Consider the following 72089-nt stretch of genomic DNA (forward strand, 5'->3'; position numbering starts at 1 on the left):
ATGTTACTAGGAATGTCAATCATTTGGAAGAGTGAGAACTTGGTACATATTATAGAACATGAGGGTAGCTTATTTAGATCACATTAGTGGAATGGATTAAGCTACCTCCAAGTGTGAGACTGATTATCAACTAACAATTGGACATTTAATCAAATGTAAAATGCATGCTTACATACCTTTGAAGTTTTCCCATGGTCAAATTAATTATTTAAAAGCACATTTCTATGTATATCTCCTATATAAGTTGATCATACTAATGCAATATGGATCATTTTCATTAGATCTTTTGCCAACAAAACTTCACTCTTTCATTAATTCATTATAACTTATGTTTTTTTCATATACTAAGGCAATAAATGGGAAAAAATTATCAGATCGCCAACGTTTGTGTTTTCTGTTTTGGAATGGAAATGTAGCATTTCTGGAAGATTTGTTTTGAAAGGTAGATTACTAGGTACATTCTGAAACACCTTTTATGAAACTTCTGAGAACTATTATTTAAGTAACACTGACATTGACATATGACACCAATAAGGCACAACATGCACATTATTACCATGAAGGGATTCATCACATAGGTCATGTTCGGAAGGTTCAAAGCGTTGCCGAAGAGTTTGAGAAGTGTCTGATATTATGAATTTAAAATTTTTAATTATGACATGTTAAAGAAGTGTTGGACATGCATGCTTTTAGGAGTGTCTTCATAGTGTCATGTCTGCATGACACGCCTCCCCCATAGAAGTGTCCGTGTTTCTTAGGCTATTAGTGTTAAAAGCAACATAACATTAGTCTCTTTCAATCCCATAGCATAGAACCTTTCTTCTACCCTTGTAGACCCTATACGTAGAAGCTTTCCTCATCCCAAACCGACCATAAATACCAATTGTATGTTGTAGTATTCCAAGTTTTCTAAAGATGTACTATATCATGTTGCAAAGGTAATGCCCTCAAAATAATTACAATAATCTACCCACAATATCCAATATATGACAACAACAATAATAAGGTTAACTTCCATTAATTCAATATGATATGCAAAAGACAAACATATGCATCATACATTCATAAAGCCTAGGCCTGAATCTATAGCATATGCTGCCATTTTAAGGAGAGGAAGGAAGATAAACAGACAAAAATGCCCTGAGGGCTTACATATTTCCAAGATCGTGCTTGGTTACAACAAAATGAGTCATCAGCTCAATACAAGTAAAGCCATAAACTTGAAAAGAAAATAAATACAAAGTAAACAGAAATTTAGTCTTCAACTCCACAGTCCTCCCAAGCTAAGTCCTTGGCGGAAGCATATCACTAGTACCTGAAAATGGTTTTTTCCAAGTAGGGTGAGCCAAAGCCCAGTAGATTTAATCTAACATAATATATGAATCTTAACAAAGGTATGAGTATGAAATGCAATGCCTATGACAAAATCATTTGTGTAGTTACGAGATCATAATATGCTAAGTCTTATATCCCAAGCCATTTTAGTATTACTTTATTTCATGACAATTCATTTCATCTCAATCCATGAGTTAAATCCATTGTTACCCAGACAACCTAACTGAGGTTACAACCAAGTGGTTCTCTACCCAATTCAATCATCACATAAACACTTCAATTTGCCATTTTACGGAAATTTCATCCGCGGGAATCAGCAACCACGTATATACACGCGATTTTCGAGACTTTCACCTTGAACATATAGGCCAACTTAATTCAATGGAGTCCATCCTCTTTCTCCTCCCAAACATGGAGTACATCTCCTTTCTCCTTCCAAACATCATACATATACTATGTATTAAAACACCGTCATATTCAATGACAATCGATAAGAGATTAGTTTCAATTCACCTAATCCTCATATAATTTCTACAACAATCATAGCTATCCTCCACCGATAGCCCAAAAAAGATATTTCTAAATAGATGTACAATCTCCAAAATAGATAAACTATCCATATTTCCATAGTTGAGAGATGGAAATTATCCAACTCTACCATTTACATACATATCTATCCAATTTCATACTTCTCATACCAATTCCATTATTTATACAAAATAATCATTTGAAACGTTTTAGGGCAAAATCTCATTTTCTCCCAAATCCAACCCATGTGTCAAAATCAACAAGTTTAACACAACACAACCTCATATCTATATCCATAACCATTTTCGACACCTTCATTTGAAAACTCCTCTTTTGATTTTAAACCAAAACCCTAGGTTCATCTAAAATCTTTCAAATCCCAACATTTATTTACACAATCAACAACTAATTAAGTTAAGAATCATAGGAAGGTGTAGAAAGTCCCTACCTCAATCTCACAAGGTGGAAAGAAAGAACTTGGAGAATTTCCCACGTCAACGATATCGCAAGCTATTCGGATCAAAAGAAAGCTTTTGCCACGATCTACACTTTATTTCAAAGGATCAAGGTGAGAAGACACCTCTAGGTGAGTAAACCTAAGGATTTGAGTGAGAAAAAGTAAAAGTTGAGAGAAAGAAAGTTACGGGTGAAAGAGGGAAAAGAGAAAACAACTCATGAGAAAAAATGACTTTAGGTCTATTTATAGTGACTAAGGCCTTGCTTGAGAACAGGCTTTTTTAGTAACTTTTTTGGTTTTTTGACTACCATATGATGTAAAAAAAACTATAGTATGTTTGGGATAACTTTTTGGCTTTTTACGAAAAGATATGCAAAAAATAGAGAGAAAAGAAATCTTTGACTTTTTGGTATAAGTTGTTGGCTTTTTAATTTTTTTTAGTGACTTTTTGACTAAAAAATCACTTGCCAAACGAGGCCTAAGTGTTATGAGCATAGTAACTCCAAGGTTAAATGAAAGAAAAAAGTCAAAAATTCCCAAAAAAGTAGGGCCCAACTGAACAAAATCTAGAAAAAGAGTCATAGGGGTCGACCCCTGCAACAGTGGTGTCGATCCTTATGAAGAAAAGTTGAAACACTTATGTTTGACAGCATGCAAGGTGTCGACACATTCCAGCCTGGTGTCGATACTAAATTTCAATAAGCAAACTCAGATTCTGCTACATACAAGGGTCGACCCTTCCAAGACTGGTGTCGATCCTTTAGGCCAACAACAAAAGACAAGTGTCGACACCTCCAAGGCAGGTGTCGACACTAAATTTCAATACCCATTTCCAGAACCCAGCAGCATGATGGTGTCGACCCTTCCAACATTGGTGTCGACACCTGGAGTAGAAAAAGTGCAAGGAATAGAAGGTAGTGTCGACACCAATAAGGAGGGTGTCGACCCCTAAAGTCAAAACCAACCATGAAGAGGAAGGAAAGACCACCACCACTATGATTTCCCAGATTCAAAAGCAAAAAATGAATCGGGTCGAAGCCAGGATCGCTATAGCAACTAAGCATAAATGCGGTTTGATATTGACATGTTAAAATGTATAATAAGCATGTACTATATATTTTTTGCACATGCAATGTATTACATTTTTGGCAATTTTATGTTTACATATGATCATTAATCAAACATTGTGTGATCGTATATCAAGTGATCATACTTATTGAAAATAAGACAAAGAAAAAGGTGATTCTACCTGTGGCTTTCTTGCAAGTAGTTCAACTGTTGCCTTAAGCTTTCTGCCTCCCTTTGCCAAAGCTAGAAATTTTAAAATAAATAAATAAATAAATTGAAAAGCAATGTGATAGACTTGACTTGAGCAATCCGTCAAGAATACTTTTGAAGGGTTTGAACACCTTACCCCTACTTTTCTATTTGGGGTAGTGTGGATTTTGATAAGCTATGAAGCATAGACATGGACATGGGACATAGATACGACATCACATGGATACATTAACGGCGAATTCTACAAATGTAAGATAGGGACATAGTTCAGATAAATCATAAATAATTATATCTTGAAATTATATTATCTAGGAACATATTATATTATATTGTTTATATATGTTTATAATATATACAAAATTAAATAATTACTTTATACTAAGTAAATCTTGTATCTAATTCTCTTACATGAGTTTTTAGGCTATTAGATCATAATAGTTAAAAATTAAACAAACCAGAACAAATATATATAATTGCAACGTTTCCCATATCCTCCTAAGTGATATGCTAATACATTTACACGTATCTTTTTGATTTTTCATTCGATTTTACATGAAACTTCTCTTAATAATTATACATTTTTTTTAAGGGTATAAACTATTTATGCCAAATTCTCAAATTTTGAAAATCATTAATTAGAAAATTCAAAAGAAATGTTGATCTCATATATATTTTTAATTATGGACATTGAAAAAGAGTGTTGGACATGTGTTTCAGGAATGTCAGTGCCCATCACCTAATAAAGAAGTTAATTTATTTAATAATTTAAGCTCTTAAATGAAATGTTGGTTAGTAATTTACCATGCTATCAAAATATACAATGCTCTTAAATGTGTTCTCATTTATTTCTTAGGTTAATCTTTGTTTGATTTGCAGGTGACAATAAATGAACAAGAGTTGGTAATGATAAATAATAGGTTAATCGTTGCTTAATAGTGAATCTCACATATAATAGAATTTATATGATTATTTATTTCACAGGTTTCTCCTATTACTTAAAAATAAAAATAATATGTGCAGTCAGAACGTAATTAATTATTTGCCAATGAAAAAGACATTAGTCTGAATATTTCAGCAGTTGAAGGCATTAATTAGAAATGACACCTTTTGTAGTTTTGTTTGTGATGACTTTTCAATGAGCAACTGACCAAGAAATTTACCTAAAATTGAATTGTGTTAACAGATTTATTTAGAATAATACAGTTTACAATACACTAATTTTAATATCCTCTTTCATGTAATCTTTTACAAGTGGAAAATTAATAAATATAAAAAAACCACTTGTGTAATTTGTGTCCATTTTGATATAATATAAAAAAAAATTAAAGGTAAAATTAATTCAACTGGAATTACCAAAATCAAATTAATACAAAATCTAAATTATAAGAACCACTTGTGTAATTTGTATTAAAAAAAACTATAAATATTTCATAAAATTATACCAAATAGGACTTTAACGCTCTATTTTGTTCATTGGAACGTCATTGAATGAAACGGAATGATTCTTTTTAAGTTTTCTTATAGAATAACTATTCCTTTAGAATGACTATTCCTTTAAAATGCTGGAAGATTATTTCATTTGTAATATATTTAAGGAAGATTTATCAATAAATATTAATTGTTGAACTTATAATCCAATTAGTCCCAAATATTTTTTAATGTTCCGTTTGGTCCTATTCGTTGTGAAAGGACATTGTTGCCATTGATTTGTATGTGGGTGTAAGTGGGACAGTTGGTTTGGTGTGTTGCCTCATCGTAAATTAAGGCTGGTGTTTGGCAAGTAACACATTTGTGCGAGCCACACACTTTGAAAGGACTGTAAGGCATTTTATGATCTAGTGTTGGTTGTGATATACCTGCAACACAGAGGATGTGTAGACGTCTGAACTGCTACGTACGCAACACGAACAACCAACCGTTCCAACATAACACCTCGATGTCAAAACACAAAACCCTAACGAAAATGGGTGACTCGTCTGTGGAAGTAACATTCGACTTACCAAATATGATGTCCAACATAACCAAAAACAAAACGAAATTCCATGATTCACGTCCCACACAACAAAGTGAAGGGAAAAATAGTCCACGCAGCAACACCAGGCATGCAAAATAGGATGAAACAGAACAAATTTCTCCACCAATGGGACTTATCGGATCAACAGATTAAAATTGAGAATTGATTGGTATAACTGTCTGTGAGATGAGATTTATTGGTTAATAATCCTATATTTAACATTATTTTTTGAAAAATCCTATGGCGTGCACCACCTTACCAAAAAATGGTGTAACTTTATTACAAAATGGATAATTTCGCCACGTAACAAAATATCTAAAATTTTATAGTTGATGTTACAAAAATTTATAGTTTGATTTTTGATATGCCCATTTGTGACGATATTACACATTTTGTGATTAATTTTGCAAAATTTTATGATAAATTTACACATTTTTGTGGTAAGGTAGCATTTTCCTTATTTATTTTGTCTAACTAAACATGAAATTGAATATTTTAATAGAATAATCATTCAATTTCACCTCCTTCTAATAATACCTAAACGTGGCTCCGTTTGGAAAAATAGGTTGTGGGTTTTTTTGGCTATTTTAGTCATAAAAGATAAAATATGCTATTTTAGTCACAACAAACAAAACATCACATCCAACCCATAATCATACACTCTTCTCTCACATAAAAAGTCCAAAAAGCCAAAAAGCCCTTCTCAAACCAAGCTTTTAAGCCCAGGCTAAAATAACTAAAAAAATCAAAAAACCAAAAAGTCAATCCACTTCCCAAACCAACCCAAATGTGATTATTAAGTTCACTTTTTTGGATAAAATCCTAAAAATTTTCGAATAACTAGAATTATTGTACTATATATATAATCCATTCAATTCGCATCTCATCCAAGAGCTAGCCATATACAGAGAGTTGAAGTTTTTCTTCAAATCTTTACATTTCTTTCTCTGTGATTGCATTTCAGAGTTTCATCAAATATGAAACCACAACATAAACATCTTCTACTACTTACACTACTTTTCATTGTCTCTGTTTCTCTTTTCATGTCAAAACCTTCAAGAGCTCAAACACTAACAAAACAAACAGCTTTGAACCACTCAATCTCAGCTGTTTTCGTGTTCGGAGACTCGACGGTCGACCCTGGAAACAACAACTACATTGAGACGGTATTTAAGAGTAACTTTCCGCCTTACGGGAAGGACTTTCCCAACCACATTGCCACCGGAAGGTTTACCAATGGCCGCCTAGTGTCCGATTATATGGGTAAGCTTATTAGTTAGAAATGATTTAAATAAATTGCAAAATATATATATATATATATATATATATATATATAATTATATGAAAATTAAATGTGCTTTTAACTTTTACTTTTTATTATTAATTTTTAGCTTATAAAAAGTTGCACCAAACAATCTCTATATGAGCAACGTATAGCGTTTTTTTTATTTTGAGAGTTTATATCGTATTGTTTTTTGAAATTTATTAGACAAAAATATAACTTAAATAAAAGTAAATAAGTTGATTATTTAAAAATTGAGAAACAAATGATTTTAATTTCTCTCTTTTTCTGATTTACTGATTTTAATTTATAATGAACAGCAACATATATACTCAATGAAAATGGGATCCATACAATTAGATAGGGTTCCGTTTTCATTTGAAATATATGGTGAAAATTTATTTATGTGTAGAGTAATGCTAAAAATCTAAGATTTGAATTTTTAAATTTATTTGTAATGATATGATAAGAATGTTATGTTCTATATAATTGAGTATATGACAAATTAAAAATTAATATATATGCTGTTATATATACCATCTACCATCGTAGATTAAATTGTGAGGAGTTAATTGTGGATCTTAACCATTTTTCTTATATGTATTCTTATTGAAGTGAATTGAGGTAGTAGTTTGAGAGAAAATGTGTGGGTAATTGAGGCAATGTATTTTGAAATATGTGTTGCGAGCTATGAAGCACGGGTATTCTAAAAATAGTGCCGTATGAGTGTCGGGTACTTACCGGATGCGGGTACGCGTACCGGTACGGCGGTACGCGTATCGGGTACAGCAAAAGAGGGTCCGGTACGTTTGGTTCATTCGGGTACGGCGTGGGTACGCCACGGGTACGCCATGGGTACGGCGTGGGTACGCCAGGGCCAATTTTTTTTTTTTTTTCTGCCCTTGCAGATTAGAATTATTATTATTATTTTTTATGTTTTTTTGGTGCCCTTGCAGATCAGTAATTTTGATGTTTCTCTATTGTCCTGTCTGTCTGTATAAATTGTATAAGCATATCAGCAAATGATTTTGATGTTTTTAAAAAGCAATTTGAACCCAAAAAAATAAGGCCTATAAAAGGTAGTTCTGTGTATGACTATGCATTATGTTTTTGCTTCTGATCCTCTTAAAAAATCTTTATATAATCTTTAATCATAACAAACTTTTAAAGTTGATGCACAAAACATTAAAAATTAATACTGTATTAATTGATTAGGTGCCGTTTGGTAACACTTACGTTTTCAGTTTTCTGTTTATATTTACAAAAATTTAAAAAACTCAAATAAAAACTTGTTTGGTAAAATTTTTGATTTATAAATCAGTGGTCTCAGTTTATAAATTTGGCCAAAAAATGAAAACACAAAAAATGTGTTTCCATTTTGAGTTTTCAGTTTTTTTTTTTTACCACCCAACACTAGCCACCACCCGCCACCATTTTCCATCACCATTTTCCGCCACCACCACCCACCACTCACCTGCCATCCACCCGCCCCCACCCACCACTCGCCACTACCATCCACCGCCCGCCACCACCACCTACTTGCCACTACCACTCACCACCCACTTGCCACCACCACCATCCACCACCTGCCACCACCAACCACCCACCACCACCACCAGCCACCTGCCACTCACCCGCCACCACCACCGACCAGCACCACCACCATCACCCACTACCTACCCGCCACCCACCTGCCACCACCACCCGCCACCACCCACTCGTTACCACCTACCACCTGCCACCGTCACCCACCCACCCATCAAACCCACCCACCACCACCACCATCCGCCACCTACCCGCCACCATCCACCACCACCTGCCATCCGCCACCCACCTGCCACCACCCACCACCCGCCACCACCACCCGCCACCGTCACCTACCCACCCACCCACCATCACCACCCGTCATCTGCCACCGACCACCCACCACCGTCACCCATCCACTCACTACCACCACCCACCTACCACCACCACTCGCCACCACCACCACCACCCACTCGCTACCACTCGCTACTATCACCCACCCACCCACCACCACCGCCACCAGCTACCCACCACCCACACCGTCACCACTTTCCACCACCGTCTTTCGTCGCTACTTGCCACCACTCGCCATTTCTCACTCTTTTTTATATTTTAATTTTTTTTTAAACATTTTGTCGATTACCAAACGCGTTTGTAGTTTATGTTTTTGTAAAAATAAACAAAAAATAAACAAAAACCAGTTTATAAAATTTTTGTAAATATAAACTGAAAACGTAAACGTTACCAAACACACCCTTAGTAGTGGTTGGGAATGATGCAATTTTATGTATTATGCAAATTGCAATTGACAACCTGCCCAATTGAGAATTTTTTTTCCTTTACTATTGGCAATTAACTTTAAATATTTCTTTGGTCTCCTGCTATTTTGGTCTCACCCTATAAAAATAGCAAATTGATGAGCAAAAAGAAAGATTTTAAAAATAAATTATGATCACAAATTCACAGTGCATAACATGTCAAAGTGAGAGATTTCACAAATATTATTTTTAACACAAATTATAGGAAAATGAGTAGTTCTTTTTTTAGTTTTGACATTTAATTTTAAGTTATAGGTTGGATCCTTTAATCATAATTATATTTTAAAAAAAATAAAAAAATATCGGCGTACCGTAGCCGTACCCGTATTGTACTTTTTTTGAGTTTTGCCGAATCGACGTACCCGCACTCGTACCCGTACCGTCCTCATACCCGCACCCGTGCTTCCTTGGTTGCGAGTCATTTTTCAGTTTTTAATCTATTTCCTCTTTTATAAAAAATTAAAAATATTAAAATTTAACTTTTAAACATTTTTTCAAAATATTCTGAAAGTGAAAAAAGTAATGTGGTTTTTGTGGGTATGTATTTGTGTTTGGAACAGCTTCGTATGTGGGAATAAAAGCGAATGTGCCTCCATATTTGGATTCAACGCTTAGCATGGAAGAGCTAATGACTGGTGTCAGTTTTGCCTCTGCTGCCTCTGGATTTGATCCCCTTACCCCTCAAATAAGCGTCTCTCTCTCTCTCTCTCTCTCTCTCTCTCTCTCTCTCAAGCTTAATTCATAACACACAAAAATAGAAAAATTGAAGCGTACAAAATCTAAGAGAAATATTCAAAGTGTTTAGTTTGAGTTTTTTAGATTAAATTTTTTTAAAATTAAATTTTTTAGTTTTTGTGTTTTTTTGTTTTTAGTGAATATTTTTAAAATTTTAAATATTTTTTTATTATTTTTTTAGATGCACCTTACTTAGATTTATCTAAAAAATAAAAAATTAGTGAAAAAATATTTTAAAAAATTAATAAATGCATAAAAATACAAAAAACATACTGAATTCTTGTAAATTTTTTTATATTTTTGGTATTTAGTGAATTTTTAAAAGATTTTTTTTACAAATTTTTTACTTTTTAGGTATATTTATGTTAGGTGTGTCTAAAAAGTAAACAAATTTCTTAAAATATTAAAAAAATTCAGTAAAAACAAAAAAACATGAAAAATAAAAAAGTAGAATTTTCAAAAAAATATTTTTTGAAAAATGAAAACAATATTTTATCCCTTAAATTTTCACTTATTTTTTAATTTGATCTTTAAATTTTGATTAATATTAATTTTATATTCAAAATTTTAAAATTTTGATCAATTTTGTGTATACCATCACTTTCCGTCTATAAATGGACAGAATATGCTAATGCAGCACCAAAATTCATTTGAAATTTCATCTTACACCCCAAATTATATCTTAAAAATTAATTTTCCCCCCAAATAAAATAAAAAAAATTAAATTTAAATATTTAATAAATAATTTTTTATCTCAATAATGAAAAAAGTTAAATTTGAAATAATATATACTTTGCAAAAAAATAATAAAAAATATAAAAATCCTCATTTAGAATAATCTTGAAAGTATGAAATATGGATAATTCAACAAATATGTCATATCTGTATCGGGTACATATCGACATATGATATTTCTGCATATGTATCGGGTGCACAAAATACGTACTCAAATTTTTTTCTTCTTAATTTTTAGCGTACCCAAACATATCTAATATATACCCAAGTCGTGTCATACCTCAGTCAAAACAATATTTTCTTCTACTACAAAGATAAAATTCCTTTTACTAGACTTCTTTTTCATTTTTAGTTTTGTGCTTAGCATGATTTTAAAATTAAATTATAATTTGTAAGTTATTTAATATAATAATATTTAGGGGTTGTTTAGAATGAACTATATAAGTGCACTTTCTGATTAAAAAAGTAGAGAAAAAAGATGTATATTTGAAATAAATTTTTGACTTTTTACGAAAAAATATGTATTAAAATATTGTATCAACTAACAAAATTACCTTTATACCCTTCTGAGTACTGACATGCTTTCTGTGCATGTCAGTGAAAGTTTCATGCAGTGCACTGTGTTGCATTGTTTCTTCTTCTTTTTTTATACCAAAAAGTGCACTATTGAAAGGGGACAAAATTAAGGACATTTTTGTCTTTTTACCCTCTATCTATTAAGCCTTTTTTTTTTGGCCTAAATATGTGAATAATGTTAACTTTTTTATTTTTTTAATTACTTTTTGACTTTTTATCTTTTTTTTAAGGGAATGCCAAACATTTACTTTATTTTAGTTTATCATATACATGTACTTTTAGTATTAAATATCAATTGTATATTGGATTTAACAAATTAAACCATTTAATTAATTTTTATATTATTTTAAATTAAAAATAATTATTTTTTTAAAAACGTATTAAGCCATATCTATTTTTTCAAAATAAACATTTTCCTTTTAATATTACTGTTTTTTCACATTTGCCCTTGCTGCCCTATGGGAACCCTTCTTTGTAGGTGCAATAGTGAAATGTCAGTGTTTGATGTGTCAACATCATAATGGAGGTTCGAAGATGTGAATAGTCGCTTTATTGAAAGCTGTGAATAGTCGCTTTATTGAAACTTCATTTTTTTATACGCGTTGATTTAGACTACTTAAAACACCTACTCAACAACCTTCTCAAACAGGTTGGGGATTAGGTGAGAAGGAAAAAAAAAAAAAAAAAATTGACCAATCAAAATTAAAGAGGTCAAGAGGATGACCTCAAAGGGAGTCTCAACCTTTATTGTTTTTTTATATGTCAAATAAATTTTTTATCATTAGTTTCACTTATATCGATTTATTTTTAAAATTTTTATATGTATTTTATTTTTATTTATTTGACATGTTTTAATTTTAGGATCTATATCACAATAAAGAATTTTTCTCTTCTCTAATTCTCTATATTAAGGGGTGATTTCGAATTATCTAAATAAATATACTTTTTAACATTTTATGAAATATGAATTGAGTTTGGATAGAATATAGATTAGATTTGAAATGATATGATGGAGATGTAATGTGACTTAAATAGCATAGTGACTTTTTAACTTTTTGATTTTTTTTAAATTATGACAAATAAGATCTAAATTAACTGGAAAAACCCATATCCCGATTAAAACTATAGACCTTTAAAAGAAAAAATTTAATTTATTGTCGAGGGTAATGCTCAATAAGATATGCCTCATTTTATTTTTCGGTGTGATGCTTCAAAAATAATTGGGCCACTATTGAATAAAAATCACGTGCTATATTAAACGTTAGCTTTATATCCAATCAACCCCTTTCATATCATGTGTTTGGGGTTGGTTTTTTCTTAGTTTTTCGTTGATTTTTTTTTTTTCTTCATGTTTAGTGATTTTTATTTTTAAATTTTAAAGTTTTACATTTTTTAGTTCTATTTGACTAGATGATTGACATATATATATATATATATATATTATAAAAAATCATACCAAAAAAAAAAGACAACTTTTTAAAGCTGGATGACACCATCAACTATCACCACTAACAAGTGAATGGCTTTAGGGTAAGGTTTGATAGTTAATGATCATATGATTGATATCCTATGCAGTTTATGGATGAAAATGATGACCTTTAATTATTGTGGAGATTTTCATTTATTAATTAATTTTTATCTTCAATTAAAAAACAATTGAAAAATTAGTGAAATATTCCTCTCTAATTTTAAATAGTAGGAGAGGTCCAAACTCAATAATATTATTAAAAAAATTTCATATCGTCTCTAAAATTTCTATGAAATTTCTCTATGAGTCAAAATTTTTCTGTGAAATTTCTCGTTGAAAAGCTAAGGCTCTGTTTGTTTGTATTCTCAAATCAATTTTCTACGTGTGTTTTGGAGCATGATGTTTGGTTACGTTTTCAAATCAATTTTCTACACTCTCTGCAGAGAACTCTGTGCACACAGGCGTGTTTTCTGTCCAAAGGAAGACCACCCGGTAGACCACCCGGATGTCCACCCGGATGTCCGGCTGATTTCCAGATTTATTTATTTTTTTATTTTTATTTTTATTTTTTTTTTTTTTGCAATTGATTTACATAATCGGGACAAATATTTTCTGAAAATTTTTAAATTTTTTATGTGCTTTAAAATAATTTTGAATTGTATATTTAGTTATGAGTTGTAAATTTTTGTATCACATATCAAATGTCACATCAATAATTCCCCACTCAAATCAAACCTCTTTTCCAAAACTATTTTCAAAACTCTTTACCAAACAAATTTTCTACACTCAAATCATAATTCTACAACACACAAACTCAAAATACAACTCATACTCTCAAATCACATTTACAAAACTCTACCAAACGTTACCTAAAGTTTTGTGAAGATCTATGCAAATATTGAGGGATTCCAATTACTATAAAAATGTTACATATCATTTATCGTATAAAATCCTAATATCAATCTCATTTTAAAGCTTGGAACATTGTCGAAGTTACAGAGGCATTAATTTTAGATTTGAGCATCTGTTACCAAACTTATTAATAAATGTGGTAGTTTGATTCAACCCAAATAATTTTAGATTTGGGCTTGCAATGGCCACTAAGCCTAAATACTCTTTCAAGTTAAATTTTTAATTTCAGAAAAGCCATAACCTAAATAAAATGAAGATCTTTATTTCAATTATGAAATGTGGTGGTTTGATTCAACCATAAATAATTTATGTTTCTCTTCTTTCTTTTCTTTTTTTCAAAAGAATTTCGCTTGCGGATTCAATGGGGAAAAAAAAAATCATCATTATGATTCATAATTATTAACAAACTATTGTCATATCATGTAGTATAGTTTTTTTTGTATACAAATAATTATGTATATTTAACATTTTCTTTATTTATTTATTTTTTTGTAGGAATTTTTTTTTTCTAATTTTCATCAATTATTTTCTTTTCATTTTGTGATTTGTTTTTAATTGACACTACATCTACATTTCTAATTCTTAGTTGGGAGATTAGTGGGTCAATTGACCATCGCCAAATTAAATTATGATTATTTCTTCTTTATTAGGAGACTTTTGTTATAGTGAGTCATTTATTTTTTCACATTATGAGCTTTTTTTGTTTTGTTTTGTTTTTTTATTATTTCATTACTATATCATAAAAATGAATTTCAATCAAATAAAAATAAAATACAACATATAATTAAAATAAATAAACTTTCAAAATTAGGGGATAAAATTTCAAATAGAAATATGGAGAAATAAGATTCCCATGCAAGGAGGAAGATTTAGTAGCTATTGCTGGGTGACCATTTGGGCCCATTTTAAAGACACGAATCGTTTTCTTTTTAGGTTACAATGAGTAAAATATATTTGTAAAAAATCAAATTAATCGGATATTGTTAACCATTTCATCAAATTATATTTGTATTTACAAAAATGAATGAGAAATGTGATTTGAAATATAAAACTTAATACAAACACAATTTGACGAAAATATTATCGATATCCGATTAACTAGATATTTTATAAATATGTTCTACTTAATATACTCTAAAAAATAAACAATTCAAATTAGACTCTAAAATGGGCCCTTAATAGCTACACAATAGTAATTGTTGTGCTCTTCACAGCCACCCCATCTTCAATCTCTTAGTGGTGTGTAAGGGTTTTGGCAAACAAACTAACCCTCTTGGTTTCTTGTTGGACTTCGAAATATGTGTTATTGAATTATGATGTTCAATTCAATATAAATTTATTATAAAAAAAAATTATAAGAAATTTAAATATGATTACCATTACCATATTTATTGCACGGGGGTAGGTGCACGGCAGAGTTACATGCATGCCAGCATTAAAAGAGAATTTTTTTAAGTGATCTTATGTACTTATTAATTCATGCTCGGTCAAGTATCAACATAAGTACCAATAATTCAAGACTATATATAACAATTAAGGCATTAATTGTTTAACAACAATATTTGTCGGCTTTTCAAAGGCATAAAAAGAAAAATACTTTTTATGACCTTTCAAAGCCGGTTTAAAAAAATTGACAAAGCTAGCTTGAAAGTCTGTGTCACAGGAGACATTAATCCAAATGTTTCATATTTATGAAAATTATTAAATATTTTTAGAATACTTATGTGAGGTTATCAACACTTTAATATTGTTTGTCTAAATGTTTTTAAAAATTTACTTGGAAATATGATCTAGCTTTGATGAGTTTTGATTTGTTAAATTTGAAAATCTCAACTTCAAAATTGATGTATAGTGGGACTGAGTTATGCCCATTTTAGTGATCTGAATTGTTCATCTGATATGACATGTTGAGAAGAACATACGTACAAAATATTGGGTTGATAAAAAATAAGTAATCACATAACCAAATTATATGTATATTATAACAAGTAGACAATCTATTATTAAAAATATGAGTAACTTAAAAATACACGTCCTGAGATTTACTTAAAATACGAATTAGTTCTTTTGGTTTTAGAAATTACAACTCGTTTCTTCAAATTTCTAATCGCATAACAAATTATTCATTTTATTAATAAATCATTAAGTCAATTAACAATTTTAATGATGGAAAAAAAAATCAATTAACAGTTTTGATAATTTTATAGTTAATAATTTCATTTTTTCTATTAATGCTATTAAATAAAAAAATTCTAATAATGAGATATTTGTAATTTCAAAAACCACAAGGGACAATTCAAATTTTAAGAAAACCTCAAGAGATATATATGTAATTTACCCTAAAAACATTTATGTGGTATAGATAAAAATAATCTAATAGTATAATAACCGAAGTTGGATCAAATTTATTTTTTGCATGAATAATTTGATTATATGAGATGAACAATTTAGATTATCGATGATCTTCAACTTAGCAAATCAAAACTCATCTAGGACATAAAAACCATACATAGTAATTGAATCTCAACAACACTTTATTATTCTGGCCTAGAATAATGAAGTGTTGTTTCTGGATAAATCTCTTATCTGTGTGATACTCACATGTCACACTTTTATCAATACATAATTGATAAGAGCATCACGTAGATAATATCATATTATACTTTGGAACTACTATATAATTACTATATGCCTTGATTAATGATTAGAAGTAGAATAATTTAAGGAGAAATAGCCACACAGTGATAGTTAGGAAAAATAATTACAAAAAAACTAGTAAAGATTATAAATATTAATAATTAAAATCATAAAATTTCCACCGTTGTGTAATAATTTTCAAAATCTACCCTGAATGGCAATTTTCCCATAATTTAATTACATAATTAAATTTTTGATGGGTTTGTTTGTGTTTCAGGGTGTAATTTCAATGACAAAGCAAATGGAATACTTTAGGGAGTACAAAGCTAGGCTTGAGATTGGCATTGGAAGGAAAAGAACCCAAAATCTGATCAAGAACGCCGCGTTCCTCATCAGCGCCGGTACAAATGATTTCGTCGTCAATTATTTCGGTCCACCGGTTCGCCGCCAAAGCTACACCGTTTTGAGCTACCAGCAATTCTTGATTCAACAGCTCTTACACTTCATTCAGGTTAGTCTGCCACTAAAGTTAGGGTCCGCATGGATAAATTTGAATTTCAAAAAATTAAGGAATTTGTCATTAATTATTCAAAAACAATAATTCAAATTTAAATATAATAATTTACTTATTAATTTTAAAACAGAGTTAAATAGCTTTACCATAATAGATGTGAAATAACTATGGAAAACTAGTTATTTGAAATAATGCTAAATGCAAAATTTTTACTAAAATATATATCTTTTAGTTCAACTAGTCTTGTGATATTGTATTTTTAATTCATTTAATCTCAAATTCTTGTTTTGAAATCCACTCAAATTTTGTGCGGAAATAGGCCATGTTTGATAACCGAGTTAGGTCAACTGGGAGTATGCGCAGGATTAATTGGCTAATAAAGTTACTTTTGTGTTGGTAGATGTAAGATCAATTATATTTATTTATAGATTAGTATGATAATATTAGTTAATTGAAATTAAATTCATAAAATTACTTTTAAAAAAATCACATTATGTAAAAAGTGACTTTATTATTTTTATTAGTAACAAAATAATCCTTCAATCTCCAATCTCCAATCTCATAGTATAGGGTCAACAATCCCACCCTTTCTATGAGAATGCTAATTTTGTCATTTGTGTTTTCACAATCAAACATGATTTATATGGCGTGTATAAATTATCAATCTGATCCTTCTGTAATGTCCCGAAAAAATAACACAATATAGACTTATCAACTTCCAATTACATAATCTTATTTTCAAATCAGTAACTTCCATTGCTTAATATAAACGGAAAATAAAGCCTCAACATTAACATCATCATCAAATCTCTAACATTTATATTCATTAAAACTCTAGAGATTTACAAAAAATATTCCACATGTGGTTATACATTCAACATTCCTAGAATATGAATCTATAGCATGTGGCACAATGTGCCAAGTACAATTCAATGCCCTCAAGGGCTACAATTTCGAAGGCTTATATCCGGTTATACAAAATAATATGGTTTTCAAAACCATACAAGTAAAGCCCTTCGTTTGTCAAAATAATTACAAAAAAAAAAAAAAAGAGCCTTGTCATCTCAAAATACATTCTACACCTTTAACTCGGTGGGACCACCACATCCTTTCCTACACAAAATCTCATAGGGTGAGCACAAAACCCAATAGAAAAAATCTTAACAAAGTATATCCATTTTATACAGTCTCCTAAGATGAAAGCATATGTCATGTCATGCTCAAAACATATATCTCGATATTTTGAAAACCTTGTGCTCAATGCAATTTGAAAACACAACAATTCAATAACCTCAATGTAGTTCAAGGGTTGGTAAATATGACTCAGGTAATCCCTAGGTTGGTGTCTGCAAGTATGCATATCAAGCACTACCAATCACCACTTTATCGATTGCTAATCGGAAGGCACGTAGCACCTCCTCCGTGCATATTTCCGGTCTTTCAACATGGACACTCAGGCCAACTTAACCAATACTAAACTACACCCCCTATCCGGACTTACCAATGTATTTACCCCAAAACAATAATTCTTTTCTCAAAGCAAAAATTTTTCAATGAAAGATTCAAAATCAATTGTAACAATGATCAAATGGAATAGCACTGCAAAATATAACAATGCATTAATATACCAATATATTTCCAAGTGGAGGGCAATTTTGTCATTTCAAAGCCAAAAAGTCAAAAAAGCCAAACAAGAATAGCAAACAATCAAAAAAGTCCCGGGCTAAAAAAGTCAAAAAAGCTAAAAAGCCAAAACTAAACGACTCCTAAGACAAACCAACAATAAGCTATTCTTCAAGCTTCCCAAATCAACAATTCTCATTTTCTTATGGAATTTCCTCATTTGATACAACTATAGAAATTTCCTCTATCATTTACTCACATAACAATGTATCAAGCATAAATTTCACAATATTTCAACTTTTTCTAAAATTCCCAAATTCTAGGGTTTCCACCAAATCTAGGTTTTTGCTTCATCTTTGAAATGATTTTTCTAAAACAACACCCCCACTTTGGAACATAGCCCATACTTTTAAAAGCTTTGAAAAAAAGTAGAGAAAATCCACTTTTAGTATCATCTAGGGTTCATCAACCCAAAATCATGATCCAAACATGTAAGAAATATTCCAAACAAGCATAAACTTGCAAAAACATATATATAACTCAAATATTATCCTTACCTCAAGCTTGGAAGAGGAAGGAAATGAAAACCCTAAAGTTCAACGTTGATGAAAACTCAATTCAATTGGTGTAAATGTAGTCATCGTCGCCCTCTTTGATTTGGTGTAAAAAACTCTCTCAAATTCTTGAAGATTTGAGCTAAAATCTTAGAGAAAAGTTTGAATTTAGGTGTGTTTGTAGAGATAGGGAAGAGAAAATATGAGTATATATATACAGAGAAAGAGAGAAGTGAAAAAGTGCCTCTAAAACATTTTTGGCATCAGTTTTGAGGAAAATAGCTCGAAATTCAAGACAGACGTGCTGAAATCCACACAAGCGGTTTAAATTCCGCACGAGCGGGTTCTAATGCTCTATAGGTGGTTTGCTCCAGAGAAGAATCCAGAAATTTTCACAAAATCTGCTCGAGCGGAATATAGAATCCGCACAAGCGATTTTCTGTCCAGAAAATCCAGAAATCCCTGTGTGAATCCACTCGAGCGGTTTCAAAATCCGCATGAGTGGTTTTTCCCAAAAACTCATAAATTGATTTTGTACTCCAAAATAAGTTCCAATGCCCAAAAGTTAAAATTTTTAACCCAAGAATGTTAATAGAGGTTAAGTAGGAGAAGAAAAGAAATCTTAACAACCCAATATGATAATCAAAGCGTTGAAAGTAAAACAAACTATCTTACGATGCAATATCGATCAAGTTCAAAACTCAGGACATCACACCTTCCTTTCTAAACCAGCAATCGACACATGACCTAATGGTTTTGTAGTTCTTTGAATGACAACGTGCCACGTCAAAAAAATAGAAGAACCAAGAGTTGGGATTTGAAGTTAAAAATGATGTCATTTTAATTTTGTTCCTTTATTTCCAAATTCAATGGTTGGCCAAGTGAAAAGTTGAGTTGTGGTAAGTGACTTAAGAAACTTACCTCACAAATTCAAATTCCATAAAATGCTAAACTTTATTGGACCTAGGTTTGGTAAGAAACTATATGTACTTGGAGACTAGTCTAATGTGAAAGGTGGAATTATCTCCACCGGAAAAACGAGATAACATGTCTTTCCTTTTTGCACTGCAAAGAGAAACCAAATGCAAATGATCGCCCCTATTGATCGGCCATAAAAGTATATATAAATTGTTTTTAAAAGAGGATTCTTGGTTTACCTCTTGTCTGCCTTTGTGCTTTACCTACTTGTCCATTTATAGTTGCTTGGTTTAAATCTCGTTCATCCGATTATCTTTTGATCGGAGGATTCGACCTTTATCTGGCTTTGGCCGGGCAAGTTGCTAAGTTGTTTTCATCCTTGATCGTTAGATCTTTTTCATATGGATGGCTAGGATTATGTCAGACATTAGTGGCCAACTTGCCAAACATTTTATTTGTAAGATCAAGTTGATCGGACCACCTTACTTTCTATTAGGCCCAGCCTATGCCTCTATTTTTATAGACTTGTGTCTCCAGCTGTTGGATTGAAGTTCAATCCAATGCTCCTTTGTATTACAGATCTTTCTTTTAGAAGAATATATTTATGTTTGATTTCCCCTCACGCACCTGCATTTATACCAATCTGTTGCTAGCTGTCTTCTATGGGCTTTAAGGAGTTATTTTGGGTTTTTCCCTCTTTTTCGGCTGCCGTTGATGGATTTGGATTTAGACACATATTTTTTTTCCTCCACATCTAGCAAACACACAAACACTTAAAAAATAAAAAAATAAAAATTTTAAAAAACATATTAGAAAAAATTAAAAATGAAAAATATCAATCGATATCAAATATTGGATATCATGTTATGTCATAAGATAATAAAAGTGGGCTCATGTTAAGCTAACACATTGATTACATATAAAATTATATTTAAATTTTAGTACTTAAATTTAGGAAAAGTTATTTTGTCCAAATAATTCTTGGAGCCAGTCATTTGTCTTGTGTGGCTACTAGGCTTACCCAAATATGGGACTGGTGAGGTTATTCCATCTTGTGGACTATAGAGGTCATATATCTACAACAATTGGTTGTATAATACATGTCTGATGTACACGTTTGTGGGTGACTAATTAGAGCATGGTGGTGAGAAATTTGACTTTGATGGGTCATCAAACCTTATTTACGACATGGGTACGTCCTTCTAATTAGAGCATGGTGGTGAGAAATTTGACTTTGATAGGTCATCAAACCTTATTTATGACATGGGTCCTTCTAATTAGAACATGGTGGTGATAAATTTGACTTTGATAGGTCATCAAACCTTATTTATGACACTAATTTGTTGGTGTAGCAATTAACCTTATTTATGTCATTGGTCCTTCTAAGTTGGTATTGCAATTAAGAAGAACCAGCCCAGACATAACAGCTGCATCACTAATTTCAAAACATAAAAATGAAAAGCCAAAGATGGTACCTCGGGGTATGATGGCACTTTATCAAAATATTATGATTTAAATTGAAAAAATTAAAAATTTGGGACTTATTTTGTTATAAGGGTCAAGCTTTAGGAATTTTTTTTTTATTTATAATTGTCCCTAATTTTTTGAGCTTTTTTTTTTTTTTTGGACAATAATATCGTTAGTATGTTAATAGTTAGATTACAACGCATGTCAATGTCTCTTTATAGACTTGAACTTAAAATCACACCCTGGCATCTGAATACTCTCTCCATGACTACTTGTGCCACAACCAAGGTCTATAATTATAATTATTATTATTATTTTTATTGACAAAAAAAAATTCAAGTACAATGATATCTGTGTATATATATATATATATTTTACCTCTTTAAATATGCAAAATAACCGTATCTCTTTTTTTTTTTTTTTTCTCGAAAGACTTTGACTTTTAAGGATATTCTAGGTATTTGCACAATAAAAAAAATATGTGACAATTAATTAGCCAAACAAGTTTAAGCTAATAATAATAAAAAAGTAAAACAATAATCATAAAAATTAACTTATTAATATTATTCAACGGTGGTTATTTATGAAGCATTTGAATTTTCCCTTTCTCGAGAGATTTTTTTGTTTTGTTCTTATCAACATAGAGTTGGAAGTTGGAACTTAGACGAGTGGCCCATCACCCATTTTATGAAAACGCATTTTTGGGGGCCTCCTGATTTCCAGAATCACAAGTCTTATAATGTTACTATCACCTCATACTAATAGAAGGTCTAAAGAGCAATTTGAAAAGGAAATCAGGAAAAAAATTATGGTCATAAAACATAAATGCATGAATTACGTAAGACGATATTTTGGTTAAAACATTGTTTTTTCATTCCTTTTTTTAATTATTTTTTTATTTCCTCTATACAAATTTATAATTTAAATTATATTTATTCACATTTTTCTTATTTTTGTTTTTCATTTAAAAATTCTACTCAAATTTAAGATCCAAACACATCTTATAAATTTATGATGTTGGACATGGTTAAAACCTAGACATATAGACCCCATTGCATTAACGGATTTAAATATTTTTTTAACAATTCTGTATTCATTTGTTTCTCATTTTCCTAACTCAACCAAATAAAAAGCTAAACTCTTTTTTTTTTCTACTACATTTCTTCTAGAATTACAAACCAATCTCATAGATCATATATCCTACTAAGTACCCATCATCCATGTATCTGTCTAATAGTAGGGGACATTCACTCGTTGGTATTTTTGGAAAAAATAGTACAAAATGACTCAAAATGACTGTGTTCATTTGTTAGGATGACAAATCATATCTCTATTAAACAAGATCCAATAAAAAAGTTTTTAAGATCGGAGGATTAAGTTTGCTCAATAATAACTAAAATAAGAAGAAAAGAAAGGATTAGTCGTGTCATAAATAAAATTCTCAAGTCATGTTTGATTGAAGGTTTGAGAGAGAGGTTTAGATTATTAATTTATGAGACCCACCTATAACATGTTTGTTGGTAGACAAGCGGTATAGGATTACTACTCCCATGTGACTATCAATCCCCTCCCATGAATTGATGGGAAAAAGATTATTTTGTCACTGATTCTACAAAATTGATAAAAATATCTTCTATGGGATAAAAGTTTTTTTCGCAATTTATAGATTTAATCCTAATTAAGAGTGTGTTTGTTTTGAGGTATTATTCTATGGCATTGGACTTATTTAGTTCAATTTTTTTGCTCCAGATTAATAGTTCTTCCGGACTATTAGTCTCTCATATAAGAGATTATTGTATCCTATGGGAGGGGTGGAATTATTTTCATGGGATTGGTATGCCATGGGACTAATGAAAATGTCAATTTTATCCTCATGCTATTACTTAATAAACAATTGAAAAATGGTAAAATAGTCTTTTGAACATTTATAAATTACTTTTTTAGTGTTGTTAATTTAAAATTATATATTAAATAAAAAATATAAATTATTAATTATAAATTATAAATTTAATTTAATTAAAAATAATAAATTAAAAATTATCGCTTTATAATTTTTTTAGTGTTGTTAAAAAATTAAATTTATATATTAAAAAAATTATTTTTTTTATTGTTGTTAATTTAGAATTATATATTAAATAAAAAACATAAATTATAAATTATAAATTATAAATTATAAATAATAAATTACAAATTATGGCCTTATAAATTAAATTTTTTTAGTGTTGTGTTAATTTAAAATTATATATCAAATAAAAATATAAATTATACATTTAATTTAATTGAAAATAATAAATTAAAAATTATAGCCTTATAAATTAAATTTTTTTAGTGTTGTTAAATTATAAATTATAGATTACAAATTTAAAATTATATATTGAATAAAAATTATAAATTACAAGGGTAAAATAGACTTTTTAATATTTATCCTTATTAAGTCCGTTCAACCAAATATTGGATTAACTAAAATAGTCCAATATAAATATATAATCCCATTACTAAACAAACATAGGATACAAATCCAGTCCAACCAAATAGTCCGGAAACAATGTATCTCAAAACTAACACTCCGATAGATTACAATTTACCTTATCCAGTCCGTCCAAAACAACTACAGCCTAATAGTGCACAAACAAACCACTGTCTTAGGCCTCGTTTGAGAACAGACTAATTTAATAATTTTTTGACTATTTGACTAAAATATAAGCTAAAAAAATTAGTGGGTATGTTTGGTTTGTGTTTGAGAGATGTGTTTTAGAGATAAAAAATACGAAAACATGTTTGGTTTGGTTTTTTTTAAAAGATGTTTTGGAAAATTATTTTGAGATAGAGTTTTGGAAAAAGTGATTGATTTGATGTGTGTGAGAGAGAGATTTGTTTGGAAAACTTGTTTGGTTTACAAGTTTTGGGAAATTTTTTTGGGAAAATTTGTTTGGTTTGGTTATTTTTGAAAACTTATTTGTAGAGAAAATTTCCCAAATTTTTTTCAGAAAATCAAACCAAACGAGCCCAGTATGTTTATGATGACTTTTTAACTTTTTACGAAAAGATGTGCAAAAAGTAGAAAGAAAAGAGAATCTTTGACTTTTTAGTATGAGTTGTTGGTTTTTTAACTAATTTAATAACTTTTTAACTTTTTGACTAAAAAAAAGGGTTCCCAAACGAGGCCTTAGTCAAACTATCTCCTTTTTCTTTCCTCTTCTTCTCATGTACTACACCACCCCCCCCCAAAAAAAAGAAAAAAAAAAAAACCGAAATATTTATTCCAACTTTTTCTATACTTTGCGCAACTCTGGCCCTATTTAGCATAAATTAAATAAATGTATTTATTTAGATAAGTGTATTTATTTGAATCATATCATCTCTTTATTTTTCTGTATATCTTTTCGTAAAAAATCAAAAAATATATCTATTTATATCATTCCAAATAATCCCTTAATTTGATAATCATTCAAAAGGAAATTAATACTCTTAAGTAAATTAAAAATAATATTAATTTAAGTTACATTATCTCATACGTAAACATTTAGATGGAAATAATTCTGAAATTAAGAAATTATTTGAAACGGATCTTACAAGTTTTTAAAATACAAGGACGAGATTGCACCTAAAGGTTGATGGGTCCATAACCACATCATGCAATAAGAAATCCTTAAAAAAAAATAATAAAATAAATATTTATATTATTAATACTTTATTTAACATAGTTTAATCTAATTAAAAAATTAAGGGACCCATCAAATAGAGTCTAAAAAATCACTTTGTTTGGTTAATAGTTTTTAAAAATATTATTTATTTATTTATTTATTATTTTTTAACGTTCTAAATATTTCAAGCAACTTCCTAATTTTTAAATTCTCTCACTCTAAATACATTTAAAACTTAAAATATTTGTAAAAATTATTTTAAAAATTCACTAAATTCAAAAAAAAAAGAAAAATGAAAATTGAGAAAAAAATTAGTGAAACATCCCTCTCTAAGCTTGGATAGTAAGAGAGGTCCAATACTTTTTTTTATTAGTTAAGGTCCCCTAATAATATTATTAAATAAATTTCAGCTCTTCATTTCTCTATGAAGAGCTAAAATTTCTTTTTGAAGAGCTGGAATTTCTCTATGTAAAAAAACAAAATTTATCTGTGAAGAGTTGAAAATTTCTTTGTAAAAATATTAAGGGAACCCAACTATTACGAAAATATTGCATGTCATTTATCTTATAAAATCCTAATATTAGAAACCTTAGACTAAAAGCTCCAAAACTTTAGTACATTTTTTGTTTTTATTTTTTTTATTTATTGCATTTTTTAATAATTTTTTTTACAAATATTTTACATTTTAAATATATCTAGATTAGGTGCATTTTAAAAATAAAAAAGACTAAAATATGAAGGGGAAAAAAAAAAAACCCTCTAACTTTTTGGAAAACTGAAAATCAACTAGAGTGAATATTGTTTAGTTTTTTTTTTCATCCTCTTATAAAATTTGTGGAACTTAAGTTTCTGGAGTGACTCAATATATAAAAATTCCTGAAGTCGCTACCAAAAACAAACGCTCTATTTCTGACGAAATATTTTTCATAATGAACGGAAAAATAAACTTATTTGAGTGAAAAATATTTCCCCTTTTAAAAAGTGAAAAATGTTTTTTTAATCAAAGTTTACCAACGCCACCATATTATTATTACCACTATCACCTCCACCATAAATACAGCTGCTACCACATTAATTTTAAAATTACAATTCAACATAAAAAAATAAGAGAAAATTACACACACACACACAAAACTCAAAGTTTGACATTTGTAACAAAATAAACTCTGAGTTTTTAATTTTGTCAATTTAAATCGAAATCGTTTGATTTATTTTCAATCTGAATCATTCATCTACTTTCATTAATTAAAACCTATTGAAAAATACATTTTAGTCATTAAACTCAATGTGTACATAAAATATCTAAAATACTATTTTTCATTGAATGTACGGACTAAAATATTCTTTTTTTCATCGGTTTAATCTAACAAAAACATATAGCTAATTTAGATTGAAAGCAAATAAAAAATATATCGTATGATTTAAATTGAAAAAATTAAAAACTTGCGGTCTATTGTACAAGGGTCAAATTTTTTTTTTTTTTTTGGTGTGTAATTTTCTCAAAAAATAATTATTAGAATTTTATTTTTTCAAAGATTGAAAAAAAATTTGTTTTTGAAAATGATGATTGTATTTTATTTTTCCTATCTTTTTCATTTCATCCGTTTCTATAGGATTTAGGGGACCAAGGGGCTCGGAAAATCGCGATCGTTGGCCTACCTCCAATGGGTTGCTTGCCTGCCGTAATCACCCTTTATTCAAATGACTTGTTTCATGGACGTGGTTGTATCGAATCACTATCCTCCATCGCTAGAGATTACAATCGGATGCTCCAAAATGAAATACTCAAAGTCATGACTGTTGGTGGGCCCCTTATCGTTTACGGCGACATATATACACCGTTGATCGACATGATCCAAGGGCGCAAATATGGTGAGTGGATCATATTATTAATTTCTTGTGTGATAAATGTACTCAATGTTTTACTAGGTAGTTTGAATTACAATTTCAACAATGATTCGTCCCCTTTTCCCCCATCCCCTTTGACCCCCTCTCTCTCTCATTGGTTACATTTTCTTTTTCTTTTTCTTTTTTTTTCGTGCTCCTCTAATCATCACTTACCACGTGACAAAGGGGGTGAGGGGGTGATCCCCAAAAGGGGGTCCCAAGCAAAGAAAAAAAGAAAAAGAAAAAAAGGAAAGGACTTGAAAATCAAATTTAAGAATGTTGTTGTCTCTCTCTTTTTCTTTTTCTTTTTATGGCTGAATATAGGATTTAATCACATGGATTTTGTTAGAAATAAGATTTAACTAATTGAAGAAAAAAAAAACGAATGCACCCTAAAAAAAATAGATTTGATTTGATTTGACTAATCCTAGTTTAATTTAGGAAGTATTTTTTTCAAAAATTTTAGGTACACCAATTAACGCACTAACAATATATCACCAAAAATTTCAGTGGCATAACTTACATGTAAGTCTTGTGTCTTAAACTTCCTATGAAAGTTTGCTCAGAAGTCTTCTTTTTTTTTTTCATAAAAAAATTTATTTATTATAATTACTTTTTAATTTTGTTTAGGAAAAGCAAATTGGCTAGAAACCAATCTACCAAAAGTTCTAATGTTAAAAAGGAATTGTTTTGGTAAATTCTTCACTTTTTGGATTTCTCTAATAAATTTGTAGACTGATTAAAAGTAACTTTTTAACAAAAAATGAGCTTGCTAAATGAGTTATATTGCTTTTAACCCATAAGCTAACTTTTAAGTCAAAGTTGTTAAGCGAAGGTTTAGTTGATTTATTTGTTGGTATATCTGTTTGTTTTGGAGTTTTCAAAAGTAATTTTTAAAATTTTCAATCCGTATTTTTTGTTTTCAATAAACTTTTTAATAAGTTAAAGGGTAGAGAATTTTTATGAAGACTTTTCATGATATTTCTTTTTTGACGCCTAACATTACTTAAAAAATGTACATTTTCATATTTTATTGTATTCAATGAATGTTTTAAAGATTTTTATATAAATTTTATATTTTTTAAGTGTTTGTAAAAAGAAGAAAAAGGAAATTAATTAAAATGTTAAATAAAACCTCATAAAAGTATTTTTGAAAACTCCAAACCAAACATATATATATATATATATATATATATATTTGTTTGTGCTTATGTTAAGAAATTTAGAAATTTGTATATTCCGAATGAAATCTCCTAAACCCCTAAACAATACATATAATTAAATATTAGCCACAATTATGAATGTCTAGAGTTTTCCAAAATTATTGAGTACTATATGGGTCATGAATCAATAATTTCTCAACAACTCAGGGGTTATCATAAATGTCTAATTAGTTGTACCTTTTTTTTTTTTTTTTTGGGTGGTAGGCTTTGAGGAGGTGAACACAGGTTGTTGTGGGACAGGGTTCTTGGAGGCATCATTATTGTGCAATCCCAAATCAATTGTATGCCCTGATGCCACCAAGCATGTGTTTTGGGATTCAATTCATCCAACTGAGAAGGCTTACTCCATCATCTTCAATTCCTTTCGTTCCACCATTGATTATGTATTAGGCATAGAATAAACTTCAACCAACATTTATATCGCTTTGTGTCTCATCTTTTATTTTATATTTATTTTATATTATCACACAAATATTTAGAAAAGTACGAAATAGAAGATGGTACAATGAGCAAGATAGATAACTTGTGCCAAAATTATAGGTGTATCCATTTGCAAGCTAAACCGTAACTTGATTTTGTATTAATTCGTGCGTCAAGTGAAATTATACATCCTGCTATATGAAAAATCTAATTAGGTCGATTCTAATAAAATTTTGAATTACTCAAATAAAAATAATTAAAAACTACTTAAAATTCAATGGAAATAAATAGGATACATCTTGTTATATGAAAAATCTAATTAAGTCGATTCTAATAAAATTTTGAATTACTCAAATAAAAATAATTAAAAACTACCACTACAACAAAAAGTAGATTTGGCGACTAAAACTAGATTTTTCGTTGCTGAAAGTAGTAGAATTGGCAACTAAAATGGAATTAGTCGCCAAAATTGGTCACTTTTGCCGACTAAAATAGTTTAGTCGCCGAATATAAGGGTTTTAGCGACTAAAAGTCAGTTTAGTGGCCGAATATAGGGTTTTAGCGACTAAAAAAATTTTAGTAGCCAAAGGTTAAGGTTTTTGGCGACTAAAAACATTTAGTAGCCAAAAATATAGGTTTTGGCAACTAAAAAACAGTTTGGTCGCCGATTCTACGTGTTTTGGCGACTAAAAACAGTTTGGTCACTGAAAATCAAGCTTTTTGGCTACTAGAAGAAAATTAGTAGCTAAAAATAGTCAATTGGCAACTAAAATTCACTTTAGTAGCCAAAACGGGACGTTTTTAGCGACTAAAAATAGGTTTAGTCGCCAAAAGGGGACGTTTTTAGGCGGAACATATTTTTTTAGCGACTGAAAATTAATTAGTAGCCCAAAATTATAGAATTGGCGACTAAATAATGGATTTAGTTGCCAAAAGTGATCTAAATTTTTTTTTACTAAATAATTTATTTTTTACATAAATTATATTGAATATATATAATTATATTTATATATATAGTTTTGTATTAATACCGGTCAAAGTAATATATAAATAATATATGTTGCATTTATATTCAGGTGATATTGTAGTGGCATAGTGGGGAGAGTGTCTTGGTAAATGTTTGGAATGTGGAATGCTTTTGGTGACTAAACTCTGTGGTCGCCAAAAGATTGACTATTGGCGACGAAAAAAATAGTCGCAAATGTATAAATAAAAAAAATTCACTATTGGCGACTAAAAGTTTAGTCGCTAAATGTATAATTTCGAAAAATGGAATTGACTATTGGCAACAAATTCTTTGGTCGCTGAAGACCAGTATATTGCCAACTAACCCTTTTTTAGTCGCCAAAGGTATTCGCGACAAAACCGGCGACTAAAATATTTAGTCGGGGAAAGTGTGAAAATTCGACTTTTGGCGACTAAAAAAAGACTTTTGGCCAAAGATGTGTTTTCCTGTAATGTACTTAAAATTCAACGGAAATAAATAGGATACATCCTGTTATATGAAAAATCTAATTAAGTCGATTCTAATAAAATTTTGAATTACTCAAATAAAAATAATTAAAAACTACTTAAAATTCATTGCTTATTTTATAATTTGTTTGTATATAAATTAATATTGTATAAATTTATTAAGATATTGACCAAGTGAGGCATTGCAAATTTGAAAACAACATAGTCGTTAAAATAGTTTGATTATTTCATTGTGTTAAAACAAATTCAACTTGTCAACAAGCTTTTGACAATGGTCCAAATAAAAAATTATTGTGCAAACTGAAATATATACTTTCTAAGTGGGTAAATTTTGAAAATAAAATTCGAAAGGTCCAAATTTAGAGTTAAGTTTCTATTGATCTAATTAAATGCCTCTGGTTAACTCATAGAAAAATTTAAAAAATTATATATTTTTCATTATACCCATTTTATTGAGAATATATATAACTTCTCTAACACTTACATTTCAAATACTTTTTCATTTTCCTTTTTCTTTTTAAATCCTTATTCGAATTCTTGAATAAAACACAATCTGACTGATAGATTAACAAAATCCATTAAAAATTACTACTAAATATTACTTCTTTGCCACACTTTTTCTTGTAAGATTTAGTAATGTTTGGGCTCACTTCTATCTACTGTGGGATAGATATGTATTGTAGCGGTCAAAGAATTTTTGCAGGGGCTAAACATTAACAAACAGTTGCAGATTACTATATCACATACAAATATACATATGTTGTGTTTGGTTGGGAGATTTGAAGAAAGATTTAGAAAGGGGAATGAAAAAAATATGTGAAATGTGAATAAAATATACCTATATTTCACCTAATTTCACACACATTTTCGCTTTTTCTTTCTAAATTTCTCGTCAAATCTCCCAACCAAACACAACATAAGTTCCTATAGTTCTTGTAGGGGCCACCACCCCCAACCCCCCTTCCCTCTGACCTGCTTGAAACCCTATTTTAGTTGAAGACTCTTGCTAAGTGACGACTTTAGATATTTTTACAAATGGGTCACTCCATATAAGTTTAAATTTTACAATTTTTTTAAAAAAAAATAAAAATTTAAACTAAACAATAGTTGTTTTGTTTGATCTTAAAATTTTAAAAATAGTTTAATTAATTTTTTTTATATGCATCTACAATATAAATATTTGCAAAAAAATGTAGTAATTTTTTGTATTTAATAAAAAATTTATAAATATTTAATTTTTTTTTAAGTATATCTTGATTAAGTGAATTTAAAAATAAAAAATTTTTGCTTAAAATATTTTAAAAAATTAATCAAAGATAAGTAACACGAAAACTAAAAAATCTAAAAACTATTCTTAACAACTATTTACTAAACAAAGTGACTTGAAATTCTCAAATACTAGATGGTCATTGACATGCAATATCACATACTAAGGCCAAGTTTGGGGTACGTAAAAAAAGTCAAAAAATTATTCAAAAAGTTAAAAAGTTAACACTATTTACAAAAAGTCAACAATTACGACTGCACAACTCTCAATCCTAATTTTCCTCTACAAACCAATTTTTACAATTTTTTATTACACATTTTTTCATGAAAAGTCAAAAAGTTAACCCAAACATCCATATTTTTTCCCTTAACTTTTTAGTCCAAAAAAATAAAAAATGCACTTATTTAGGACACCCTAAACAACCCCTAATAATAGACCTAAATGTGAAAAGTGAGCTCCACTCTCAATATACATATATGTATGAAATGACAAAATGCTAAACATTCAAATTTTTGCCACATATGCACATGAGAGTAAATGGCAAAATGTTATTGGATAATAATACCATTAATATGGTATTACCATTGTATTAAAAGAAATTCTTCTTTAATAAGGTCTTTTTAATTTTAATTTTTTTTAAGAATTAAACTACTATATAAAAAAAATATTAATGATATAAATATTATTTATTTATTTATTTTTGAGAATATTTGTGTGGTTGATGGGGATGGGACCCATCAGTACAAGTGCGGCCTCGTTGGCCGTGATATAATCGAATAATCACTCCATAACATGACTCAAAATTAGGCTATGTTTGACATCATTTTCTTGGGTTAAAATAGTTATAAAAAGATAAAATAGGTTTTGAATTTAATAAAATAAAATATTATATTTAAATTATAATCATTTTATTTTTTTTATCACAAAAGTAAAAATAAAAATAAATCAAAAAATCTATCCCAAACGAGGTTTTTTAGCTCCAGGCTAAAAAAGTCAAAAAGTCAAAAAGTCAAAAAGTCAATCCACATTCCAAACGAAGGCTTAATGAACTATAAACTTAAATTTTTTTTTTTAAAATTATTATTTCAATCGGTTAAGTTTTTATAATTGATAATTCTATTTGACAAAACTACTTTTAGTTATAATTTTATTCACTCTTATATTTCAGTAAGGCTGTGAGTGTTTAAATACGAATCCGATTAGATTATGCCTATATATAGGAGTTTGTGATCTTGAGGCTTTTATGTTTGCTATTTCATTGATTCTGTTTGGGGATCGAGGGGTAGCACCCCCAGCGCCAAAGTGGTTTGACTGCTTAAGCGGTCATTTGTGCATTCGAGTGGTTAATAGGAGTATCTAGTACTTTTGCAGAGCGCATGAACTTTTGGAAAGAAAGTTTTACCGCTCGAGTCGAGCGATCGACCTATATGTTTCACATCGCCTTTACTCACATCGCTCAAGCGGTGAAGTGTGCATTTGAGTGGCCTTCGCGATTCAGTTTACTATAAAAGTGTGTAGTTTGATATTTTTAGGATTAAACTCGTTCAAACTTTTGGAGAAAAAGAAAAACCAAAGTATGGTATATTGGAGGGTATTTTCTAAGTGTTTCCTTGGTGATTTTAGAGTAATCAATTGATCTATGAATCACATATTAATATCATCAAGGGATTTTATTGTTTTCTTTTATTCACAAAAGATAGTGGTGTTCTTCAGTAGATTTTGAGAAACTTGGGTCTTAAACTTGGTAGATTTCGGAATGACTTATCGTCGTGGATTCGACATCAGCGTTATGAATTCAACGTTAGACGAGACAATTCCGATGTGAAGACAGTGGAGGAAGAGGCACATCAAGTTTGGTTCAATTCAGACGTGGATTCACTAAGTAATTGAGAATACTTTTGTGTAATTTATTTTTATCTTCTTAATAGATTATTTTGTACTTTTGGCCCGTAATTTTTTATCACATTTGCTATATTAAATCGTTGTATTGATTTATTTTGATTATTTAATTATGACTGTTATTTATTGTTTAAAATTAAAATATAATTACAAATAAATAATTTGGGGATTTAAAATTTTCACAATCGCAAGTCTCAAATTTTAGTTTTTTGGCTTCTTTTATTTTATTTTTTTAAATGTCTAATAATTGACATCCATGGATAGCATCACCAACCATGCTCAATCATTCAATACTCACTTCCACTGTAGAAGAAAGGACACTCCAGAGTTCGAATTTCCCTTATTTATTGGCAATTTGCAGTCAAGCAATTTCTTCCGGATCCTTAGAAGGGGATATTAAATAGGTTCACCAGACAGATCTATCAACAATAATGTATTCATTTATTTATACAGCAATGCCACGGATCACAAAGTATTTTCCATTAACATATTTCGGAAGTCTTTTTTGGTTGACCGGTCGATTGATCCTGAATTTTTCTAATCGTTTGCCAATAGCTTTTGAGATGTTTTTGTAATACATTAGTTATTTATTTATTTATTTATTATTATGACTGTTGTCGTTGTCATTTTTGGTATTTTTGTTATGAGTTGTGCTACAAACACATAATTATTTTATAGAATTATTTTGTGTCTTCTATGAAATAATTTTGAGTTTTTAGCTTTTCCTTTTTTGTTATATATCTCATTTGCATTTTGCTTCCATAATCTTTGAAACGCAACAATTAATCACGTCGATCTATTATTATGTTACACATAACACATTTCAGGATTATGTTTAAATAGAATCAGATCATGTAAAGCATATAACACACTTATTATTTTTTAAAGCAATAATATCCGTTATTAATTTTTTTAGAATAATAATACCCTTATCTAATGATCTAATTGACACTTTTTTTCTTCCTTATCTTAGTGACAAAGCACAAATGTGATCATCAAATATTGGCATTGTTACCCTCAAAATTCAATAAATGTGATGTGTGCTTTACACATGATCTAATTTTGTGTAAATCCTTAACATAATCCTAACTGAATGGACTAACTATAACAAGATAATATTTTGTGTGGTTAACTGTTGAATTTTAATGCTTAGGGGGCAAAATGCAGATGGATCATAGTTTAAGTGAGTTCACTATATTTTACTCCTTGTTTTTTATATTAATTTGTTTCTTATCATTCTAATTGCATTAATTTTATTACTGAATATTTTACAATGTATTATTTAGTCCAATCAATAACAAATCTTTAGAAATTAGACTGAATTTAAGAAACAAAATATGTTTTTATTTTTCTCAAGGTGGAAATTCATTCCCTTTTCAATTCAATATTTTAATTTTGATTTTTGTCCAATTTCTTAAAAGATATTATTAATTAAACTTAATTGACAAAAGGTAAAACATCAAAGAATAAAATTGATACAATTCAAACTATGAGTAATGCTCCATCCACCGAATTTGGTGTCGTCTGAGCTGTCTGAATTTGTGCATGCCGGTCGTCCGGTCGGTCATCCGGATGACAGGTGACAACCGTGGTTGACGAAGGTAAAGTTGGTCGTCTTGCTGGCACAAATTTGAACAATTAGGGTAGATCAAATTCAATAGATCAATCATTTCACTAAAACTATACCGACCAAATTACACATGAGACATATTATAGGATTATGGATAAATCCATACATACATATTGAAGTAATCAACCTGTTAATTACTGGATTTTGTTAGCTAGTATTTTAACAAAATTTTATTAACAACTAGAAATAATTTTACATATTTAATAAAAATTCACTATAAAAACATTATTAATTATTTCAAATTTTTTTAATCAATATACTTAACAATTAACTCGGGCCTTTGGCCTGATCGTTATATAGCACCACTTTGTGGTGTGAGGTTTAATGCTTTATTGTAGTGGTTTATTTTTTTTCATTATGGGATTATATGTAGTTATTAGTAGTTGTTAGGCTTGGACTTGAGCTTGGTGACTGATTGTTAATATTTCTTATATTTGTAATTATTTTTTATCGATAAATAAATAAACACCTAGACCATTTGCTAAGCATGCTCTCCAATTTGAAAATTAGTGCTGTACCATAGACTAGAAGAAGATTGAATAGTCAATTTTCAAGCACAACAACTAATTTGGAAAAAAAAAATACGGGTGATTATTGAGTACTCTTGGAGTACGATTATGTGATACTCCATGATATTATGATTGATAGAGAAGATGAAATATTATAATTGTGTTGAATGATTAAAAGAACATGAGAAACATGATAAATAATGATTGATGAAAGAGTATAAACACATGATACTTTAGGAATACCTAATAATTTTCCTATACGTAATTAATACTGAACTTCATATGGATATTAAATGATTCAACAATAAGAGTTCTGCCCTTGCCCACTCATTTAAATCTTTCAGCTTCTGGTACACAAATGATTATGATAATGTAAACATGGATAGTTTTGTAAGAAAATTTCAAAACCGTGGTAAGGAGGAAAAAAAATGTCTAATTTTGTTTCAGTGAAAATTTTAGTTTAATTGTAAGAGAAATGGAAAAATGTAAAATAATTACAAAATGTTTTCAGCCCCTTTGAATTTACCCTTAAATTCATTGGAGAAGACTTTTGTTAAAATCATTTGGAAGAGTTTTGTTCCATCAAATATTCAAATCTGGTGGTTTAGTTTGGATATAAGGGTTTATATTCTGTCAAATTAGTCATCTCAATTTGAGAGAGTATTTAGGCTTGGTGAGCCCATTTTGAAACTAATCTCGGTGATCCAAACTATTCACCTTTTAATACTCGTTAAGTACAATAATCATGTAAAAAAAAATTAAGATTATTGAATATCGATAACTATATATTTAAATTAGATTTATATTACAAAAATTGAATGATTACTTTTGAAATTATAATTCTCATTAAATTTTTTTAAATAGATGTTATTTAAATATATAACTACCAATGTACGATTATCTTAATCTTTTACATAAATATTATACTTAACGAGCCCTAAAAAGTGGATTGGAGTACCGAGGTCGTCTCCAAATTGGGCTCACTAAGCCCAAATGCTATCTCAAATTGAATGGTTTTCAAGGTATTTTTGCATCCTCATTCCATACTAGTCATTCCTAGGCCATGTTTAAAGCCCTTTAATGAGGATTAAAGATTAGAAACACACTAAGAGCCAACGACGTAAGTTTTGTACAATTAGAATGTGTGTTTCAAGTGTATATCTGTTATGTGTTATGTAGGTCACGTGCCGCGTTCTGTCTGACTAATTTGCTCCGTCTGTTCGTCTCAAGGCCAATTGTGAGTAATAACTTAATAAAGTTATGTTCAACTGTACTTATTTTCTGTGTGACAAAATGAGATCTATTTTCTGAAATGATATGTTCTGTACAATGAATGATTGTCCAATTTCTGATATGTATTCGTGACATCCTTAGCATTATGTGATATTTATTGGCTGTTACCCGGTATCGGAGGTTCCTTTATAGAACTTATATCCGTCTGCACTCTGTTACCCGTACCGGAGGCCCCGTCATGGGGGCTCAGCTTCTGTTCTGTTACCCGAATCCGGAGGTTCCTTTAAGGAACTGGTTACTTGTAACCCTCACGTGTCTGCCTCTGTTCTGTATCTGCTCTATTATTGCTAATGGATGTATCACGTAAACTCAAGCATGACTTATTATTTCTGTATATGATCTGGACCAATTATGGATTTGATACGAAACTGAAATATGATTTCTGAATCTGTACGGACTCATTCATTGAAACCCCTTTACTCTGTTATTATTCACTGGGCTTTCGCTCATAGTTTATATTATGTATGTAGGTGAGCCGGCGTGTGACCAGGGCCAGAGTTGACGGCCTTTCATTCTGTTTTTGTCAGCCAACCATTGTGCCTCACGAGGAGGTTTCGATTGAAGTCTAATGCCATGGCTGTTTTTGTATTCATGCTAGTCTTTGTGACTGTTTTGTAAAGTCAGGTCCTGGGATGTGCACTTCTGTAAATACTTTGTAAATATTGGCGTCCTTTGACTGGCATGCTCATGTATATATATATAAGTTTTGAAATCTACTGTCTCATGTACGTTACCACAGCTCATTGGACCTTGTCTATTTTATATATTTGCTTCCGCAGCCCCTTATTATATGCTTATCTGTTCAGATGCCTTTGGTAATCCACGAATTACTGCCCGATTATGATGTCTAACCTACAGGGGCGGGTTTGGGTCGTGACAGAGTAGTATTAGAGCACGTGTTCTACCGCACACACAGGTCCGTATGAGCTTAGGATGTCCTAGTAAGATTTAGGGGCATTCCATCTGCATGTGTGAGTGTGTGGTAATCTAAATGAACATGAAAACTGAATGTAATATGAACAAATGAATTGAAAGGAACGAATAAGATTATGCCTATGTTTATTATCATTTGATATCTGTATAGTAAGATGGAGAATGCAAGGGGAAGTGATGTAAGTAAATCTTCAGAGGCTCGCATGGGCCGAATGGAACAGATGCTTGCAGCATTGACTGAAACTTTGACACAATAGTAGAGACAGCAACCTTTACCCCCACCGCCTCCACCGGCACAAGCTGAGGCAGATAATAATGACATCATCAACTTGACACAAAAATTCATGAAAATGAAACCGCCAACGTTCTATGGTGGAATTGAACCTTTGAAAGCTGAGACGTGGTTGCTTGAAATGGAGAAATTGTATGAGGTGTTTCCTTATTCTGAAACCCAGAAAGTCCTCCTAGCCACCTACACTCTGAAAGATGAAGCACGCAGGTGGTGGTTACTGATTCGAAGTGGCAACGGGAATATGACGTGTGCACAGTTTAATGCTATTTTCTATGATAAATATTTTCCCCAATGTTTCAAGGATCAGAAAGTGTCTGAATTTCAGGAACTCAAACAGGGAAGGATGTCTGTGGCAGAATATGAAGCTAAATTCACCGAACTGGCACGGTTTGCTCCACATATGGTGGATACTGATTACAAGAAAGCACGAAAGTTTGAAGGTGGACTGGATTTAGAGGTGTTTGATCGAGTAGGCGTCCTGAAATCGCCTACTTATGTGGAAGTTCTAGACAGAGCCTTAATGACAGAGGCCACCCTAGCCGCCATGAAACAAAGCAAAGCCCCAGCAACTACAACAACTGAGTGGAGAGGAAAAAGATTCGGGTTTGGTTTTAAAAGAGGCTGGTCCTTTGTCAGTAAGAAACAAAACACAGGGTCTACAAGCAGCTCGAGTCAGAGTAGTGGGTCTATCTCGGTCTGTTCTGATTGTGGTAGAAGGCACAGGGGTGTGTGCTACCGAGTATCCGGTGCTTGTTTCCGATGTGGCCAGTTAGGCCATGTAGTGAAAGATTTCCCGCTCAAGTTTGAGACTACTAGCTGTCCTGCAGCAAGTTCAGCGGGATCCGCCTCTGTGGCCAAAACAAATGCAAAAGCCAATGCTGGGAAAGAACCTCTGAGACAAGGCCGAGTGTTTGCCTTAGTGCCCAGTGACGTACCAAACACCTATACTGTGGTGCCAGGTACACTCTCTGTATGTTCTCAAAATGCATGTGTACTGATAGATTCTGGTTCTACACATTCCTTTGTATCGCATGCTTTTTCTCAAAAATTGACTAGACCATTAGAACTTATGACATATGTGTTGTCTGTATCTACGCCGTCTGGAAGTTCTATGATATGTGCTCATGTTTATCCTGCATGTGATATTATGATTGGTGATATGATGTTATATGTGGACTTATTACCCTTGGACATTAATCATTTTGATTGTATTTTGGGAATGGACTGGTTGACTAAATACTGTGCTACCATTGACTGTGCAAGTAAATCTGTTGTGTTTAGACCACCAGGTATGCCTGAAATTACTTTTACTGGGAATGGGGTAGTTTCTCCCCCATATTTGGTTTCAGCTTTGAAAGCCAGAAAACTACTTAGGAAGGGATGTAGGGGTTATCTGTGTTGTAGACTGACTGCATCATCCGATGGAACTAATGTAGAAACTATCCCTGTTGCTTGTGAATTTCCCGATGTGTTTCCAACTGACTTACCTGGGGACTTAGTTGATAGAGAAATTGAATTCACTGTTGAAGTGTTTCCGGGGACACAACCTATTTCCAAGACTCTCTATAGAATGTCTACCTCTGAATTGAAAGAATTGAAAATCCAATTTCAAGAACTGTTAAATAAGAAATTTATCCGTCCGAGCACTTCACCTTGGGGTGCTCCAATTTTGTTTGTCAAAAAGAAGGATGGATCTTTGAGATTGTGTATAGACTATTGAGAACTGAACAAAGTGACTATCAAGAACAAATACCCTTTGCCTCGAATAGATGACTTGTTTGACCAACTTTAGGGTGCCCAAGTATTTTCCAAAATTGACCTCAGGTCTGGGTATCATCAATTAAGGGTTAGAGCCGAGGACATAGAGAAAACTGCATTCCGAACTAGATATAGACATTATGAATTTTTAGTAATGCCATTTGGGATGACCAATGCACCTGCAGCTTTCATGGATCTTATGAACATGGTGTTTAAATCATATATGGATAACTTTATTGTTATGTTTATTGATGACATTTTGATTTATTCTAAAGACAGGGAAGAACATGAGAACCATCTGAGAACTACCTTGTAGATTTTGAGAGAGAAGAGGCTGTATGCTAAATTGTCCAAGTGTGAATTCTGGCTTGACAGTGTGCCATTTTTGGGACATATAATCAATAAGAATGGTGTTTCTGTTGACCCACAGAAAATTGAAGCTGTTGTGGATTGGCCTAGACTGACAAATGTGACAGAAGTCTGAAGTTTTCTGGGACTTACAAGTTACTACAGGAGGTTTGTGAAAGACTTTTCTAAGCTTGCCATGCCATTGACTCAGTTAACTCAGAAAAATGTGCCATTTGACTGGAATGAACAAAAAGAGGCAGCTTTCCAAGAGTTGAAAACCAGGTTAGTAACTGCACCAATTTTAACTCTGCCCAACGGTACTGATGGGTTTCAAGTGTACAGTGATGCTTCCTATAAAGGCTTGGGGTGTGTATTAATACAAAATGGAAAGGTGATTGCCTATGCTTCTAGACAACTCCGACCTCATGAAAAGAATTACCCAACACACGATTTTGAATTAGCAGCCGTGGTGTTTGCTTTGAAAATATGGTGTCACTATTTGTATGGGGTAACTTGTGAGGTATATACAGACCATAAAAGCTTAAAGTATTTATTCACCCAAAAGGAATTGAACATGAGACAGAGGCGATGGTTAGAACTAATCAAAGATTATGATTTGCAAATCTTATATCATCCAGGAAACGCTAATACCGTAGCAGATGCCTTGAGCCGAAAATCCAGTGCAAATCTGTCATGTTTGCTGTCCAACCGAAAAGAATGGCCGATTGACCTAGAGCAAGGTGGGTTGTCAACTGCTATTACCGCTCAACCTACAATTCTTGATGAGATCAAACTGAAACAGTGCGAGGATGAATACTTGAAAAAGATCACGGAGGAATTTGATTCGAAATCGAGGCCAGGACCGTCTTTGTGTACCCGATTGTTGTGATTTGAAAAAACGTGTTATGACCGAAGCTCGCAACAGTATTTTTGCCATGTACCCGGGGAACATGAAAATGTATCACAACTTGAAACATAATTTTTGGTGGCCTGGAATGAAAAAGAGTATTGCCGATTTCGTGGCTAGATGTCTACATTACCAACAGGTTAAAGCTGAACATCAATGACCCGCTGGTTTGCTACAACCACTCCCAATACCGGAATGGAAATGGGAGCACATTACCATGGACTTCATTGTGGGGTTGCCTTGCTCTTCCCGAGGTATGGACTCTATTTGGGTTATAGTTGATCGTTTAACTAAGTCTGCCCATTTTCTGCCTATCAAAACTATTTATAATGCGGATAAATTGGCCAATATTTATATGACTGAAATTGTGAGATTGCACGGAGTGCCAGTATCTATTGTGTCTGACAGGGACTCAAAGTTTGTATCGAGATTTTGGCAGAGTTTGCAATAGGCTTTGGGGACTGAACTGAGACTAAGTAGTGCCTATCACCCACAGACAGATGGATAAACTGAACGGACTAACCAAACTCTAGAAGATATGCTCAGAATGTGTGTATTAGACTTCCAAGGGAATTAGGAGACCTACTTGTCATTAGCTGAATTTGTGTACAACAACAGTTACCATTCAAGTATTGGAATGGCTCCTTACGAAGCCTTATACGGAAGAAGGTGTCGCTCTCCGATATGTTAGGCTGAAGTAGGTGACAGACCTTTATTGGGACCAGAACTTGTGCAAGAAACGACCGAGAAAGTGAAATTGATACGGCAGCGTCTGGAAACTGCACAGAGTCGGCAGAAGAGCTATGCCGATGTTCGAAGAAGAGATAGGGAATATGAAGTTGGAGATCATGTGTTCATTAAGGTGACCCTGATGAAGGGTCAAACTCGGTTTGGTGTTAAGGGAAAATTGGCGCCAAGGTATGTTGGACCTTATGAAGTTCTTGAAAAGATCAATCTGGTATCGTATCGGGTAGCCTTATCCCTAGTAATGGAACATATGCATAACGTTTTTCATGTATCAATGCTATGAGAATACTTGAGGGATCCACTCTACGTCATTGAACCGACACATGTGCTTTTGAAAGATGACTACACTTATAAGGAAAGACCTATCCAGATTGTGAATCGCCGGATCAAAAAGTTGAGGAATAAAGAAATACCGTTGGTAAAAGTTGATTGGAAAAACTACGGAGGAACCTATGCAAGTTGGGAAACCAAGGAAGACATGGTGAAGAGATATCCGGATTTGTTCCCATTGGACCCAATGTTGATTCAGAATGAAGTTAATTCGAGTTTGGAGGACCAAACTCTTTTAAAAGGGGAAGACTGTAACAACCCCGCCCTCTGATTAATGTTAATTCGCACTTAATTATGCCTAACAGTAATTTAGAAGGAATCTGGGATTAATTTGCATATGTATTGCATTAATTTTGTGTTTCTATCTGTTTGCTATAAAGTGATCTGTTTATGTGTTGATTTTGAACTGCGAATTGAAAGCCTTATCGGCGACTGATTCAAAAATTGATTAGTGTGTTATACTAGTTAGATTTTATGTGATTTTATGGTAGGCTTAATTAAAAATCGATTTGGAATGTGTAAAGTAGATTAAATAATGTTGAATTGCATTAGTTTGCCTAATTACACAAATGCCACTTAGTGGCTTGATTTGAGACACACCTTATTACATTGAGAAGCATCTTTCCTCAGCCATTTCCTTGACCAAACCGTAGGAGAGAGAGAGAGTAGGAGAACAAGATTGAGTTCATCTAGAATTTTGCTTGAACTTAGAAGAATTGAAGGCAACTTGGAAGATTAGGCCACCAAGCTTGGAATTGAAGACCTAATGGTAGAGAATTCATCCTTTTAATTATGAATGTGAGTTTTTCTTGCTAGGTTCATGGTGAAATTGGTATTTAAAATCAAGATTTAGCTCAAAGTGTGGTTTTGAGAGTCCATCCATGCATGCATGCATAAATTTCCATGCTTTGAGTTTGAATTCTAAGATTTCTTCCATGCATGTGTTAATTTCACTCACATTATGGTCATTCATCTTGTTGTCCATCAAATTATCAAGTTTGGTCATGTTTTGGAGGGTTTGGATTCAATGAGGTTCTTGCATGTTGTATTAATGGCATGTTCATAAAGTTCATGTTGATTTTGCACAAATTGGGTTGCTCTTGGGCCATGATTTCTTGAAATGATTTTTAATACATGTTGTTTTATGAGTTATTATATGTTTCCTCAAATATTGGCCCAGAAAAAAAATGAGTTTTGAAGGCTTAAAGGTTGAGTTTCATGCTTGGAGGTCAATTTGGATTTTCCAGAAATTCGACCTACGCTCGAGCGGGTACTTTCACGCTCTAGCGTGAATCCTGAGTACATGCACTTCTGCTCGAGCATCGATAGTTACGCTCGAGCGTGAAATGCGTATACCCAGAAGTTTGTGTGTTTTGCAGTCCGCTCGAGCGGTGGAACCCACGCTCGAGCGAGACTCTGAGTCTCACGCTCGAGCGGGGGTCGAGCGCCCGTCGAGCGTGAAAATCATGCATCCAGTACTCTTGTCGATTTTACAGTCCGCTCGAGCGAGGAAGTTCACGCTCGAGCAGAGCTTCAATATCTGCATTTCCGCTCGAGCAGGGTAATCCATGCTCGAGCGTGGACCTTATTTTCAGCAAAATGTAAGAAATGGTTTTCAAGGCATTTTTGCATCCTCATTCCATCCTAGTCATTCCTAGGCCATGTTTAAGGCCCTTTAATGAGGATTAAAGGTTAGAAACACACTAAGAGCCAACGACGTAAGTTTTGTACAATTAGAACGCGTGTTTCAAGTGTATATCTGTTATGTGTTATGTAGGTCACGTGCCGCGTTCTGTCTGACTAATCTGCTCCGTCTGTTTGTCTCAAGACCAACTGTGAGTAATAACTTAGTAAAGTTATGTTCAACTGTACTTATTTTTTGTGTGACAAAATGGGATCTGTTTTCTAAAATGATATGTTCTATACAATGAATGATTGTCCAATTTCTGATATGTATTCGTGACATCCTTAACATCATGTGATATTTATTGGCTGTTACCCGGTATCGGAGGTTCCTTTATGGAACTTATATCCGTCTGCACTCTATTACCCGTACCGGAGGCCCCGTCATTGGGGCTCAGCTTCTGTTCTGTTACCCAGATCCGGAGGTTCCTTTGAGGAACTAGTTACTTGTAACCCTCACGTGTCTGCCTCTGTTCTGTATCTGCTTTGTTATTGCTAATTGATGTATCACGTAAACTCAAGCATGACTTATTATTTCTGTATATGATATGGACCAATTATGGATTTGATACGAAACTGAATTATGATTTCTGAATCTGTACGGACTCATTCATTGAAACCCCTTTACTCTGTTATTATTCACTAGGCTTTCGCTCACAGTTTATATTATGTATGTAGGTGAGCCGGCGTGTGACCAGGGCCAGAGTTGACAGCCTTCTATTATGTTTTTGTTAGCCAACCGTTGTGCCTCCTGAGGAGGTTCCGATCGAAGTCTAATGCCATGGCTGTTTTTGTATTCATGCTAGTCTCTGTGACTGTTTTGTAAAGTCAGGTCTTGGGATGTGCACTTCTGTAAATACTTTGTAAATATTGGTGTCCTTTGACTGGCATGCTCATGTATATATATACATATAAGTTTTGAAATCTACTGTCCCATGTACGCTACCACAGCTTATTGGACCTTGTCTATTTTATATATTTGCTTCTCCAGCCCCTTATTATATGCTTATCTGTTCAGAGGCCTTTGGTAATCCACGGATTACTGGCCGGTTACGATGCCTAACCTACAAGGGCGGGTTTGGGTTGTGACAACCGTCTTCTTGTTTTTCTTCTTGCTCACCGTTATAACTCATTGTAATAAAAATATTTTGATGAGTAAGAGTTTGAGGCGATATCATATTGTTATGAATTTCAAAATCTATTTTCCCTGAATAATGTGATTTTTTTTGTAAGGGGAAAAAAATGTACAATTATTGTCGTGATTGAGAGGTTTTTGCAAAGTCTGAGGCTCCGTTTGTTTTTAGAGGTAGCATAGAGGGGATTCATAGTAATGAGATTAATAGTGAGGGAATTGTTAGTGAGGGGATTGATAGTGAGGGGATTAAGTAAAATTGTGTTTGTTTTGATGATAGTTGTTAGTGTAGGAATTGTTAAATTATTTTTATATAAAATAATAAAATAAATAAAAAATATAAAACATTAAACATTAAAGTTTAAAATTAAATTCCCAATATGTAAAAAATAAAAAAAATAAAAAAATTTCTAATCCTTTCACTATTTTTCTAATACCACCTCCACCTCCCCCATCCAATCCCCCTTCCAACCTCCATCTTGATCTCCCCCTTCATCCTCATCCCTTCCACAACTCTACAAACAAACACAAACTAAATAACCCCACCTCCATCCTAATCCCCTCCAATCCATTACACCCCAAAACAAACGGGGCCTTAATTTGTTATTGAAAGTGTTTGTTGTGGACACTTGTTTATATGACATGTATGTACACATATATATTGAACATAAGTTGATAGGAGAACAATACACAATTCCGCAATTTTTTCTTAACAAATTTAACTATATTACTAAAGCAATATATGTTTGAAAATTAAAGCATCTGATGATAATATAGCATTATAGATTGACAATGTATGAATACAATAACATATAAATTTACATTTATATATATAGATATTGACATATATGAGATATCACAAAAGTAATATGTGAAATCTTTTGTAACAATATAATATAGCTAAAAATGAGAAATTAATTATTCATAATTACATTGTTAGTCATAATGTAGATGTTTAGTGTTACATTTTTGTGTGTATGCACCAATTTTTAACTAGATTATTAAATTCACATGAAAATTGAAAGAGATTTGTGAATAACTTGTGTAAAATTAGAGATTAGTAAAGAAAGATTTTAAAAAAGATAAGTTTATAGTGTTTTGTTTGGTTAGGAGTGTAAAAATGGTCCGTGGCCAGTGGGCGGCCCAGGGTGAGCCCGGCCTGTTTAGGCCTGAGCCTAGCCAAAGCCCCTGGGCCTAGGCCAGGGCTATCATTTTGAAATTCGGCCCGACCCGTGGCCCAGCCCATCGGCCTGCTTAAGGCCCACTCAAGGCCCGGCCCACCCGAGGCCAAGTATTTTTTTTACTGGAAAATAATAAAATTTTGATAAAAAAAAACAAAAAAAAAATGGTCAGACCCGCCCAAGCCCGAGGCCAGGCCCAGGCTTCGAATTTTGGCGGGAGCCCGCAAGGCCCAAGATGGGCGGGGCCGAGCTAGGTCAGATTTACACCCCTAGGTTTGGTTTGTTTTTTCAAACTTTTGTTTTGAATTTTTTGATTTTTAAATTTTTTTGTCATTGACACTGTTTTTAAAATAACCCTTTTATTTTCTTTTTAAATTCACTTAATTTAATACTTTTTTTTTAATTTTACTTTTAGATTTAGATTTACTTAATATAAATGCACTTAGAAAATAATTTGTTGTGCATTCTTTTTGGAATTTTTTTTAATAATAATAATATATTTGATCAATAATAATAATAATAATAATAATAATAATAATAATAATAATAATAATAATAATAATAATAATAAATTAGTATATGTTTGAATTCATAATTTTTTTTACCAATATTTTATTTTTTAATTCTATTTAGATTATTAGATATTAGATTTCCATGTTAAAAGTATAATTTAAAGAGATAGTTGGTTTATATAGAACTCTTTATGACTTTTAGAAAATATAATAAATTTGAAAGGGTAAAATTGAGATTTAAGAAAAGAAGAAAACATGGAATACTTTTCACACTTTTATAATTACTAGTGAACGTGCACGTCCTTTGCACGTGATAATCTTTCTTATATTTATTTTCATGATTTATTTATTTTTTATTAAATTTTTTTTTTGTAGGTTTTATGTAAGTTTTACTCTTTGAACCATTTTGTTAATGTTTAATGTTTATGTTTGAAAGTATGGATATTGTTTGGTTGAAATTTGATAAGTCGGATTAGGAGTCTAATCGGACTCCATATCCTTCATATGTGGATTTTTTTTTTGTCAATTCATCAAGAAAATAATATATGAATTCCTGCATATGGGGGGCATTTATATTTCTTTTTAAGTATTAAAATTTAGAAAGTAGATTGAAACAATCACATAAAATAATTGCAGTCCATATCACATGGTTTGACTTATTACTATTAAATATATAATTTACCAGGTTGTTTCACTTTTGTAATGTGTATGTATGTAGAAACCATTTTGTAATTGGATGCTATGAATTCAGTTGTTGGACATCCAATAATTTTCTCAGCCGCTTCAAATAATGCGACATGTAGTTGTCTTTTTCTATCTCCCACTGTAAGCTTCCTCAAATATCTGATATTTGATGTGACAAATGTAAATAAATTACGAGGTTGTAATTTTGTTATTTAATAAATACAAAACATTAATTTGTGTTATTATGTAGAACTACCACATACCTTGGATGATACTCTGACTTTGAGTTCTTTCATTAACTATAATGGTAGTTTTCATGAAAGAACTATGAAAAATATATAATTGTTCAACCAAATACAAGCTTGGCCATACCTTTCTATTAACTTTCTTATTAGTCCTTCAGTGTCCCATTCATAAAAATCCAAAAAAAATGAAAAATAAAAAAGATAAAATATAAAATAATAAAAATGAAAACCTATTTCATTAGAAAAGAGTAAGTACCTTTTTCTTCTTGTCTAAAAATGTCTTCAGCTGATGTAAATGAATGCATATTTGAATTTGGGCCATTACCTACTCTAGCTCTATTTCTTTTAAAGATATTTTGGTGCCATCCAACCTCTCTTCTAAGAAATAATAATGGGTATTGCAATGGATCGTTACAACCATGATATCTCGTTCATGAGGTATATTTGGGTTATATCCTTCAATCCAAATTGCAACTACCTGATCAGCTGATGGTGAATTGTAAACCCTTTGATCCAACTTCACATCTGTACTTATATGGATTTGAAAAGTATCTAATGGAACATGTTCAAGTGTATGCAAAAACTGAGCATAAGGATTTTTTTGAAAGTATCTCAATTAGTTTACCAACAACAACCTTACAAAGTGGTGCATTGTTTAGTTTACTCAATCTATTCTGAAGTTCATTGTCTGTATCATAGAAGTACAACTGGAAATAACAAGGATCCTTACCAGATGGAATCAAAGATGGAAAATCATGGTATATTTGACCTTGTGCACGAAATGTATAAACACCTTGTCTATAATTTGCCAATTTCTTGTGTAACTTCACGCCAAATGATATGAATGCAAAAATGCTATTATATGCTCGAACATGTCTACGAAATTCAACAGCATCTATAGTTTGAGAAGTGAACAAGGTTCTTAGGCATTCTGAAACTTCGGGGCTTGTAAGCATTACTTCTCCTTCATAGCAACAAAAGTTCGGAGGTTCATATTCAAACCTTTTAGCTTTACAAAAGGTACATTGTGTCATTTTACGTAATTCATGCAACTCATGTGTTAGAGAGCAAACAATTTGCGATGATGCATCACCTGTTTTTCATATATATTAAACAAATTACAGGCATTAGAATCAAGTCTATATAGTAAAAGATGTCAAAAATAATTATTAATTTTGTGTATTTACCATTCGTTGGAGTTGTCTTGCCATGCCCTTCCAAATAGTAAGTTGTGTTGTCAAATGTGTTTGGACCTTTGCATTTTCTTTTCCTATTATTTGAAATATTTTCAATATATTGTTTTCCCTGTTCAGGTGTAAATTTGGCATATCAATTGTTTTGTCGAGCACAACGTTCAGAAATTGCATCTGTGATAAATCCTTTGATTAGTAGCTGTAACAAACTATGAACATTTTTTTGTTATTTGTTCATCGAATTGACATACAAGTTTATACCATTGATATTGTCTATTTCTTTTTGTTGGTGGAGGAGTATTTTCTTTCCTTGTTTTAATCGATAATCTGGAAACAAAAAATTTTAATTTAATATTAACACAACTCTTTCACATTAGGTGATATTTAAATATTTTGGGTTTACATTATAAATTTGGATAAGAATTTAAGAAAGAGAAGGAAAAATATAAAAATAATGCAAATAAAATTTGTGTTAATTTTTTTTTTCTCTATAATATTCTATCTGATTCTATGACCAATTCTATATACCTAGAAGTTTTCATTTTTATTTGAATCAGTTGAAAAGGAAGTAATGTTGAATTATAATTTGTTAATTATGTGAATTAGTTGGAATAGAAATTTCATGGGATCACCATGTGAAACTTCTTACCCGTTGGCATGCCAATAACTTGGCCAATTATTAAGGATGATAGACTGAACTAAAAATTGTAAATTCATCTAATTAAATTCATTTAAATTTTATTTAAATTTACTTAAAATAATAATTTAATCTAATAAATTGCATCTTATAAATCTAATAAAAAGTTAATTTAATCTTATAAATCTTACCACCATAGTATTTTCTGTTTTTCTTTATTTATAAATTATATCATCTTCATTAAAAAAAAAAAATAATAATATAAATATTTCAATTTGTTTAGATTAGTGATGTGCTCATTCGCTAGCCCCAAAAATTTACTTTGGTGTGGTTCCAAAATTGGAATACGAACCTTCTTTTAAACTATCATTTTCGTAGAAATCTAAAAAAAAATAAAATAAAATAAAATAAAAAAAATAAAAAATAAATAAAAATTGACGTGGTTCTAAAATTGTAATAGGAAACTTCTTTCAAAATACCACTTTATACATCTTAATATTTAAATGAAGCATTTTTATATATTTTATACATCTTAATATTTTAATTTAGTATTAATAATTAATTTTTTTGTAAAAAAATTATGAAGTCAATTAACGATTTTTTATGATATGAGAAATATTTTTCAACGAAAAATTTTGATAATTTTATTGTTGCATAGGAGAGCAGTTACAATTTTCTTTTTTATGACGAATAGTATAATTGATTATGAGTGATAAGTATAATGGCATTCTGGATTCTGCGAAGTTGATCTGATCTTGCTACGAAATCCACCCACCAAAAGTTCGAAATTCAAATTCAAAATCAAAAAGACAAAAGAAACAAAAAAATATAGACAAAGTGATAGTATAATTGGATATGAGTCATGAGTCCAAAACATTGAAGGTGTCTAATAGTAGATTGTGATGTTTCAAGGTGTTTGGTTATTTTAAGGTGTTTGAATTTCGAAAGATATCTGTGATTGTTTTATGCAATATTAATAATTAATTTTTTTTATGCAATATTAATAATTATATTTTTTTGTAAATAAATTATTAAGTCAATTAATGATTTTTAATGATATGAGATATATTTTTCAGCGAATAATTTTGATAATTTTATTGTTTCATAGGAGAGCAGTTACAATTTTTTTTTATTCGTCAATATTTTTCAACGAACAATTTTTGATAATTTTATTGTGTTGTATAGAAGAGTAGTTACAATTTTTTTTTTTTTTGACGAATAGTATAATTGATTATGAGTGATAAGTCCAATGGCATTCTAGATTCTGCGAAGTTGATTTGATCGTGATACGAAACCCACCCACCAAAAGTTTGAAATTCAAAATAAAAAAGACAAAAGAAACAAAAAATATTGACAAAATGATAATATAATTGGATATGAGTCATGAGTCCAAAACATTCAAGGTGTTTGATAGTAGATTGTGATGTTCCATGGTGATTGGTCATTTTAAGGTATTTGATGTTTGAAGGTGTTTGAATTTCAAAAGATGTCTGTGATTGTTTGCATACAATATTAATAATTAAATTTTTTGTAAATATATTATTCAGTCAATTAACGATTTTTAATGATATGAGAAATATTTTTCAACGATCAATTTTGATAATTTTGATAATAAATCAACAAAAGATGTTGGACTCCTAACATGGTTTAACAAAAGCCTCAAGTAATATCTCTCACCTTCAGATAGGTTTGCTCCATTTATACGACCAATTACCTGTCTTGTTTTCCTTTCTTTCCAATACTTCCCTTGTTTGTTCCATACAAAATGCTTTGAAAATTCTCTATATAGATATTGCCTTTTATGTTTATCATTCAAACAAAACATAACAAATTCTGTAAGCATTGTTTTTGAAGTTGTTTCAGAATAAATAATGTTCTCCAAGTCTTGGTTTTCTTAATAGGAGACAAACTGATTGTTTGGCAAATGCAGTTGCAAATTTATAACTGCTAGGCATATTTCATTTAGATCAAATTCAAATATCCTCCATACGGCTTCTTGTGCTGATACCCACTGAGCATCTTGGAATTGCTGTATTTTATCAATAATGATTTCTCCATTATTTTGACTAATGTTGATTGCAATCTTGTTCTGGCCTTTATAAATTTTTTTATAAAGATACTTAACTGCTTTCACCCCTGAGCATATCTCAACATTAATATGGTAGTTATATAAGGATTATCAGGTTCCACCCATATATTATCCAGAACAGCATTCCGCACATTAACAGTAAAACTTTCTTCACTCCTCTTATAAATTGGATAACTGTCTTTGCCTTGCATTGTTTTCGGTGAAAAAGTGGGGAGATAATGCTTTTTGCATTTACCTTCGCGCATACAAGGATTTTTTTTATTTAAAACTCCACAAGGGCCATACATTATATGTTTAGCAACCTTTTCATATAAATCAGGAAACTTGTCTGGATCTTGAATTTTAGCACAAACAATGTTGTCATAATCATCTGGATTTGTAATCTTGCAATCTGCCATAAAGATGATTAACATGTGTGCATGGGGTAGGCCTCTTTTTTGAAACTCAATAACGTGAACATGTGCTGTTACTTTTCCAAAAATATGCTTCTTAAATAGTTGTTGTTGTAGGTCTTGTAACTTTGCTCGAAAAACTCTTGCAGTTAAATCAGGCCTATCTTGTGCTACATGTCATTCCTTCAATGAATCCTTAATCTCTTTCCAATCAAGATTACAAATCATTGTGATAAAAAGATCTGACTTTCCAAACCGCTGTACTAATCAAATAGCATCTAAATACCTTCTGTGCATATCTCTTGGGACTCCTACAAAGGATGCAGGTAATACTATTTTTTTTCCCACTTTGCTTCCCCTATTCTTACTAGATAATACACTATCTACAATCCCTTGGTAAAGTTCAACCCTTATTTTTTATTGTTTCTTTCGATAAAAGTCTAACCTTATATTCTCAAGTTTTATATACATGTCAACAACAAATTGTTGTGATAGTTGCCCAGATAGTAGGATGATTGAGTGGTCGTCATCTTGTACTTGTAGTTTATAACAGTAGTATTGCTGACACGATACATTCTTTCTGCCACTACCATCAACATCTGCACCAAGCATTAAATTTACAATAAGAAAAAAGGAGACACTATAATAGTGAAAAATCTAGAAATCCCCTAGATGTTGATTTGTGATTATGTACCAATTTTAAGCAGAATATAACAATCCCAATCAAACAATCAAGACAAAGAAACACAACAATTTAACGTGGAAAAAACCACAATTGGACACCTCCAACTGTGATAAAAAAACCACGGGCAACAGCCACAAGAACAATCCACTAAGAAGATTTAAAGGAATTACACAGATATACTCTCAATTACCTAGCGAATCGATAACGCCTAATTGAACCAACCTCTATGTGCCTCTTCCAACCCCATCTTCACCACAGAATTGTCTTTCTGATGAGCCACTCCGGATTCCACCAAAGCTTCAGGCTCGAACTCTTCAGAATCCACAATTGAAGAACAACTCTCTCTTTTGTGTATAACAAACAAACCTTTGATGTACTCTCTTTAAATCATGAGTTGAAAACTCAATAAAAACATCAAAGAAAACTATCAAAATCTCTCCAGATATAAACCATAAGATCCAAAAATAAGATCTGGAGAAGTTCCATCAATCACCTAGTTTTTGGGAGAAAACCAAGAATTTATAGAGAACCAAAAGTAATCCTAGATTCAGAAGAAAACGAACTCCTTAATCAAATCTTGGAAATCTGGGATCGCGCGGTCCGCTCGAGCTCAACACAGCCCGCTCGTGCGGACTGACCAAAAACTGTGTGTGAACAAACTGAGATGCGCTCGAGCGTAGGAGAATGTTAGGTTTTTATTCTTGGCAACCCCGTTTGACAAAACTCCTTTCAGATGTATTTTTTCGCACTTTTATTTCAGTGAGGCTATGAGTGTTTAGATGCGAATCCAACCCGAATTGTGCTTTTCAGAGAAGGTACTACCTATGTTGTCAAATCCGGAGACAAAACATTGTGTTGATTCAATTGTAATTTTTTGTGTTTTTGTTCTGTCCGCTCGAGCGGAGCCTTGTGAGCTCGAGCGTAGATTAGCAGGTCTCAGTATTTTGTCAGGGCAAGCAAAAAATACTGGTGAGTGTGATTTTACGCTCGAGCGGATTCTCCTACGCTCGAGCGCATCTCAGTTTGTTCGCACGCAGTTTTTGGTCAGTCCGCTCGAGCGGGCTGTGTTGAGCTCGAGCGGACCGCGCGATCCCAGATTTCCAAGATTTGATTAAGGAGTTGGTTTTCTTCTGAATCTAGGATTACTTTTGGTTCTCTATAAATACTTGGTTTTCTCCCAAAAACTAGGTGATTGATGGAACTTCTCCAGATCTTATTTTTGGATCTTAAGGTTTATATCTGGAGAGATTTGGATAGTTTTCTTTGATGTTTTTATTGAGTTTTCAACTCATGATTTAAAGAGAGTACATCAAAGGTTTGTTTGTTATACACAAAAGAGAGAGTTGTTCTTCAGTTGTGGATTCTGAAGAGTTCGAGCCTGAAGCTTTGGTGGAATCCGGAGTGGCTCATCAGAAAGACAATTCCGTGGTGAAGATGGGGTTGGAAGAGGCACATAGAGGTTGGTTCAATTAGGCGTTGTGGATTCGCTAGGTAATTGAGAGTATACCTGTGTAATTCCTTTAAATCTTCTTAGTGGATTGTTCTTGTGGCTGTTGCCCGTGGTTTTTTGATCACAGTTGGAGGTGTCCAATTGTGGTTTTCTCCACGTTAAATCATTGTGTCTCTTTGTCTTGATTGTTTGATTGGGATTATTATATTCTGCTTAAAATTGATTCATAATCACAAATCAACATCTAATTACACAGATATACTCTCAATTACCTAGCGAATCCACAACGCCTAATTGAACCAACCTCTATGTGCCTCTTCCAACCCCATCTTCACCACGGAATTATCTTTCTGCTGAGCCACTCCGGATTCCACCAAAGCTTCAGGCTCGAACTCTTCAGAATCCACAACTGAAGAACAACTCTCTCTTTTGTGTATAACAAACAAACCTTTGATGTACTCTCTTTAAATCATGAGTTGAAAACTCAATAAAAACATCAAAGAAAACTATCAAAATCTCTCCAGATATAAACCTTAAGATCCAAAAATAAGATTTGGAGAAGTTCCATCAATCACCTAGTTTTTGGGAGAAAACCAAGTATTTATAGAGAACCAAAAGTAATCCTAGATTCAGAAGAAAACCAACTCCTTAATCAAATCTTGGAAATCTGGGATCGCGCAATCCACTCGAGCTCAACACAGCCCGCTCGAGCGGACTGACCAAAAACTGCGTGCGAACAAACTGAGATGCGCTCGAGCGTAGGAGAATCCGCTCGAGCGTAAAATCACACTCACCAGTATTTTTTGCTTGCCCTGACAAAATACTGAGACCTGCTAATCTACGCTCGAGCTCACAAGGCTCCGCTCGAGCGGACCGAACAAAAACACAAAAAATTACAATTGAATCAACACAATGTTCTGTCTCCGGATTTGACAACATAGGTAGTACCTTCTCTGAAAAGCACAATTCGGGTTGGATTCGCATCTAAACACTCATAGCCTCACTGAAATAAAAGTGCGAAAATAAATACAGCTGAAAGGAGTTTTGTCAAACGGGGTTGCCAAGAATAAAACCTAACAATCTCCCCCTTTGGCAATGCCGTGACAAAACACACCTAACAAATAAAATCCTAAACACCCCAACCCATTACAGCCAACAAAAGCCAACTTTTTGCTCAAGGTCATGATCTGCAAAACAGTTATTAGTGCCACAATCTCCAAAACAACTATTAGTCCCACAAGAGTATATGAAAAAACAATAGACATATGACACAATTATCTTGAAACATGAGATGGAAAACATGAATAGATGAAGACTAACACTCATGAAAAACAACTCTCAAACAACAAAAGCAAGATCAAAGACCACCCCAAGCAATGATATGACGATGTAAATATCAGGGGCATGCGAGAAGGGCAAATAGGGCATAGCAACATGCAAAACAAATAGCCAATCTCCCTTACCAAAACATATCAAAATGAACCAAACTCCCCCTCACTAAAAGCAACCACAAACACTGAAAACAGTGAACAAGAAGAAAATGATAAAAAAAATATGGTGGAGCAAGCAAGGAATTTCAGATTAGTACCTTAAAACACATAAGATTATCCAAGAAGCACCATTACAAGAAAACACAATGTCCACAGTCTGTAGAAGATTCCTTATGAAAGAAAGTGATGCATTAACTGAAAAGCATAGATCCCATGATAAAAAGTGTGTGTGTGACTCTTGGAGTTCGACAAGCACTAGATTCAATCCTAGTAGTGATATTAAAGTTGGACCTCCGACAAGAGAATCTAAGCACAACAAAGGAAAGTCAAACCATTAGGAATCAAGGGGTATTTGGTGAGTAAAGGCGGAGGCTCCCCCTCAATCAATGAATCTTTTCCCTTTTTTTTCTTTCTTTCTTTTGCACATTTTTTTTTCTGTCTTTCTTTTGCATATTTTGTCTACTTCTCTTTCTTTTTCTTGTTTCTTTTTCTTTTACTTTTTCTTTTGCACAATCATTGGTGGCTGACACGCTCAAGAGTATGGAAACCGAACCAGAGAAGCATGGATATAATAAGGATGGCCTGGTTGGTGACTCTGAGGTAGCCTTTTCCTCATGGCTAGACTACAAAGAATTAAGGGGAAAGCCATGGAGATGCAAAAGGATGGTAGGTGGTTAAGAGACTCAACATCACCCAAGATATGCTAGTATAGGTCAATTCCTCTAGAGAAGCAAAAGATACAATGCCAGAAGTCCATAAAAAATAATCACTATGGTGGAAGACTCCAAAATTTGCTAATCCAAGAGTGTGTACAGAATGAGACATACTAATCAAAAAACACACACTCCAAAATGAGTAATGACCACAGAAAGCACACATATATTAACATGTAATGGATATTCTCATCAAATCCAATATGCACCAAGGACCACTCAAAAATTTCAAGCTTGCAAAACCATACTAAGAAAATCTTTTTGGGATTTTTTTTTTTTCAAAAATAAAGCAAGAAAAAAAAAATGAACAAGCACACATTTATTTATTTATTTTTTAAATTAAAAACAACACACAAAAACCCAAAAGCTAAAACAAATAAACAAATTAACACAAGTCAAGTTTTCTCACCCAAACTGCTTTAGTACGAACAAAGTTGTGAGAATTGCAGTTCTTGGGTGGTGTCTTGACGTTGTGGTTCCTTTCCCCTGCAATAGGAACCCGTCTCGACATGGTTTCCAACTTCCTATTCCTAGGTCTAGGCAAAAACACTGTCCCATGCAACTTATAACAATAAGGGCGAATATGACCATGCATACCACAATGATGACAAATAAAAACAGGGTGTCCAGGGTGTACCTTCTTTTCTTTTACCTTACCAACTCTAGGAAGTTTGAGAAGTCCATCCTTATGTTGAAATTTTTGTTCTCCCTTTCCTTGAGTTCTTGTATCATGAGGTGTTGAAGCACTCTGTTTTTGATCGTTCTTACCACCAAAGCCAATGCCACTCTTGTCACAACTCATTTGTTGAGACCCAATGATATCCTCCAAAGTCTTTGATCCTCTGTTCCAAAGACCAATGGTAGCCATAGCATACTTGAGTTCTTCCTCTTTCTTGATCATTAGTTCTTCCAAAGCAACTTGTGATATCTCGAGAGATTCAATCTTTTCTTCATACATGGCATGAGTTTGCAGCAGCTCATTCTTCTCTGTCTCACAAGTCAACAGTTTTGCACAAAGAACTTGTCGATCATCAGCTACCTTGATGGCATTAATCCTGGCCTCGGAAATCTCCTCCTTAAGTTTGACATTCTCACTTTCATATGCTTTGAGTTTCTTTGTGAGTTTTTCATTCAATTTGAATAAGTTAAGAGACTCCTTATACAACTTTTCATAAGCTTGCTCAAGCTCTTCATGATCACTCTCCGAGGATTCATCATCAGTGATATTCTCAACTGACATCTTCGGAGAATCTGTTTGTCCTTCAGCTTCGGAAGCCGCCATGAAAGCAAGGAATTGTTTATGTCCCTCTTCACCTTGCTCTTCATTGTCACTTTCATCTTCATCAGATTCAGATTCATCATCCCAAGTGATGGCAAGGGCTTTCTTCTTCCTCAAGCGAGTAGGGCATTCTGAAGCAAAGTGGCCAAATCCTTGGCATTCATAGCATTGGAGTCTTTCAGAGTTCCCTTGTATCTTTCCTTTTTCCTTCTTGGCTATAGGATTAATTTTGAGTTTATCTTTGCCTTTAGATTTATGAGAATGAATAGCTTCCAAAAGATTAGGATTCTTTTTCAAAAAAGATTTTTTAAATTGTTTAACAAAAGCAGCCGTAATCTTGGAATCTATCTCGCAATCCTCATCAGAATCCTCTACCACTTTATGAGCACTACTAAAAGCAATAGTATCTTTTTGTTTCTTTTTGAAATTCCTATGTGCTTCATAAGTTTGAAGATTTCCAACCAACTGATCCAGCTTGAGGTTGTCAACATCTTGAGCCTCCTCAATAGCCGTAACTTTTGGTTGGAACCGATCGGGCAAGGATCTCAAAATTTTTCCCACAATTTTGGATTCTGGAATTTTTTCACCTAAATTGAAGCTGGAATTTACAATGTCACTCAACTTCGCATAAAATTCATCAAAGGTCTCACTATCTTTCATTGAAAGGTTTTCGAAACTAGATGTGAGCCTTTGAAGTTTTGAACGTTTCACAGAAGGAGTGCCCTCATGAATAGTTTGTAAGATATCCCAAGCCTCTTTTGCGACTTCACAATTACAAATACGACTAAATTCTTCAGGTGTGACAGCGCAAAAGAGAGAATTGATAGCTTTACTATTCCAGCTACTATTTTGGTAATCAGTTGTGTCCCACTTATCAATTGGTTTGGGGATTGTAACTCCATCAACGATAATTGTTGGTTCAGTCCACCCATTCATGACGGATTGCCAAACTTTTTCATCAATAGATTTTAAAAAAGATCTCATCCGAGTTTTCCAAAAAGAATAATTGGATCCGTCAAGTAGGGGTGGTCGAACCATAGAATTTCCTTCACGAATTGTATCCATTATCACAAATCAAACAAGATCTCGTTCTAAAAGAATTTTTTTTTAAAAAAATAGAACGACCTGCTCTTATACCAATTGAAAAATCTAGAAATCCCCTAGATGTTGATTTGTGATTATGTACCAATTTTAAGCAGAATATAACAATCCCAATCAAACAATCAAGACAAAGAAACACAACGATTTAACGTGGAAAAAACCACAATTGGACACCTCCAACTGTGATAAAAAAAACCACGGGCAACAGCCACAAGAACAATCCACTAAGAAGATTTAAAGGAATTACACAGATATACTCTCAATTACCTAGCGAATCCACAACGCCTAATTGAACCAACCTCTATGTGCCTCTTCCAACCCCATCTTCACCACGGAATTGTCTTTCTGATGAGCCACTCCGGATTCCACCAAAGCTTCAGGCTCGAACTCTTCAGAATCCACAACTGAAGAACAACTCTCTCTTTTGTGTATAACAAACAAACCTTTGATGTACTCTCTTTAAATCATGAGTTGAAAACTCAATAAAAACATCAAAAAAAACTATCAAAATCTCTCCAGATATAAACCTTAAGATCCAAAAATAAGATCTGGAGAAGTTCCATCAATCACCTAGCTTTTGGGAGAAAACCAAGTATTTATAGAGAACCAAAAGTAATCCTAGATTCAGAAGAAAACCAACTCCTTAATCAAATCTTGGAAATCTGGGATCGCGCGGTCCGCTCGAGCTCAACACAACCCGCTCGAGCGGACTGACCAAAAACTGCGTGCGAACAAACTGAGATGCGCTCGAGCGTAGGAGAATCCGCTCGAGCGTAAAATCACACTCACCAGTATTTTTTGCTTGCCCTGACAAAATACTGAGACCTGCTAATCTACGCTCCAGCTCACAAGGCTCCGCTCGAGCGGACAGAACAAAAACACAAAAAATTACAATTGAATCAACACAATGTTCTGTCTCCGGATTTGACAACATAGGTAGTACCTTCTCTGAAAAGCACAATTCGGGTTGGATTCGCATCTAAACACTCATAGCCTCACTGAAATAAAAGTGCGAAAATAAATACAACTGAAAGGAGTTTTGTCAAACGGGTTTGCCAAGAATAAAACCTAACAAATAGCATATATGAAAAATATATAATGAAATCACAACTAAATAGGCACAATGACACCTATTAAAATATGTCACTCCCTTGCAATTGGCTTAGTAAAAAAAATATTGTACACAATCAATGATCAAAACTGAGTTCTAGAACTTATTAAAAAATTAGCCTTGATTTGTTCTTGAATTGAGCTCTTCATAAAAATAATGCAAAAAAAGTAAATTGGTCAAATAAAAATATAATCACTCTATTTGGTTTCAGTTTTCAGAATTCGCTTTTAAGAAAATTTTACGTTTTTTTTAAAATTTTTTAGACACATTTAACATAAATAAAATTATAATATTTGCGAAACAATTCTTTTAAAAATTTACTAAATACTAAAATTTCAAAAAAAAAAAAAAATTTAGTACATTTTTCGTATTTTGTATATTTATTAATTTTAAAAAATATTTTTTCACAAATATTTAAATATTTAGATATATCTAAGTAAGGTGTATTTAAATTTTTTTTTAAAAATTCTAATTTTTTTAAAAATATTCACTAAAAATAAAAAAAAACACGAAAAATAAAAAACTCAATTTTTAGAAAACTAAAACCAAACACATTGAATATAAAAAGAAACTCGAAACTTATTTTAAAAAATATATAGTTAGATTAACATTTAGTCAATAATATAGGTATTTGTCGGATCCATCAATTTAATCCACAACTACCATCGCTATGCTAAAATTCAAAATATTCTTTGAAAAAACTAAACCAAAGGCCTAAAAAAGAAAAAGAAAAAAATATTTATAAACAATTCCACCATACTTCTATTTTTGATCAAGCCATGAACAAGATTTTTGGTTAAAGAGACTATTATCGTTGATAGAAAAGATTATGGTACACACCCTTTAAAGAGTGTACCGTATGTATCTTATAACTAAATAAGAAAATGATATAATTTCATACTTTCTAAGTCATAACTAACTAAATAAATAAATAAATAAATAAAGTCACAACCAAACCATACATGAAGTATAACCAAAGATCTCATGAGTTATAACTAAAATAAAATCACAATTAAAGAGAAAAATTGGTCATAACTAAAGGAAAAAATGACATAACTTAGGGGTACATATGGGAGGGATGTATATAATAGAATTTTCCTTGACTTACTAAAGAGTTTAAATTAAGAGGGAAAGAGGGTCGGGTAGGTCGATTTCATAGAAGTGAATGATTTTAATTAGTATAAAATTATGTTATGGGTGCTTTCGACACGGGTAATTTGCTAGTATATGCATATTATCACAATGGTTACAAATTTCAAATATTTAAAGCACCTATTCTGATATTTTTCTTTGCAAATTTATTGTAGAAAATTAAAAATCACAATTGACTAATTCTACTATAATAATTCATAATAAAACCCTAATGATTTACACACACACACACACACACATATATATATATATGGGTTGAACTTGTTTTATGTTGGCCATCTCAACTTGAGAGATCGTTTGGACTTGATAGGTTCATTTTGGAATTGATTTCGGTGATCCGAATTGTCCACTTTTTAGGACTTGTTAAGCAATAATGGTAGGTTTCATGAAAGAACAATGAAAAATAACTATGAAAAATATATAATTGTTCAACAAAACACAAGCTTGGCCATACCTTGCTATTCCATAACTTATCCTTTCTATTAACTTTCTTATTAGTCCTTTAGCATCCCGTTCATAAAAATCCAAAAAAATGAAAAAAAAAGAAGATAAAATAAAAAATAATAAAAATGAAAAACGGTTTCATTAGAAAAGAGTAAGTACCTTTTTCTTCTTGTCTAAAAATGTCTTCAGCTGATGTAAATGAATGCATATTTGAATTTTGTTACATGTTAATGACGCCATTATCTACTCTAGCTCTATTTGTTTTAAGGATATTTTGGCGCCATTCAACCTCTCTTCTAGGAAATAATAATGGGTATTGCAATGGATCGTAACAACCATGATAGTGTCGCACTCTATGCTTATGCCTCGAATTTGAGTGAACTATAATATCTCGTTCATGAGGTACATTTGGGTTATTTCCTTCAATCCAAATTGTAGCTACCTGATCAGCTGATGGTGAGTTGTAAACCCTTTGATCCAACTTCACATCTGTACTTATATGGATTTGAAAAGTATCTAATGGAACATGTTCTAGTGTACGCAAAAATTGAGCAAAAGCATTTTCTGAAAGTATCTCAATTAGTTTACCAACAACAACCTTACAAAGTGGTGCATCGTTTGGTTTACTCAATCAATTCTGAAGTTCATTGTCTGTATCGTAGAAGTACAACTGAAAGTATCTCAATTTGTAAGGTTTAGTTTACTCAACCTTACAAACTTTCTTCATTTGAATTATCTGTTTTTCTATTAATAAAATTCTCTTTCTTTGTTGATAAAAAAGGAAAACAAGAAATAGGCACAAAATTATTGTGAAAAACTAGAAGTTGAGATGAATCCACTAGTATCCTCAGATGAAATACAATGATAAGATTCAGTTTTAAGATCACGATCCAAACACATGATCCTATTGAAACTTTTTTTCTTTTTTCTTTTTTTTATTGGCAAAGTAAAAAAATTCATTAAAAACATGAAATTTAAAGATATAAGGAAAAAAGATTCACTGAGAGAGATTCGAAGAGTGCAAACTCTTCTACTACTGCAACTCGCATCTTTACAACCAATCTTTCGACCTCACGATTTTTGTCACGACCCAACCCCCGCCCCAAGGGATTAGAGAAGTGGCCGGCCAGTAATCCAAGATTACTAAAGGTCTGCTTAACAGTAATACTGTAATAGGGGCTGGCGGAAGCCAATAAATAATAAAGTATAATGTCTAATGAGCTATGAAGCCTTAAATGAACAAAACAGAACTTTACATGTATATACATATGCACACCAGTCCACATCAGGTTTGTGTACAAACATAAACAAAACTCATGGAGTAAATCCCAACAACCAAAAATTAGTCTCAAACAAAAACATTCACACACTTGATCACAATCCAAGAGAGTGTATACAAAACCTCCCGTGAAGCCTAGGAGCTTGGTCGCTTGGAACCTTGTAGTGAGGCACGAGAGTTGACTTGAAAAAACAGATACTAGGTGGATGCCACTAAGTTCGGTCTTGCACTTGATCACCTACATACATATATAAACAATGAGCTAGAGCCCAGTGAATAACAACGGTGTAAAAGGGTTATGAATGATATCCTTACAATATTGAAAATAGCCAATTCAACAGTGGATTACTTTGTCAATCAGTATCTCATAACTTATCATTCAAATGGAAATCATATTGAAATTATAGTAGTCATACGTGGTACATCCAATAGAAAAACAGTAGAGTGGGTCATAAAGACCAAACAGTCAGAATTGGAACTGACAGAGATCTCTATAATAGTAATAGTAAACAATAACAGTAATAGAAGCTAAGGATGCTGCAAATATAGTTCATAAAATAGGACAATCATTCAATTAGTCAGAAAAATATCATTTCAAAAATAGAGCATTTTATGAGTCAAAAAATACTCACAATTCGTACATATCTTTACAAGGTTGTTACTCACAGTTGGCTCCCTGAATCCCTTGGCTAGGGTGCGGCGTCTGACCTACAGAGACACATTGAAGCACATCCTCTTATTACACATGCAATTCGATCAGTCAGGCTTGAACCCTATTCGGTTCATTTACTACTTGGTCATTCGGTTAGTTTGATTCGTTCTCTACTTCCCTTTGTACTCATGAAATGCATATGCATGTGAAATGCATATGAAAACCATGCAAACAGAGGCCCAGAAGGTAGATAAATAGAAAGAAAACAAAATAAAAAATTTGTTCTTAAAACTGCAAGTACGGAGACCCTAGCCGCACTTGTGGAACCTCCACTGCATGTGCCCCCGTATGTGCAATTAAAGCAGTAGACAACTTGGAGCAAGAGAGGTTTGGCCGCACATGCGGGACGTCCCACTACACGTGCGGTTTGGGCTGAGTTTCAGTCCAAAATTTTGCTTCATTTTTTAAGCTGAGTTTTACAACCTCAAACCACATTTTTATGCAAATCAAGGCCCAAAACTCTTCAAAAACATGTTGAATTAAACATTCCTAACTTGAAACTCAAATCATCACTTCAAAACAAATCTCAAATTTCCATTTACAAGATCAAATCCTTGAATTTAAAGTGTAAAGTCAAAATCCATGCATATCTTGAGTTCCAACTTAAAATCCATGGGGTTTTCTCCTTCATTCTCAAAAATCATGCAAGAAAACATGAATCTCATGAAAGTATGCCATGCAAGCCTTATTCTTGTGCTAATTCTCACAATTTCTTCTCTATCTAGTTCATTAATCTATGCTAAGTCATAAAACTCCTAATTAAGCTTGATTTCTTCTTAATTAACCTTAGATTCCATAGATTTATGAGTGTAACATCTCAAATTCAAGAAATTAGAGAGGAATTCTTACCTTAGTTGGTTGAATTGGAGAGATTTTGCTTTGTTTCCTCTAGGTCTTCCTCTTTCCTTTCTTGAGTTCTCTAGAACTCTCTCTCTCTCTCTCTCTCTCTCTCTCTCAAGCTATATCTCTCTCTATCAAACCCACTAGCTCTTCTCCTACTTATTTGTTGAGTAGGTTTCAAAAATAAAAATTTATCTCTAATTTCCCTAATCAATTATAAGCTGAAATTAGATTATCTTAAATTCATTTAGTCCTAATCCAATTTAGTCTAAGCTAGACCAAGCTTAATTATACTAATATAAGTTAGGCTCTAATTGCCTATCAAAACATTTAATTTTAACCTCATGGTTTAACGATTTAGATAGGTCTAATTCATGTCCTAACCATATCTGTTCACAATAACAGTTGTCAATTCACACATGGCATACAAGAATACGCAGAAACACATAAGCAACATATAATCAAGGAAACCCACAGAATTAATAGTTAATTAGGGCGGTGGTTGTTGCATTCTCTCCCCCTTAGAATGTTTGGTCCTCCAAACTTAATTACCTTCCTTCGGAAGAGTATACGGTCTAATGGAAAGAGCTTAAGATATCTCTCTTCATATCATCTTCTCTTTCCTAAGTCGCATAAATCCCACCGTGATTTTGCCAATCCACTTTCACTAACGGAATGTCTTTATTTCTTAACTTCTTGATCTGGCGCTTACAATTTGAATGGGCCGTTCTTCATATGCATAATCATCACTTAAAAGCATGTGAGTAGGCTCAATGAGATGGAGAGGATCTCGAAGGCATTCCCGTAACATTGAAATATGAAATACATTGTGCATCTGCTCCATATCAGGAGGAAGAGCTACCCTGTACGCCACTGGATTAATTTTCTTAATGATCTCATACGGTCTAATGTACCGAGGTGCTAGCTTGCCCTTGGTTCCAAAACCTATTTGCCTTTTCATCGGTGTTACTTTAATAAAAACATGGTCATCCACTATATATTCTCTATCCCATCTTCGAACCTCTGCATAACTTTTCTGTCGACTTTCAGCTATTTTCAATAGTTGCTGAATTAACTTCTCTTTTTTGGTTATTTCTTGTACAATCTTGGGTCCAAGTAAAGGTCTGTCTCCAACTTCAGCCCAACAAATCAGTGATCAAAATTTTCTACCATATAAAGTCTCGAAAGGTGCAATACCAATGCTTGAATGGAAACTATTGTTGTAAGCAAATTTAGCTAAAGGCAAATGGGTTTCCCAATTTCCTTGAAAGTATAATATGCAACATATCCTCTAGAGTCTGTATTGTCCTTTCTGATTGGCCATCTGTCTATGGATGATATGCACTGCTCAATCTCAATTCTGTCCCCAACGCCTTTTCCAATGACAGAACCTTGAAGTGAACTTTGGATCCTTATCAGAAACAATTGACACAGGCACTTTATGCAATCTCACAATCTCATTAATAAAAATTATAGCCAACTTATCCGTATTATAAAATATTTTGATAGGCAATAAATGAGCAGATTTAGTCGAACGGTCAACAATAACCCAAATCGAATCCATACCTCTACTGGAGCGAGGTAGTCCAACAATGAAATCCATTGTGATATGCTCCTATTTCCACACCGGTATTGGAAATGGTTGAAGCAATCTCGAAGGCCATTGATGTTCAGCTCTGACTTGTTGGTAATGTTGACACTTGCTTCAAGTCTTGATACATCTTGGTGTTCCCCGGATGGATAGCAAATTTTGAACTGTGTGCTTCTTGCATGCCTCGTTTCTTCAATTAAATATCATTCGGTACATATAGCCTTCCTTGGAATTTTAACATATCATTTTCAAAAACGAAACCCGGTCTCGGCTTAAAGTCCCTTTCATCCACAACTTACTTTAGAAACCCATCTTGTAACTATTTTTCTTTGATCTCTTCAAGTATTGCTGGCTGTGTAGATATAGCAGCTAAAATCCCACCTTGTTCTCACAAAATAACTTCAACTTCAAACTGCTCTAGGTCATGTAGCAATGCTTTTTGCCCAGTAAATAAACAAGCTAAGTTCCCAATTGATTTTCGACTAAGGGCATCGACCATGGTATTAGCTTTTCCCGGATGATACAAGATCTGCAAATCATAGTCCATTATCAGTTCTAGCCATCTCTGTTGTCTTATATTCAGTTCTTTCTGGGTAAAAAAATATTTAAAACTCTTATGATCGGTGTATACTTTGCATGTTGGCCCATACATGTAGTGGCGCCAAATTTTCAATGCAAATACCACTGCTGCAAGTTCCAAATCGTGAATCAGGTAATTCTTTTTGTGTGGTCTCAGCTATTGAGAAACATATGCTATCACTTTTCCATTCTGCATCAATACACATCCCAAACCTTTATAAGATGCATCACTGAAAATAGTAAAGCCATCCGTACCTGAAGGTAAGGTGAGAATCAGTGCAATTATGAGCCGAGTCTTTAATTCTTGAAAAGTTGACTCTCGCTGATCAGTCCATTCAAACGATACCCTTTTCTGTGTCAACTGAGTAAGCAGTAAAGCAATCTTTGAGAAGTCTTTCACAAATCTACGGTAGTAACTGGCCAAACCCAACAAACTTCAAACTTTGGTAACACTGGTCGGTCTGGGCCAATTTACAACTGCCTCTATCTTTTACGGATCAACTAAAATGCCATCCTTACTTATCACATGCCCCAAAAACATAACATGATCAAGCTAGAACTCACACTTTGTTAGTTTAGCATATAACTTCTTCTCTCTCAAGGCTTGCAAAACAACTCTCAAGTGACGTTCATGTTCCTCTTTACTTTTGGAATAGATCAAAATATCATCGACAAAAACAACAACAAACTCATCGAGGAACGGTTTGAAAATTCTATTCATAAGATCCATAAAAATAGCTGGCGCATTAGTTACTCCGAAAGGCATGACAAGAGATTCATAATGCCCGTACCTTCTTCGGAAAGCAGTCTTTTCTACGTCTTCACCTTTAAGTTTTAGTTAGTGGTATCCAGATCTCAGATCAATTTTGAAAAATATTTGGGTACCTTGCAACTGATTGAATAAGTCATCAATACGAGGCAACGGATACTTGTTCTTCATGGTAATCAATGCAGGGCCTTAATGACCCATCTTTCTTTTCACAAATAAGACTAGAGTGCCCCACAAGGAAGTGCTAGGTCCGATAAACTTCTTGTCCAGTAACTCTTGTAATTGAATCTTCAATTCTTTCAATTCAGTAGTTGACTTTTGGTATGAAATTTTGGAAATCGGATGTGTACCCGGTATTACCTCAATAACCTCAATAGTAAACTCAATCTCCCTGCCAATTAAATTCCTTGGAAAATCATCTAGAAGAACATCTGAGAAATCTCTGACTATAGGAGTGTTGTCCACAATAACTTTATCAATAGTTGGCACATTTAATACACTGCACAAGAATCCTTTACAACTTTTTATAATCAATTTGCATGCTTTCTTGGAGGGAATTAAGTATGGGGAAGGTACAACACCAACTGCGTTAAATGTAAATTCAGTTACACAGCCAATAGTAGTATGATATTTCGATAACCAATCTATTCCTAATATTTTGTCAAAATGATCAATATGCAGAGGCAAAATGTCAACATATAAAATCATATCCCTAACTACCAATTCACATGTAGGATACATATATGCACAAGTCATGGACCCCCCAGTTGGTGAAGACACAACTAACGAATAGTTCATGAGTTCCAAGGGTCTAGTTAATTTTTGAGCAAAAACTTATGACACAAAAGAGTGCATAGACCCCGAGTCAATCAAAACATAAGCATTTTGGGCACAAATAAGGAGTATACCTGACACTGCCACCTCAGTATTCTACACATCACCTGGTACAAGCGCAAAAACTCGACCTTGCCTTAGAGTTTCTTTCCCCGTAGTAACTTTCGGATTGGATTTCGATGTTAAGGCTGATACCACTGAACTTGCTAAGGGTCTGTTAGTGCCTTAGGGTAAGAGAGGACAATCTTTGACCATGTGGCCAGTTTTGCCACACCTAAAGTAGGCTCTTGAGATCTTGTAGCAAACACCTTTATGTCTTTTACCACATTCTGGACAAGGTGGTGTCGCATTACTCCCTTGGCTAGAACTATTCGATGACCCTGTATTTTGTTTTTTGTTCTGCGAATCGCTTCGGCACTTTTTGAAATTAAACCCTTGCCTTTTACCTTTCCAATCATTCAACGGTGTCTTGGCTTGCTTTAACGTTGTAATATTTGCCTCAACCACAAGAGCTCTATCAAGAACATCCACATATTTTGTCAATTTAAGAACATTGACCCGGTCAAGCACTTCCACAGTGAGTCCACTTTCAAACTTTCTGGCCTTTTTATAATCAGTATCTACCATATGTAGTGCATACTGAGCGAGCTCTGTAAATTTAGCTTTACATTCGGCCATAGACATAGTACCCTGCTTCAGCTGCTCAAATTTAGACACTTTGCGATCCCAGACACATTGAGGAAAATATTTTTCATAGAATGCCTCTTTGAACTGAGCCTAAGTCATAGAACCATTAGTATCATGAATGAGAATCCACCATTTTCTCGCTTCCTCTTGTAGAGTGAAAGTTTCCAATAACACTTTTTATGGCTCGGTGCACGGAAATACCCCCCAAAAAAATTTTGACACCTTAGCTTTTAGTGGCTTAAGACCTCCTTGGAATGTTGGTGGTTTCATTTTATTGAACTTTTGGGTTAGAGCTATGATGTCATCATTATTGATTTGTGCAATTTGGATAAGCGGCAGATGAGGAGGTAGAAATTGTTGTCTCTATTGTTGTTGCCTCAGAGATTTAGCCAATAATTCAACCATTCTTTCCAACCGGTCTATTCTTGCATCCGAAAATTCAATTTCATCTGTGTGTCTTGTAGTCTCCATTGGTCTATATGTAAACAGGGTAATAATAAATATAGGAAATGTAGTTCCCACATTCACATTTACGCATGCACGTCATAAGTCCACACACACTCACACATGTTGATGTAATGCCCTAATTTCTTTTCTAAGACATTCTATAGCTCATTTGGACGCATGTGTGTGGTATAACTCGTGCTCTGATACCACTCTGTCACAACCCAACCCTCACCCCAAAGGATTAGAGAAGTAACCGGCCAGTAATTCGAGATTACCAAAGGCCTGCTTAATAGTAATACCATAATAGGGGTTGGCAGAAGCCAATAACTACTAAAATATAACGTCTACTAAGCTATGAAGACTTAAATGAACAAAACCGAACTTTATATGTATATACATATGTACACCAGTCCACATCAAGTTTGTGTACAAACATAAACAAAACTCAGGGAGTAAATCCCAATGACCAAAAATCAGTCTTAAAAAAAAAAACATTCATATATTTGATCACAATCCAAGAGGGTGTATATAAAACCACCCGTGAAGCCTAGAAGCTTGACCGCTTAGAACCTTGCAGTGAGGCACGAGAGTTGGCTTGACGAAACAGAGGCTAGGTGGACGCCACTAAGTTTGGTCTTGCACTTGATCACCTATATACATATATAAATAATGAGTTAGAGCCCAATGAATAACAATGTCGTAAAGGGGTTATGAATGGTGTTCTTACAATATTAAAAATAGCCAATTCAACAGCGGATTACTTTGTCAGTCAATATCTCATAACTTATCATTCAAATTGAAATCATATTGAAATTATGGCAGTCATACGTGGTACATCCAATAGAAAAATAGTACAGTCGATCATAAAGACCGAACAGTCAGAATTGATGGCCATCATTATAGTAAACAAAAGTTCCAAGAATTGGAATTGATAGAGATCTCTATAACAGTAACAGTAAACAGTAGTAATAACAGATGCTAAGGATGCCACGAATACAGTTCATAAAATAGGACAATCATTCAATCAGTCAAAAAATATGATTTCAAAAACAAAGCATTTTATAAGTAAGAAAATACTCATAATTCGAACATATCTTTACGAGGTTGTTACTCACAATTGGCTCCCTAAATCCCTTAGCTAGGGTCTGGTGTCTGACCTACAGAAACACATTCAAGCACATCCACTTATTATACATGCAATTTAATCAGTCAAGCTTGATCCCTATTCGGCCATTCACTACTTGTTCATTTAGTTAGTTCGATTCATTCACTAATTCCCTTTGTACTTATGAAATGCATATGCATGTGAAATGCACATGAAAACCATGAAAATGGAGGCCCGAAAAGTAGATAAACGGAAAGAAAACAAAACTGAAAAATTGCACTGAAAAACCGTATGTACGAAACCTCCACTACACGTGCTCCCTCACGTGCAATTAAAGCAGTAAACAACCTGGAACATGAGAGGTTTGGCCGCACATGCGGGACCTCCCACCGCACGTGCGGTCTGGGCTGAGTTTCAGTCCGAAATTCTGTTTCATTTTTGAAGTTGAGTTTTACAACCTCAAACCTCATTTTTATGCAAATCAAGGCCCAAAACTCTTCAAAAACATGTTGAATTAAACATTCCTAACTTCAAACTCAAATAATCACTTCAAAATAAAACTCAAATTTCCATTTAGAAGATCAAATCCTTAAATTTAAAGTGTAAAGTCAAAATCCATGCATATCTTGAGTTCCAACTCAAAATCCATGGGGTTTTCTCCTCCATTGTCAAAAATCATGCAAGAAAACATGAATAGCATGAAAGTATGCCATGCAAGCCATATTCTTGAGCTAATTCTCACAATTTCTTCTCTATCTTGTTCATTCATCTATGCTAAGTCATAAAACTCCTAATTAAGCTTGATTTCCTCTTAATTAACCTTAGATTCCATAGATTTATGAGTGTAACATCTCAAATTCAAGAAATTAGAGAGGAATTCTTACCTTGGTTGAATTGGAGAGATTTTGCTTTGTTTCTTCTAGGTCTCTCTCTCTCTCTCTCTCTCTCGCTATATCTCTCTCTACCAAACCCACTAGCTCTTTTCCTACTTATTTGTTGCATAGGTTCCAAAAATAAAAATCTATCTTTAATTTCCCTAATCAATTATAAGCCTAACTTAGTACTAGTCCAATTTAGTCTAAGCTAGACAAATCTTAATTATACTAATATGTGTTAGGCTCTAATTACCTATCCAAACATTTAATTTTAGCCTCATGGTTTAACGATTCAGACAGGTCTAGTTCATGTCTTAACCATATATGTTCCCAATAACACTTGTCAATTCACACATGGCACACAAGAATACACAGAAACACATAAGGAACATATAATCAAGGAAACCCACAGAATTAACAGTTAGTTAGGGCCAATTTTACGTTTTTAAAATAAAAAAGATTAAAACTACAAACCAAATTCTTGAGCCCCACACCCCCTACACCTAAACCGCATTGAAACAAAACTCAAGTTTGTCTCCCAAACCCGTGCCCAAACACGCTACCCGAAATATTGATTCGCATCCCTAAGAGCATCTCCAATGGAGATGCCAAAGGAGTTGCCAAAGCTATAATTTGGCAAAAGTGACAAAAAAAAAAAAAAAAAAAATGATCTCTAATGGCTAGCTATTCTTTTTGCCAAAGATAGCAAATGCCATTTCTGTTATCAAATTTGGCAAGTTGAATAACAGGTGCTAAACATGCCACATCATCAAATATCAACAATTTTTTTACTCCAAATTCAATTGAAAAACAGAATTCATTCACTAGAAAAACCTCCCAAATTCGATGTCATTCACTAGTTCCACAAATTTCATAAACAAACAGAATCACAAATTTGATTTCATAATGATTATTCAATTTTATGAACAGAATTCGATTTCATAATGATCATTCAAGAACTAGTTCTGCATATTTCACAAATTCACAAATTTCACAAATAGCAAAATCAATTTAGAACAAATTATAAATTTTAGAGTCAATTTAGACCAAATCAAACCCAAATTTTAGTCAAGATCAAATCAACCCAAATTTCACAAATTTATATAAATTTCATAAACAAATTTAGAAGATAAATACCTGGATTTTAGCATGATTGATGAACTTGTTCTTTATTTTAACCTCCATCGACCTCTAAGGCTTCTTCTTCATCAACTTGTAGGGTTCGTTCCCAGACCAATCAAGCTCCATCGAAGTCCAAACAGT

At 32.5% G+C, this 72089-nt stretch overlaps 1 protein-coding gene and 1 long non-coding RNA gene across 2 annotated transcripts; one reads left to right on the forward strand and one right to left on the reverse strand.

The window, feature by feature from the left end:
- The first annotated feature begins 6500 nt into the window (after positions 1 to 6500).
- LOC114306455 (GDSL esterase/lipase At5g45960) lies at positions 6501 to 28738 on the forward strand. Its single transcript, XM_082887746.1, has 5 exons — positions 6501 to 6875; positions 9797 to 9927; positions 16577 to 16810; positions 26633 to 26891; positions 28334 to 28738. Exons 1-5 carry the CDS (start codon positions 6590 to 6592, stop codon positions 28528 to 28530), a joined length of 1107 nt encoding a protein of 368 aa, XP_082743872.1. The 5' UTR covers positions 6501 to 6589; the 3' UTR covers positions 28531 to 28738.
- LOC114306456 (uncharacterized) lies at positions 16341 to 20572 on the reverse strand. Its single transcript, XR_014340403.1, has 2 exons — positions 17933 to 20572; positions 16341 to 17895 (listed from the first exon to the last, which is right to left on the reverse strand). It is a non-coding gene; the product is annotated as an uncharacterized LOC114306456 (long non-coding RNA).
- Positions 28739 to 72089: the final 43351 nt, after the last annotated feature.

Source organism: Camellia sinensis, chromosome 9 (genome assembly GCF_055761805.1).
Source record: "Camellia sinensis isolate YWXY chromosome 9, ASM5576180v1, whole genome shotgun sequence".
NCBI classification, from domain to species: Eukaryota; Viridiplantae; Streptophyta; class Magnoliopsida; order Ericales; family Theaceae; genus Camellia; species Camellia sinensis.

Coding starts and splice junctions, on each gene's coding strand:
- LOC114306455 (XM_082887746.1), top strand. CDS start 6,590: ATGAAACCACAACATAAACATCTTCTACTACTTACACTACTTTTCATT. Junction 9,928..16,576: donor CCCTTACCCCTCAAATAAGC/GTCTCTCTCTCT, acceptor TTTGTGTTTCAG/GGTGTAATTTCAATGACAAA. Junction 26,892..28,333: donor GATCCAAGGGCGCAAATATG/GTGAGTGGATCA, acceptor TTTGGGTGGTAG/GCTTTGAGGAGGTGAACACA.